The following is a 61,657-nucleotide window of genomic DNA, read 5'->3' as shown; positions in this document are numbered from 1 at the left end:
AAGATGATATTCACGAAAATAACCAAGAGAACAAGTATAAACACCAGAATAATAATTCCCATGCTGAGAATAAGAATATATATACAAAGTATAAACAGCTCTAAAAAAAGATACAAAAATCAAAGCAAAGAATCTAAAAGAAGATCAAGATATAATTCTATTTAATAATCTAATTTCACCTACCAAATTTAAAGAAGGAGGAGCAGCCATATTTGATGATCTTAAAAGAAATCATCATAAAGCCAATCTTGGCATCAAATTAATTATACCCTTGTTAATTAATAATCTTCGTCTACCTAAACGTTCATAAATAATATTAGATAAACAAAATAAACCAGAAGAACATAAACCATGACCAACCATTAGAGAAAGAGAACCTACACAACCTCATCAATTCATAGTCATCAATCCACCAATAACCATTCTTATATGAGCAACAGAAGAATATGCAATTAAAGACTTTAAATCAACCTGACGAAAACAAATAAATCTTACAATAACACCCCCAGATAAACCTAAAGACAATCAAAAATAATTAAACTTTAAACCCAAATAAGAAATAACCTTTATAACACGAAAAATACCATAACCACCTAACTTTAATAAAACAACAGCAAGAATTATTCTACCTGAAATAGGGGCCTCTACATGAGCCTTAGGAAGTCATAAATGAACCAAAAACATAGGTATCTTAACTAAAAAAGCCAAAATTATAAATACATAAAACATAAAATAATAAGAACCAAAATCAACCAATAAAGGAAAATATAAAGTATTAGAAAAATCATAAACCTTAAATAAAACTAATAATAAAGGTAATCTAGCAACCAAAGTATAAAAAATTAAATAAACACCAGCCTGCAAACGCTCAGGTTGATAACCCCAACCCAAAATTAAAAGTAAAGCAGGAACTAATCTAGCCTCAAAAAAAATATAAAAAGAAAGAAGACTTAATCTAGCAAATGAACAATAAAGCATAATTATTAAAATCAAAACCATAAAAACAAAAAAATTAGAATGATATGAACTTAAATAAACTGAACCTCTAGCAGTGATTATTAGAGAACAAATCCAAAAACTAAGTAAAATTAAACTAAAAGAAAAATAATCAATACCAAAATAATATCTAATTATATTCAAATCAGCATATGAATAAACACAAATTATAAAAACAAAACCCGACAGAAACATTAAAGAATGAACCAACCATCAACAATTATTTAATAAACAAAGAGGGATCAAAAAAATAGTTATAAATAAATACTTTAACATAAAGATAAACCAAAAGAATTAAAAAAATCATTACCATGAGAACGAATTATTGAAACTAAAATAGAAAGACCTAAAGCACCCTCACAAACAGAAAAAACTAAAAAAATAACAGGAAAAAAATAATCATAATCAAACTCAATAAGAAAAACAATAACTAACATAAATAAAGAAAGAACAATATATTCTAATCTCAAAAGAACCATTAATAAATGTTTACGTTTAGAAGAAAAAACATAAACACCAGCAAAATAAATCAATAAAGAAGTAAAAATAGAGAATATAAACATTAGTTTTAATAGTTTAAAAAAAACGCCGGTCTTGTAAACCGGAAATAAGTCCAGCCCCCACTTTTAAAACTTCAGAGGTGGAAAAGCTTTCATCATCGGTCCCCAAAACCGGTTTTTTAAATAAACTAACCCCTGAAATGATCAAAATAATAATTATATCATTATCAAATGTAATAAATATTAATTTTATTAAATTAAGACAACCAATATCAATAATGCTTTTTATTATCCTTCAAACCTTCCGAGTTGGATTAATAACAGGAACAATAATAGAAAGATATTGATTATCATATATTTTATTTTTAACATTTCTTGGTGGTATACTAGTATTATTTATTTACATTACAAGAATTGCATCAAACGAAATATTTCAGCCTAAATCAATCACTATAATTATTACATTAATAATGTGAGTATTTATCATATTAATATTAATTATTCTAGATATATCTATATTTATAGACTTTTTCAAAAACACCGAAACTATAAATATTGATAATTCAATCAATTATCAAGAAATAACAATATCTTTAAAAATTATATAATAGAACAACATTCATTATTACAATAATAATAATAATTTATTTATTTTTAGCACTACTAGCAGTTGTTAAAATCACCAATATTAATCAGGGACCTATTCGTAAAATAAGATAATTACTAATGAATAAACCCTTACGATTAAGACATCCTTTAATTAAAATTATTAATAACTCTTTAATTGACTTACCTGCCCCAACAAATATTTCATTTTGATGAAATTTTGGATCCCTATTAGGGTTATGTTTGGTGATTCAAATCGTAACTTGACTATTTTTAGCTATACATTATACATCAAATATTGAAATAGCATTCAGTAGTGTAGTACACATCTGCCGAGACGTAAATAATGGTTGAATTATCCGAACCTTACACGCAAATGGAGCATCTATATTTTTTATTTGTATTTACTTACATGTAGGACGGGGAATTTACTATGGATCTTATATATATATACATACCTGAATAATTGGTACAGTGATTTTATTTTTAGTTATAGCAACTGCATTTATAGGATATGTCTTACCCTGAGGCCAAATATCTTTTTGAGGTGCAACAGTAATTACTAATTTATTATCAGCAATCCCATACTTAGGAACAGATTTAGTCCAATGAGTATGAGGAGGATTCGCTGTTGATAATGCAACATTAAATCGATTCTTCACATTCCATTTTGTATTACCATTTATTATTGCTGCTATAGCAGCAATTCATTTATTTTTTCTTCACCAAACAGGATCTAATAATCCTCTTGGACTAAATGGAGATATTGAAAAAATTCCATTCCATCCATACTTTACCTTTAAGGATTCTATTACATTTGTAATAATAACATCATTATTAATTATACTATGTTTAATTAATCCTTACCTATTAGGAGATCCAGATAACTTTGTACCTGCCAACCCATTAGTAACACCAGTTCACATTCAACCAGAATGATATTTCCTATTTGCATATGCAATTCTACGATCTATCCCTAATAAGTTAGGAGGTGTTATTGCATTATTTTTATCAATTAGAATCTTAATAATTTTACCATTTTATAATAAAACACCATTCCGAGGCATTCAATTTTACCCTATTAATCAAATTTTATTCTGAATTATAGTAGTTGTTGTATGGTAACTAACGTGAATTGGTAAACGACCTGTTGAAGAACCTTATATTATAACAGGTCAAATCTTAACAATTATTTACTTCACATATTTCTTAATTAATGTCCATGTCGCAAACGCATGAGATAAATTAATTAAGGAATAAAGTTAATTAGCTTAGGAAAAGCATATGTTTTGAAAACATAAAATTAGAAGTTTAACTCTTCTATTAACTTTTCTCAAAAAATTTCACTAAACAAATGAGATAAATAAAATCTTTAAACCAACAAAGAAAATAAAAAAATTCAAAGATAAAGGTAAAAAACTTTTTCAAGCTAAGTACATTAATTTATCATAACGGAACCGTGGTAATGTTCCACGAACCCAAATAAAACCAAAAGATATAATAGCAAGCTTAATAAAAAATATAAAAGAATAAAAATCACCGCCCAAAAAAATTAAAGCCAATAACATTCTTATGAAGACAATTCTAGTATATTCAGCTAAAAAAATTAAAGTAAAACCACCCGCACCATACTCAATATTAAATCCTGAAACTAACTCAGATTCCCCTTCAGCAAAATCAAAAGGAGTACGATTAGTTTCAGCTAAGCAAGAAGCAAAACAAGCTAAAGCTAAAGGAAAAGAAATAATAATAAATCAACAATAAAGCTGATAGTTTATAAAATCAAACATATTAAAACTACCAATTAAAATAATTAAAGACAATAAAATTAAAGCTAAACTAACTTCATAAGAAATTGTTTGAGCAACAGAACGAAGAGAACCTAATAATGAATAATTTGAATTAGAAGATCAACCAGCAATTATAACAGTATAAACACCTAATCTAGTACAACATAAAAAAAATAAAAATCCATAAGAAAAAGAACACATATAAGTTAAATAAGGAAAAATTACTCAAACGGCTAAAGAAATCATTAAATTAAAAACAGGGGAAAAATAATAAAGTAGGTAATTAGATATAATAGGAATTGGCTGCTCCTTACAAATTAACTTAATAGCATCTCTAAATGGCTGAGGAATTCCAACAAAACCTACCTTATTTGGACCCTTTCGAATCTGAATATAACCTAAAACCTTACGCTCTAATAAAGTTAAAAAGGCAACACTAATTAAAACACAAATAACCAATAAAAGAAAATTCAAAATAAATATAAATAAATCATAAAGTATCAATACTATTTGTAGAAAAAGTCTACATAAATGAATTCTAAATTCAACACATTAATCTGTCAAAATAGTAAATAAATTAATATTAATCAATATAACAAAAAATATTTTAACCATATGGTCCTTTCGTACTAATATGGATTAACAATCTTAGGATATTAACCGACCTGGCTCACGCCAGTCTGAACTCAGATCATGTAAGAATTTAAAGGTCGAACAGACCTAATCATTGGGCTCCTGCACCCAAAATTATTCTTAATCCAACATCGAGGTCGCAATCTGCTTTGTCGATATGAGCTCTCAAAAACAATTACGCTGTTATCCCTAAGGTAACTTAATCTTATGATCATAAATTATGGATCAAAATAACAAACATAAATAAATGATATAATAATGAAGAGTTTATCTATTCTTCATGTCACCCCAACAAAACATCATCATTAAATATAGAAAGACAAACAAAAAACTATATAAAAGTAAAATGTCAAGCTCTATAGGGTCTTCTCGTCCTAAAGAAGAATTTAAGCCTTTTGACTCAAAAGTTAAATTCAAAAATTTATTAAGAGACAGTTGATTTCTCGTCAAGCCATTCATTCCAGCCACTAATTAAGAGACTAATGATTATGCTACCTTTGCACGGTCAAAATACCGCGGCTCTTTAAAAATACGCTCAGTGAGCAGGCCAGACCTCAAAATATAAACAAGAGGACATGTTTTTGATAAACAGGCGGAAATCAATTTTGCCTAGTTCCTTATAATAAGTTCACAAGGTAAAAATTTCATACAAATAAATATACTAATTCTATCATTATTACAAAAATTTTAAAATTAAATTAATAATCTTAATAAAAAACCTAAAATATTTATAAAATCAAAATAAAAAATAATGAACTAAAACGTAATCTTAAAGATAGCTGGTTTAAAGCTTACTATTATATTTCTATAAAATAAATTATAGGTTATTAACTTCAAAGCTTATCCCTTAAAGAATAAATAAGTTAATATTTTTAGTTAAAAAATTAAATAAAAACAAATAACTTTAAAAAATTAAATTTTTTCTTAAGAAACTAGATATCTTGGGAAACGATTAACATCTCATTTCTATAAATAATTTAATAATAATTATGATACATTAACTATAAATTATTTATAAATCAACCCAAATCGAGACAAGTAAAATAAATACTAAAATTTTGATAAACCCTGATACAAAAGGTTCAATAAATAAAATCTACTTAAAAAAATTTAAAATAATATTTCATAAAACACTTACATTACCAATAAACTATAATTTAAAAAATCAATTCTATAAAATATACTAAGACAAAAATACAATAAAATTATTTATATTAAATAATTAAATAAACAAAAAATAAATATAATAAAATAAATAATCAAGATATCCTGATTTGCACAGAAAAATTTTCAGTGTAAATGAAACACTTTACTAATAACATTTCACCTTACAAATTTATATTTCAACCCTAATAATATAAACAACTGTTTTAACCAATAATATTCACTTGTATCAATCGTATTACCGCAGCTGCTGGCACGAATTATGCCGATTCTAAATCAATTGCTAAATCCAAAATCACTTGATAATTAAATCAAATTACTGCAAAAAGAACATTTAGTCTAACAAAACTTACATATAATACAAAGAAAAAGTGAATAAACAAGCAAGAATAAAACTTTTAAAAATAAAAAATAAGAAAATTTTAAATCTATTAATTCAGGAAAAAATAAAAGATTCAAATATTTAAAGAAAAAAAAGAAGAAAACCACAAACATTAACAAAAAAAAAAGAAACGCCCCTATGTATGACCACAACAACTTCTCTATTATATATAATTAAAGATTAATATGGAACATGTATAGCAATAAATGTATTATATTCTTTCTTATTTAATCTTTCTTTTCACTAATAAATAAAGAAAGATTAAATAATATAATAAATATATTTTATATAATTATGTAATTTAATATAATATGTTATTAATATGAATTCTTTTTTTTATATTAAGTTAACTTTCATATATATTAGTTAAATAATCTAATTAAAGATAATTTACATAATTATATTATTATAATTAATATTATTATTTATATTAATTATAATGTTTTATATTTAAATTAATAATTTTATTTATTATATCCAATTATAATAATATTAAATATTAAATTACATATTATTATATATATTATATTATAATAACCTATTTTAAGCTAAAAACATAAGTAGCTATAATCCTAGGTAAATAATTGCATTAAAATAATCAATTGATAATGGTAAGATGAACTTATAATACTTTAATTTCAATTAAATGTAATATATTAATATAAATTATTTATTATATATATATATATAAAAAATAAAATGAGCAGGATAAATTAATCCTAATTAAACAAAATAATACATAAAAGAATTTAAAAAAAAAAACTTTCGATTTATATATTAAATAAATGAAGTGCCTGATTAAAGGGTTACCTTGATAGGGTAAATAAAGTAAATAAAATTACCTTCATTAAAATTACATAAGATAGAATTAAACTACCTCCTTTAGTATCAAAAACTAACGTGCATCATACACCTTAATGTAAAAAGGTAAGCTAAACAAGCTAATGTGTTCATACCCCATTTATAGAGGTATCAATCCTCTCCTTTTTAATGACCAACAACTCTACAAAACTTCTCTTCCTATCAACATTAATGATAGGAACGATCCTGTCCATTTCATCAAATTCCTGATTTGGGGTTTGAATAGGACTTGAGATCAACTTACTTTCATTTATTCCGCTCCTAACAAGAAATAAAAATATAATAATAAATGAATCATCAATTAAATATTTTATTGTCCAAGCAATAGCATCGATAATATTATTATTTTCAATTTTGCTGATTCAAATAAAATATCCCATGGGATGGGAAACAGAATTTATCCCATCAATAATAATTAGATGTAGACTATTATTAAAGATTGGAGCTGCACCTTCCCATTTCTGATTTCCAGAAGTTATAGGAGCATCAAGATGAAATAATTGTTTAACATTAATAACATGACAAAAAATCGCCCCAATAATGGTCTTATCTTATTGTATTCAATTAAGAACTTTTATTTGAACAATTATTATCTTAAGAATTATTATTGGGGCAATAGGAGGTTTAAATCAAACATCCTTACGACAACTTTTAGCATATTCATCAATCAGACATCTAGGTTGAATAATTAGATCATTAACAGTCAGAGAAAACATCTGAGAACTATACTTCATTATTTACTCACTATTAAGATTAATTATAGTTTTATTATTTAAGCAAATAAATTTATTTTTCATAAATCAAATTTATTCAGCCAGAAATATAAAAACCGAAATTAAATTCATAATATTCTTATCTTTATTATCTTTAGGTGGACTACCACCATTCCTTGGATTCTTACCAAAATGAATTGTAATACAATCATTAATAGAAAACAATATAACAACTATTATAACTATTATAGTTGTATTAACTACAATTACACTCTACTACTATATACGTATTAGATTCTCAGCTCTAATTATATCATACACAGAAAATTCGTGATCTATAAAGATAAAGTCCCAAAAATCAAGAATCATTCTTCCTATAACAGTAATAATTTCAACAATAGGATTGATTTCAACATCAACCTTAATTTCATTATACTAAGGACTTAAGTTAATCAAACTAATAACCTTCAAAGTTATAATTAAAAGAATAATCTTTTAGGCCTTAGTAAAATTTTACACCTCTAGAATTGCAGTCTAGAATCATAATTGAATATAAGACCTAAATATGATAAGAGAGAAAACATCTCATAAGTAGATTTACAGTCTACCACCTAAAATTCAGCCATCTTACCGCAAAAATGATTATTCTCAACAAACCATAAGGACATTGGTACTTTATACTTCATATTTGGTGCATGAGCAGGAATAGTAGGAACATCAATAAGAATACTTATTCGTGCTGAACTTGGCCAACCCGGATCTCTAATCGGGGATGACCAGATTTATAATGTTATTATTACAGCTCACGCATTCGTAATAATTTTCTTTATAGTAATACCTATTATAATTGGTGGATTTGGTAATTGACTTGTTCCACTAATAATTGGTGCACCAGATATAGCATTTCCACGAATAAATAATATAAGTTTTTGATTACTACCACCTTCACTAACCCTTCTTCTTACATCTTCTATAGTAGATAATGGTGCTGGTACAGGATGAACAGTTTACCCTCCTCTAGCAGGAGCTATTGCACACGGGGGTGCATCTGTAGATCTAGCTATTTTTTCACTGCACTTAGCAGGTGTATCATCTATTCTTGGTGCAGTGAATTTCATTACAACAGCAATTAATATACGATCAGAAAGTATAACTTTAGATCAAACACCTTTATTTGTATGATCTGTAGCTATTACAGCATTACTTCTCCTTCTTTCACTTCCAGTTTTAGCAGGAGCTATTACTATATTATTAACAGATCGAAATTTAAATACATCATTCTTTGACCCTGCAGGAGGGGGTGACCCCATTCTATATCAACATCTATTTTGATTCTTTGGACACCCAGAAGTTTATATTTTAATTCTACCGGGGTTCGGAATTATTTCACATATTGTATGTCAAGAAAGAGGAAAAATTGAATCATTTGGAACATTAGGTATAATTTATGCTATACTATCAATTGGACTAATAGGATTTATTGTATGAGCACATTATATATTTACAGTAGGAATGGATGTTGACACACGAGCATATTTTACATCAGCAACAATAATTATTGCTGTACCTACAGGAATTAAGGTATTTAGATGATTAGCTACATTATATGGAACTAAATTCAAGTTCAATCCACCATTATTATGAGCTCTAGGATTTATTTTCCTATTTACAATTGGTGCATTAACACGATTAGTATTAGCAAATTCATCACTTGATATTGTATTACATGATACATATTATGTAGTAGCCCACTTTCATTATGTATTATCTATAGGAGCAGTATTTGCAATTATAGGAGGTGTCATTCAATGATATCCACTATTTACAGGATTAACTATAAATAATACATGATTAAAAATCCAATTTACAATTATATTCATTGGAGTAAATTTAACATTCTTTCCTCAACACTTCCTAGGATTAGCAGGAATACCTCGACGATACTCTGACTACCCAGACGCATATACATCATGAAACGTAGTATCAAGAATTGGGTCTACAATTTCTATTGTAGGAATCATTATATTCTTTGTAATTATATGAGAAAGAATGATTACAAACCGAGCAATTATATTTAGAGCTAACATAAGAAGATCAACAGAATGACTACAAAATAACCCTCCTGCAGAACATAGTTACTCAGAATTACCATTAATCTCTAGATTCTAATATGGCAGATTAGTGCAGTAGATTTAAGCTCTACAAATAAAGGTTTGACCTTTTATTAGAAAATATATATCAATGGCAACATGATCAAATTTATCTCTTCAAGATGGAGCTTCACCATTAATGGAGCAATTATCATTCTTTCATGATCATACTATGGTCGTATTATTATTAATTACAGTAATTGTAGGTTATGCCCTAAGTTATATATTATTTATTGCCTATACTAACCGTAATATACTTCATGGACATTTAATTGAAACAATGTGAACAGCTTTACCAGCAATTACATTAATTTTTATTGCCCTTCCATCATTACGACTATTATATTTACTTGATGATTCAGTAGATGCAATAATTACAATTAAAACCATTGGACGACAATGATATTGAAGATATGAATATTCAGACTTCATAGACGTAGAATTTGACACTTATATAACACCAGAACAAGACCTAGAAAATGATGGATTCCGACTACTAGATGTAGATAACCGAACAATCCTACCAATAAATACAGAAGTACGAGTATTAACAAGAGCATCAGATGTTCTACACTCATGAGCAGTTCCTGCATTAGGGGTTAAAATTGATGCAACGCCAGGTCGGTTAAATCAAGGAACATTCACAATAAATCGACCTGGATTATTCTTTGGACAATGCTCAGAAATCTGTGGAGCAAACCACAGATTTATACCAATTGTAATTGAAAGAACTTCAGTAAATTTATTTATTAAGTGATTATCTAAGATAATTTAAGGAGTTAGTTAAAATAAATAACATTAGAGTGTCAATCTAAAGTAACTTAAAAAAATTAGTACACCTTGAAATTCATCAGATGACTGAAAGTAAGTAATGGTCTCTTAAAACCAAATAATAGTAAATTAAACGACTACTTCTGATGGGGAAATTATATCCAAATCCCTCAAATATCCCCTCTTATATGATTCCTCACTATTCATTATATTTTCAGCTACATTAATCTTGTTTAATCAAATAAACTTCTTCTCATTTAAGCCTAACCTTATTAAAAGAGCAGAAAAAGGTAACAATTGAAATAAAAAACTTAAATTGAAAATGATAACAAATCTATTCTCAACATTTGACCCATCAACTAACATCTTTAATTTATCATTAAATTGAACTAGAACATTTCTAGGACTATTATTAATCCCATCACTATTTTGACTTACACCATCACGAATTACCATTATCTGAGATTAAACTAAATTTAACCTTACATAATGAATTTAAAACACTTCTTGGACCAAAATCATTTAATGGAACAACATTCATTTTCATCTCAATTTTTTATTATAATATTATTTTAACAATTTCATAGGATTAATCCCTTATATTTTTACTAGAACAAGACATTTAGCATTAACATTTGCAATTGCCCTACCTATATGGCTAAGATTTATATTATTTGGATGAATTAACCATACTAATCATATATTTACACACCTTGTACCACAAGGTACACCGCCTGCATTAATATCATTTATAGTACTAATTGAAACAATTAGTAATGTTATTCGACCAGGTACATTAGCAGTATGGTTGGCAGCAAATATAATTGCAGGACACTTATTATTAACCTTATTAGGTAACACAGGACCATCTATAGCAATAAACTTAATCTCATTACTAATTATTGGACAAATACTTCTATTAATTCTAGAATCAGCAGTAGCAATAATTCAAGCCTATGTTTTCTCAATTCTAAGAACTCTATATTCTAGAGAAGTATATTAAACCTATGTTAACAACTCACTCAAACCACCCATTCCACTTAGTAGACTATAGACCTTGACCATTAACAGGAGCAATTGGAGCAATAGTCCTAGTATCAGGACTAGCAAAATGATTCCACCTATTTAATATTAACTTATTCATAATTGGATTTGGAATTACCCTACTAACTATAATTCAATGATGACGAGATGTAGTACGAGAAGGAACATATCAAGGATTACATACAGGATTTGTATAAATTGGATTAGGATGAGGAATAATTTTATTTATTGCATCAGAGGTATTATTTTTCGTTTCTTTTTTTGAGCATTCTTTAGAAGAAGATTAGCACCAACAATTGAACTAGGAATACTATGACCTCCAATAGGAATTCAACCCTTTAACCCTATACAAATTCCATTACTTAATACAGCTATTCTTTTAGGCATCAGGAGTAACAGTAACATGAGCACATCATAGTTTAATGGAATCTAATCATACTCAAGCACTACAAGGATTATTCTTCACAGTGTTATTAGGACTATACTTTACAATACTTCAAGCATATGAATATTGAGAAGCACCTTTTACCATTGCAGATGCAGTTTATGGATCAACATTCTTCGTTGCAACAGGATTCCATGGTTTACACGTAATTATTGGAACAATCTTTTTATCAACATGTCTACTTCGACACTCAATAAATCAATTTTCACCAAGACGTCACTTTGGATTTGAAGCAGCAGCATGATACTGACACTTCGTAGACGTAGTATGATTATTCTTATATATCTCTATTTATTGATGAGGTAGATAATTGTTTTTCTAGTATAAATAGTACATTTGACTTCCAATCAGAAAGCTTGATATAAATCAAGAAAAACAATTCTAATTCTATCAACAAGAGTTTTCATTAGATTTATTATTCCAATAATTGTTATAATCCTGGCAACAACACTATCAAAAAAATTAATTAATGATCGAGAAAAAAGATCACCATTCTAATGTGGGTTTGATCCAAAAAGATCAGCACGAATACCATTCTCAATACGATTCTTCCTAATCGCAGTAATCTTTTTAATTTTTGATGTAGAAATTGCACTAATTCTACCAATTGTAATTATTTTTTAAACTTCAGACATTATAATCTGAACAGTATCAACAATATTTTTTATTCTAGTTCTATTAGGAGGACTATACCATGAATGAAACCAAGGAGCATTACAATGAGCAGAATAAAGGGTTGTAGTTAAATATAACATTTGGGTTGCATTCAAAAAGTATTGATATTATCAATCAACCTTAAATAGAATAAGAAGCGAAATATTGCAGTCAGTTTCGACCTGGAAGATTGGTATGTACTACCCTTATTCTTATTAATTGAAGCCAAAAAGAGGCGTATTACTGTTAATAATATAATTGAACTATAATAGTTCCAATTAAGGAAATGTAAAGCCAATATGAAAGCTGCTAACTTTTTATATTAGCGGTTAAACTCCGTTAACATTTCTAAAATTTATATAGTTTAAATAAAACATTACATTTTCACTGTAAAAATAATATATCTATATTTATAAATACTTAAAAGTAAAAATACTTCCTTAACATCTTCAGTGTCACGCTCTAATTATAAGCTATTTAAGTAAACGAAAAACAATATTACCAAAATAAATATTCAAAAATAAAAGTTAAAAGATAAATCTTGAAATTAGAATCATATCAACCTTGAATATAACCAATTAAATAAATAAATAATCTATATAAACCTTGACCACCAAGTAATTCACCTCAACCATAATCAAATGACTTAGAATGAATAATAACCTATTTTTAAAGGAATATATCTAATAAACTTAGTTGAAAGAAAAGGTATAAATCATATAGAACCAGCAAATCTAACAAAAGAAAGTATACTTAAATAAAATAAATTATGAGAAAAATCAAAATTAGAAATAAGATAACCTAAATAAGCACCTAAAATAACAACTGTAATAGTTAAAAACTTTAAATAATTAGGTAAAGCAATCACATGAGGAATAGGAAAAATTAATCAAGATAAAAGACTACCACCAAAAACAGCAACAAACAATAGACCAATTATTCCAAATGAAATATAATAACCCTTATCATCAAAAGAAAATCTAGAATAAAAATTATTATCACCAGATATTGAATAATAAAACAAACGAAAAGAATAAGAAGCAGTTAAACCAGTAGAAAAAAAATAAAGAAAAAAAATTAAACAATTAATTCATCTTAAACAAACCATCTCAAGAATTAAATCCTTTGAATAAAATCCCGCTAAAAAAGGTATTCCACACAAAGATAAACTAGAAACATTAAAACAAACTGAAGTTAAAGGTATGAAATTAACAATTGATCCTATAAAACGAATATCCTGAGAATCCTTCAAATTATGAATTATTGAACCTGCACATATAAATAATAATGCCTTAAATAAAGCATGAGCCAATAAACGAAAAAATGCAAGCTGTGGATAACCTATAGCCAAAATTCTTATTATTAAACCAAGTTGTCTTAAAGTAGAAAGAGCAATAATCTTCTTTAAATCAAACTCAAAATTAGCGCCCAATCCAGCCATAAATATAGTTATACAACCAATTAAAAGTAAAAATCAACCACAATTATAAGTATCCAATATTGGTCTAAAACGAATTAATAAATAAACACCAGCAGTAACAGGAGTAGAAGAATGAACTAAAGCAGAAACAGGAGTAGGAGCTGCTATAGCAGCAGGAAGTCATGAAGAGAAAGGAATCTGAGCTCTCTTATTGTAGCTGCTAAAACAATTAATATAGTAATGAGCTTTATTTCAAAAGAATTAGAAATAAAATCATAATAATAAATATAATTTCAACCACCAAAATTTAACATTCATGCAATAGAAATTAAAATAGCAACATCACCAATACGATTAGAAAGTGCAGTTAATATACCAGCACTATAAGATTTTACATTTTGATAATAAATAACTAAACAATAAGAAACTAAACCTAAACCATCTGTACCTAATAAAATTCTAATTAAATTAGGACTAACAATTAAAAAACCTATAGAAAGAATAAATATTAAAACAATAATAATAAAACGATTTATATTCTTTTCACCAGATATATAATCCTCTCTATAATAAATAACCAAAGAAGAAATATATAAAAATAAGAGATATTCAATCCAAAATTAAAGTTATAACAACTATAGAACCATTTAAATTGAAAAGCTCTCACTCAACAAAAACTCTATAATCAATTATTAAATAATAAATACCTAAAATAAAAATTATAGTTCTCGAAATAAACAAAGAAAAAAAAACTCAACGAACAAATAGAAAATAAATTCACGGCCTAAGATGAAAAACTTCATATCATTGATTCCACAAAACAATATTTTTAATTAAAATACTTAAGCAAACTAAACAAAGAAATATTCACCCTTTAAACAGAGAATATTTAAAGGCAATCAATGTAAAAGTAAAAGATGATATTCACGAAAATAACCAAGAGAACAAGTATAAACACCAGAATAATAATTCCCATGCTGAGAATAAGAATATATATACAAAGTATAAACAGCTCTAAAAAAAGATAAAAAAATCAAAGCAAAGAATCTAAAAGAAGATCAAGATATAATTCTATTTAATAATCTAATTTCACCTACCAAATTTAAAGAAGGAGGAGCAGCCATATTTGATGATCTTAAAAGAAATCATCATAAAGCCATTCTTGGCATCAAATTAATTATACCCTTGTTTATTAATAATCTTCGTCTACCCAAACGTTCATAAATAATATTAGATAAACAAAATAAACCAGAAGAACATAAACCATGACCAACCATTAGAGAAAGAGAACCTACATAACCTCATCAATTCATAGTCATCAATCCACCAATAACCATTCTTATATGAGCAACAGAAGAATATGCAATTAAAGACTTTAAATCAACCTGACGAAAACAAATAAATCTTACAATAACACCCCCAGATAAACCTAAAGACAATCAAAAATAATTAAACTTTAAACCCAAATAAGAAATAACCTTTATAACACGAAAAATACCATAACCACCTAACTTTAATAAAACACCAGCAAGAATTATTCTACCTGAAATAGGGGCCTCTACATGAGCCTTAGGAAGTCATAAATGAACCAAAAACATAGGTATCTTAACTAAAAAAGCCAAAATTATAAATACATAAAACATAAAATAATAAGAACCAAAATCAACCAATAAAGGAAAATATAAAGTATTAGAAAAATCATAAACCTTAACTAAAACTAATAATAAAGGTAATCTAGCAACCAAAGTATAAAAAATTAAATAAACACCAGCCTGCAAACGCTCAGGTTGATAACCCCAACCCAAAATTAAAAGTAAAGTAGGAACTAATCTAGCCTCAAAAAAAATATAAAAAGAAAGAAGACTTAATCTAGCAAATGAACAATAAAGCATAATTATTAAAATCAAAACCATAAAAACAAAAAAATTAGAATGATATGAACTTAAATAAACTGAACCTCTAGCAGTGATTATTAAAGAACAAATCCAAAAACTAAGTAAAATTAAATTAAAAGAAAAATAATCAATACCAAAATAATATCTAATTATATTCAAATCAGCATATGAATAAACACAAATTATAAAAACAAAACCCGACAGAAACATTAAAGAATGAACCAACCATCAACAATTATTTAATAAACAAAGAGGGATCAAAAAAATAGTTATAAATAAATACTTTAACATAAAGATAAACCAAAAGAATTAAAAAAATCATTACCATGAGAACGAATCATTGAAACTAAAATAGAAAGACCTACAGCACCCTCACAAACAGAAAAAACTAAAAAAATAACAGGAAAAAAATAATCATAATCAAACTCAATAAGAAAAACAATAACTAACATAAATAAAGAAAGAACAATATATTCTAATCTCAAAAGAACCATTAATAAATGTTTACGTTCAGAAGAAAAAACATAAACACCAGCAAAATAAATCAATAAAGAAGTAAAAATAGAGAATATAAACATTAGTTTTAATAGTTTAAAAAAAACGCCGGTCTTGTAAACCGGAAATAAGTCCAGCCCCCACTTTTAAAACTTCAGAGGTGGAAAAGCTTCCATCATCGGTCCCCAAAACCGGTTTTTTAAATAAACTAACCCCTGAAATGATCAAAATAATAATTATATCATTATCAAATGTAATAAATATTAATTTTATTAAATTAAGACACCCAATATCAATAATGCTTTTTATTATCCTTCAAACCTTCCTAGTTGGATTAATAACAGGAACAATAATAGAAAGATATTGATTATCATATATTTTATTTTTAACATTTCTTGGTGGTATACTAGTATTATTTATTTACATTACAAGAATTGCATCAAACGAAATATTTCAGCCTAAATCAATCACTATAATTATTACATTAATAAGGTGAGTATTTATCATATTAATATTAATTATTCTAGATATATCTATATTTATAGACTTTTTCAAAAACACCGAAACTATAAATATTGATAATTCAATCAATTATCAAGAAATAACAATATCTTTAGAAAAATTATATAATAGACCAACATTCATTATTACAATAATAATAATAATTCATTTATTTTTAGCACTACTAGCAGTTGTTAAAATCACCAATATTAATCAGGGACCTATTCGTAAAATAAGATAATTACTAATGAATAAACCCTTACGATTAAGACATCCTTTAATTAAAATTATTAATAACTCTTTAATTGACTTACCTGCCCCAACAAATATTTCATTTTGATGAAATTTTGGATCCCTATTAGGGTTATGTTTGGTAATTCAAATCGTAACTGGACTATTTTTAGCTATACATTATACATCAAATATTGAAATAGCATTCAGTAGTGTAGTACACATCTGCCGAGACGTAAATAATGGTTGAATTATCCGAACCTTACACGCAAATGGAGCATCTATATTTTTTATTTGTATTTACTTACATGTAGGACGGGGAATTTACTATGGATCTTATATATATATACATACCTGAATAATTGGTACAGTGATTTTATTTTTAGTTATAGCAACTGCATTTATAGGATATGTCTTACCCTGAGGCCAAATATCTTTTTGAGGTGCAACAGTAATTACTAATTTATTATCAGCAATCCCATACTTAGGAACAGATTTAGTCCAATGAGTATGAGGAGGATTCGCTGTTGATAATGCAACATTAAATCGATTCTTCACATTCCATTTTGTATTACCATTTATTATTGCTGCTATGGCAGCAATTCATTTATTTTTTCTTCACCAAACAGGATCTAATAATCCTCTTGGACTAAATGGAGATATTGAAAAAATTCCATTCCATCCATACTTTACCTTTAAGGATTCTATTACATTTGTAATAATAACATCATTATTAATTATACTATGTTTAATTAATCCTTACCTATTAGGAGATCCAGATAACTTTGTACCTGCCAACCCATTAGTAACACCAGTTCACATTCAACCAGAATGTTATTTCCTATTTGCATATGCAATTCTACGATCTATCCCTAATAAGTTAGGAGGTGTTATTGCATTATTTTTATCAATTAGAATCTTAATAATTTTACCATTTTATAATAAAACACCATTCCGAGGCATTCAATTTTACCCTATTAATCAAATTTTATTCTGAATTATAGTAGTTGTTGTATGGTAACTAACGTGAATTGGTAAACGACCTGTTGAAGAACCTTATATTATAACAGGTCAAATCTTAACAATTATTTACTTCACATATTTCTTAATTAATGTCCATGTCGCAAACACATGAGATAAATTAATTAAGGAATAAAGTTAATTAGCTTAGGAAAAGCATATGTTTTGAAAACATAAAATTAGAAGTTTAACTCTTCTATTAACTTTTCTCAAAAAATTTCACTAAACAAATGAGATAAATAAAATCTTTAAACCAACAAAGAAAATAAAAAAATTCAAAGATAAAGGTAAAAAACTTTTTCAAGCTAAGTACATTAATTTATCATAACGGAACCGTGGTAATGTTCCACGAACCCAAATAAAACCAAAAGATATAATAGCAAGCTTAAAAAAAAATATAAAAGAATAAAAATCACCGCCCAAAAAAATTAAAGCCAATAACATTCTTATGAAGACAATTCTAGTATATTCAGCTAAAAAAATTAAAGTAAAACCACCCGCACCATACTCAATATTAAATCCTGAAACTAACTCAGATTCCCCTTCAGCAAAATCAAAAGGAGTACGATTAGTTTCAGCTAAGCAAGAAGCAAAACAAGCTAAAGCTAAAGGAAAAGAAATAATAATAAATCAACAATAAAGCTGATAGTTTATAAAATCAAACAAATTAAAACTACCAATTAAAATAATTAAAGACAATAAAATTAAAGCTAAACTAACTTCATAAGAAATTGTTTGAGCAACAGAACGAAGAGAACCTAATAATGAATAATTTGAATTAGAAGATCAACCAGCAATTATAACAGTATAAACACCTAATCTAGTACAACATAAAAAAATAAAAATCCATAAGAAAAAGAACACATATAAGTTAAATAAGGAAAAATTACTCAAACGGCTAAAGAAATCATTAAATTAAAAACAGGGGAAAAATAATAAAGTAGGTAATTAGATATAATAGGAATTGGCTGCTCCTTACAAATTAACTTAATAGCATCTCTAAATGGCTGAGGAATTCCAACAAAACCTACCTTATTTGGACCCTTTCGAATCTGAATATAACCTAAAACCTTACGCTCTAATAAAGTTAAAAAGGCAACACTAATTAAAACACAAATAACCAATAAAAGAAAATTCAAAATAAATATAAATAAATCATAAAGTATCAATACTATTTGTAGAAAAAATCTACATAAATGAATTCTAAATTCAACACATTAATCTGTCAAAATAGTAAATAAATTAATATTAATCAATATAACAAAAAATATTTTAACCATATGGTCCTTTCGTACTAATATGGATTAACAATCTTAGGATAGAAACCGACCTGGCTCACGCCGGTCTGAACTCAGATCATGTAAGAATTTAAAGGTCGAACAGACCTAATCATTGGGCTCCTGCACCCAAAATTTTTCTTAATCCAACATCGAGGTCGCAATCTGCTTTGTCGATATGAGCTCTCAAAAACAATTACGCTGTTATCCCTAAGGTAACTTAATCTTATGATCATAAATTATGGATCAAAATAACAAACATAAATAAATGATATAATAATGAAGAGTTTATCTATTCTTCATGTCACCCCAACAAAACATCATCATTAAATATAGAAAGACAAACAAAAAACTATATAAAAGTAAAATGTCAAGCTCTATAGGGTCTTCTCGTCCTAAAGAAGAATTTAAGCCTTTTGACTCAAAAGTTAAATTCAAAAATTTATTAAGAGACAGTTGATTTCTCGTCAAGCCATTCATTCCAGCCACTAATTAAGAGACTAATGATTATGCTACCTTTGCACGGTCAAAATACCGCGGCTCTTTAAAAATACGCTCAGTGAGCAGGCCAGACCTCAAAATATAAACAAGAGGACATGTTTTTGATAAACACTCGGAAATCAATTTTGCCTAGTTCCTTATAATAAGTTCACAAGGTAAAAATTTCATACAAATAAATATACTAATTCTATCATTATTACAAAAATTTTAAAATTAAATTAATAATCTTAATAAAAAACCTAAAATATTTATAAAATCAAAATAAAAAATAATGAACTAAAACGTAATCTTAAAGATAGCTGGTTTAAAGCTTACTATTATATTTCTATAAAATAAATTATAGGTTATTAACTTCAAAGCTTATCCCTTAAAGAATAAATAAGTTAATATTTTTACTTAAAAAATTAAATAAAAAGAATAACTTTAAAAAATTAAATTTTTTCTTAAGAAACTAGATATCTTGGGAAACGATTAACATCTCATTTCTATAAATAATTTAATAATAATTATGATACATTAACTATAAATTATTTATAAATCAACCCAAATCGAGACAAGTAAAATAAATACTAAAATTTTGATAAACCCTGATACAAAAGGTACAATAAATAAAATCTACTTAAAAAAATTTGAAATAATATTTCATAAAACACTTACATTAACAATAAACTATAATTTAAAAAATCAATTCTATAAAATATACTAAGACAAAAATACAATAAAATTATTTATATTAAATAATTAAATAAACAAAAAATAAATATAATAAAATAAATAATCAAGATATCCTGATTTGCACAGAAAAATTTTCAGTGTAAATGAAACACTTTACTAATAAGTTATATCTTGAAACTCTTCCTAGATACACTTTCCAGTACATCTACTATGTTACGACTTATCTCATCTAAATTGAAGCTACTTTAAAATAAAATAGAATAATCAATAATGAGAGCGACGGGCGATGTGTACACATCTCAGAGCCAATATCAGTTAAATTAAATAAATTAAATTACTATCAAATCCACCTTCATTAACAGTATTTCACTATCAAATCCGTTATAAACAAAAACCTATTGTAACCCACCTCCTCTTAACTATAAGCTGCACCTTGACCTGAAATATTTTATAATTATAAATCTTGAGAATTATAACTCTAAAAAGATTCTCTGATAACGGAGATATACAAACAAATAAATTAAGTAGAGTAAATCGTGTATTATCAATCATGGGGTAGGTTCCTCTGAATGGAATGAGATACCGCCAAATTCTTTGGGTTTAAAGACCTTAACTAATAGTACCTTGGTAAATATAATTAACATTTAAAATAATAGGGTATCTAATCCTAGTTTATTATTTAAATTTCACAGATTCATAAAAAGGGCCACAAATAAATTTTAACATTTCACCTTACAAATTTATATTTCAACCCTAATAATATAAACAACTGTTTTAACCAATAATATTCACTTGTATCAATCGTATAACCGCGGCTGCTGGCACGAATTATGCCGATACTAAATCAATTGCTAAATCCAAAATCACTTGATAATTAAATCAAATTACTGCAAAAAGAACATTTAGTCTAACAAAACTTACATATAATACAAAGAAAAAGTGAATAAACAAGCAAGAATAAAACTTTTAACAATAAAAAATAAGAAAATTTTAAATCTATTAATTCAGGAAAAAATAAAAGATTCAAATATTTAAAGAAAAAAAAAGAAAAAAACCACAAACATTAGCAAAAAAAAAAGAAACGCCTCTATGTATGACCACAACAACTTCTCTATTATAGATAATTAAAGATTAATATGGAACATGTATAGCAATAAATGTATTATATTCTTTCTTATTTAATCTTTCTTTTCACTAATAAATAAAGAAAGATTAAATAATATAATAAATATATTTTATACAATTATGTAATTTAATATAATAAGTTATTAATATGAATTCTTTTTTTATATTAAGTTAACTTTCATATATATTAGTTAAATAATCTAATTATAGATAATTTACATAATTATATTATTATAATTAATATAATTATTTATATTAATTATAATATTTTATATTTAAATTAATAATTTTATTTATTATATCCAATTATAATAATATTAAATATTAAATTACATATTATTATATATATTATATTATAATAACCTATTTTAAGCTAAAAACATAAGTAGCTATAATCCTAGGTAAATAATTGCATTAAAATAATCAATTGATAATGGTAAGATGAACTTATAATACTTTAAACTCAATTAAATGTAATATATTAATATAAATTGTTTATTATATATATATATATATATATATATATATATATATATATATATATATATATATATATATATATATATATATATATATATAAAAATAAAATGAGCAGGATAAATTAATCCTAATTAAACAAAATAATACATAAAAGAATTTCAAAAAAAAACTTTCGATTTATATATTAAATAAATGAAGTGCCTGATTAAAGGGTTACCTTGATAGGGTAAATAAAGTAAATAAAATTACCTTCATTAAAATTACATAAGATAGAATTAAACTACCTCCTTTAGTATCAAAAACTAACGTGCATCATAAACCTTAATGTAAAAAGGTAAGCTAAACAAGCTAATGGGTTCATACCCCATTTATAGAGGTATCAATCCTCTCCTTTTTAATGACCAACAACTCTACAAAACTTCTCTTCCTATCAACATTAATGATAGGAACGATCCTGTCCATTTCATCAAATTCCTGATTTGGGGTTTGAATAGGACTTGAGATCAACTTACTTTCATTTATTCCGCTCCTAACAAGAAATAAAAATATAATAATAAATGAATCATCAATTAAATATTTTATTGTCCAAGCAATAGCATCGACAATATTATTATTTTCAATTTTGCTGATTCATATAAAATATCCCATGGGATGGGAAACAGAATTTATCCCATCAATAATAATTAGATCTAGACTATTATTAAAGATTGGAGCTGCACCTTTCCATTTCTGATTTCCAGAAGTTATAGGAGCATCAAGATGAAATAATTGTTTAACATTAATAACATGACAAAAAATCGCCCCAATAATGGTCTTATCTTATTGTATTCAATTAAGAACTTTTATTTGAACAATTATTATCTTAAGAATTATTATTGGGGCAATAGGAGGTTTAAATCAAACATCCTTACGACAACTTTTAGCATATTCATCAATCAGACATCTAGGTTGAATAATTAGATCATTAACAGTCAGAGAAAACATCTGAGAACTATACTTCATTATTTACTCACTATTAAGATTAATTATAGTTTTATTATTTAATCAAATTTATTCAGCCAGAAATATAAAAACCGAAATTAAATTCATAATATTCTTATCTTTATTATCTTTAGGTGGACTACCACCATTCCTTGGATTCTTACCAAAATGAATTGTAATACAATCATTAATAGAAAACAATATAACAACTATTATAACTATTATAGTTGTATTAACTACAATTACACTCTACTACTATATACGTATTAGATTCTCAGCTCTAATTATATCATACACAGAAAATTCGTGATCTATAAAGATAAAGTCCCAAAAATCAAGAATCATTCTTCCTATAACAGTAATAATTTCAACAATAGGATTGATTTCAACATCAACCTTAATTTCATTATACTAAGGACTTAAGTTAATCAAACTAATAACCTTCAAAGTTATAATTAAAAGAATAATCTTTTAGGCCTTAGTAAAATTTTACACCTCTAGAATTGCAGTCTAGAATCATAATTGAATATAAGACCTAAATATGATAAGAGAGAAAACATCTCATAAGTAGATTTACAGTCTACCACCTAAAATTCAGCCATCTTACCGCAAAAATGATTATTCTCAACAAACCATAAGGACATTGGTACTTTATACTTCATATTTGGAGCATGAGCAGGAATAGTAGGAACATCAATAAGAATACTTATTCGTGCTGAACTTGGCCAACCCGGATCTCTAATTGGGGATGACCAGATTTATAATGTTATTATTACAGCTCACGCATTCGTAATAATTTTCTGTATAGTAATACCTATTATAATTGGTGGATTTGGTAATTGACTTGTTCGACTAATAATTGGTGCACCAGATATAGCATTTCCACGAATAAATAATATAAGTTTTTGATTACTACCACCTTCACTAACCCTTCTTCTTACATCTTCTATAGTAGATAATGGTGCTGGTACAGGATGAACAGTTTACCCTCCTCTAGCAGGAGCTATTGCACACGGGGGTGCATCTGTAGATCTAGCTATTTTTTCACTGCACTTAGCAGGTGTATCATCTATTCTTGGTGCAGTGAATTTCATTACAACAGCAATTAATATACGATCAGAAAGTATAACTTTAGATCAAACACCTTTATTTGTATGATCTGTAGCTATTACAGCATTACTTCTCCTTCTTTCACTTCCAGTTTTAGCAGGAGCTATTACTATATTATTAACAGATCGAAATTTAAATACATCATTCTTTGACCCTGCAGGAGGGGGTGACCCAATTCTATATCAACATCTATTTTGATTCTTTGGACACCCAGAAGTTTATATTTTAATTCTACCGGGGTTCGGAATTATTTCACATATTGTATGTCAAGAAAGAGGAAAAATTGAATCATTTGGAACATTAGGTATAATTTATGCTATACTATCAATTGGACTAATAGGATTTATTGTATGAGCACATCATATATTTACAGTAGGAATGGATGTTGACACACGAGCATATTTTACATCAGCAACAATAATTATTGCTGTACCTACAGGAATTAAGGTATTTAGATGATTAGCTACATTATATGGAACTAAATTCAAGTTCAATCCACCATTATTATGAGCTCTAGGATTTATTTTCCTATTTACAATTGGTGGATTAACAGGATTAGTATTAGCAAATTCATCACTTGATATTGTATTACATGATACATATTATGTAGTAGCCCACTTTCATTATGTATTATCTATAGGAGCAGTATTTGCAATTATAGGAGGTGTCATTCAATGATATCCACTATTTACAGGATTAACTATAAATAATACATGATTAAAAATCCAATTTACAATTATATTCATTGGAGTAAATTTAACATTCTTTCCTCAACACTTCCTAGGATTAGCAGGAATACCTCGACGATACTCTGACTACCCAGACGCATATACATCATGAAACGTAGTATCAAGAATTGGGTCTACAATTTCTATTGTAGGAATCATTATATTCATTGTAATTATATGAGAAAGAATGATTACAAACCGAGCAATTATATTTAGAGCTAACATAAGAAGATCAACAGAATGACTACAAAATAACCCTCCTGCAGAACATAGTTACTCAGAATTACCATTAATCTCTAGATTCTAATATGGCAGATTAGTGCAGTAGATTTAAGCTCTACAAATAAAGGTTTGACCTTTTATTAGAAAATATTTATTAATGGCAACATGATCAAATTTATCTCTTCAAGATGGAGCTTCACCATTAATGGAGCAATTATCATTCTTTCATGATCATACTATGGTCGTATTATTATTAATTACAGTAATTGTAGGTTATGCCCTAAGTTATATATTATTTATTGCCTATACTAACCGTAATATACTTCATGGACATTTAATTGAAACAATGTGAACAGCTTTACCAGCAATTACATTAATTTTTATTGCCCTTCCATCATTACGACTATTATATTTACTTGATGATTCAGTAGATGCAATAATTACAATTAAAACCATTGGACGACAATGATATTGAAGATATGAATATTCAGACTTCATAGACGTAGAATTTGACACTTATATAACACCAGAACAAGACCTAGAAAATGATGGATTCCGACTACTAGATGTAGATAACCGAACAATCCTACCAATAAATACATAAGTACGAGTATTAACAAAAGCATCAGATGTTCTACACTCATGAGCAGTTCCTGCATTAGGGGTTAAAATTGATGCAACGCCAGGTCGGTTAAATCAAGGAACATTCACAATAAATCGACCTGGATTATTCTTTGGACAATGCTCAGAAATCTGTGGAGCAAACCACAGATTTATACCAATTGTAATTGAAAGAACTTCAGTAAATTTATTTATTAAGTGATTATCTAAGATAATTTAAGGAGTTAGTTAAAATAAATAACATTAGAGTGTCAATCTAAAGTAACTAAAAAAAATTAGTACACCTTGAAATTCATCAGATGACTGAAAGTACTTAAATTGAAAATGATAACAAATCTATTCTCAACATTTGACCCATCAACTAACATCTTTAATTTATCATTAAATTGAACTAGAACATTTCTAGGACTATTATTTATCCCGTCACTATTTTGACTTACACCATCACGAATTAACATTATCTGAAATAAACTAAATTTAACCTTACATAATGAATTTAAAACACTTCTTGGACCAAAATCATTTAATGGAACAACATTCATTTTCATCTCAATTTTTATTATAATTTTATTTAACAATTTCATAGGATTATTCCCTTATATTTTTACTAGAACAAGACATTTAGCATTAACATTTGCAATTGCCCTACCTATATGGCTAAGATTTATATTATTTGGATGAATTAACCATATTAATCATATATTTACACACCTTGTACCACAAGGTACACCGCCTGCATTAATATCATTTATAGTACTAATTGAAACAATTAGTAATGTTATTCGACCAGGTACATTAGCAGTACGGTTGGCAGCAAATATAATTGCAGGACACTTATTATTAACCTTATTAGGAAACACAGGACCATCTATAGCAATAAACTTAATCTCATTACTAATTATTGGACAAATACTTCTATTAATTCTAGAATCAGCAGTAGCAATAATTCAAGCCTATGTTTTCTCAATTCTAAGAACTCTATATTCTAGAGAAGTATATTAAACCTATGTTAACAACTCACTCAAACCACCCATTCCACTTAGTAGACTATAGACCTTGACCATTAACAGGAGCAATTGGAGCAATAGTCCTAGTATCAGGACTAGCAAAATGATTCCACCTATTTAATATTAACTTATTCATAATTGGATTTGGAATTACCCTACTAACTATAATTCAATGATGACGAGATGTAGTACGAGAAGGAACATATCAAGGATTACATACAGGATTTGTATCAATTGGATTAGGATGAGGAATAATTTTATTTATTGCATCAGAGGTATTATTTTTCGTTTCTTTTTTTTGAGCATTCTTTAGAAGAAGATTAGCACCAACAATTGAACTAGGAATACTATGACCTCCAATAGGAATTCAACCCTTTAACCCTATACAAATTCCATTACTTAATACAGCTATTCTTTTAGCATCAGGAGTAACAGTAACATGAGCACATCATAGTTTAATGGAATCTAATCATACTCAAGCAGTACAAGGATTATTCTTCACAGTGTTATTAGGACTATACTTTACAATACTTCAAGCATATGAATATTGAGAAGCACCTTTTACCATTGCAGATGCAGTTTATGGATCAACATTCTTTGTTGCAACAGGATTCCATGGTTTACACGTAATTATTGGAACAATCTTTTTATCAACATGTCTACTTCGACACTCAATAAATCAATTTTCACCAAGACATCACTTTGGATTTGAAGCAGCAGCATGATACTGACACTTCGTAGACGTAGTATGATTATTCTTATATATCTCTATTTATTGATGAGGTAGAGAATTGTTTTTCTAGTATAAATAGTACATTTGACTTCCAATCAGAAAGCTTGATATAAATCAAGAAAAACAATTCTAATTCTATCAACAAGAGTTTTCATTAGATTTATTATTCCAATAATTGTTATAATCCTGGCAACAACACTATCAAAAAAATTAATTAATGATCGAGGAAAAAGATCACCATTTGAATGTGGGTTTGATCCAAAAAGATCAGCACAAATACCATTCTCAATACGATTCTTCCTAATCGCAGTAATCTTTTTAATTTTTGATGTAGAAATTGCACTAATTCTACCAATTGTAATTATTTTTAAAACTTCAGACATTATAATCTGAACAGTATCAACAATATTTTTTATTCTAGTTCTATTAGGAGGACTATACCATGAATGAAACCAAGGAGCATTACAATGAGCAGAATAAAGGGTTGTAGTTAAATATAACATTTGGGTTGCATTCAAAAAGTATTGATATTATCAATCAACCTTAAATAGAATAAGAAGCGAAATATTGCAGTCAGTTTCGACCTGGAAGATTGGTATGTACTACCCTTATTCTTATTAATTGAAGCCAAAAAGAGGCGTATTACTGTTAATAATATAATTGAACTATAATAGTTCCAATTAAGGAAATGTAAAGCCAATATGAAAGCTGCTAACTTTTTATATTAGCGGTTAAACTCCGTTAACATTTCTAAAATTTATATAGTTTAAATAAAACATTACATTTTCACTGTAAAAATAATATATCTATATTTATAAATACTTAAAAGTAAAAATACTTCCTTAACATCTTCAGTGTCACGCTCTAATTATAAGCTATTTAAGTAAACGAAAAACAATATTACCAAAATAAATATTCAAAAAATAAAAGTTAAAAGATAAATCTTGAAATTAGAATCATATCAACCTTGAATATAACCAATTAAATAATAAATAATCTATATAAACCTTGACCACCAAGTAATTCACCTCAACCATAATCAAATGACTTAGATGAATAATAACCTATTTTTAAAGGAATATATCTAATAAACTTAGTTGAAAGAAAAGGTATAAATCATATAGAACCAGCAAATCTAACAAAAGAAAGTATACTTAAATAAAATAAATTATGAGAAAAATCAAAATTAGAAATAAGATAACCTAAATAAGCACCTAAAATAACAACTGTAATAGTTAAAAACTTTAAATAATTAGGTAAAGCAATCACATGAGGAATAGGAGAAATTAATCAAGATAAAAGACTACCACCAAAAACAGCAACAAACAATAGACCAATTATTCCAAATGAAATATAATAACCCTTATCATCAAAAGAAAATCTAGAATAAAAATTATTATCACCAGATATTGAATAATAAAACAAACGAAAAGAATAAGAAGCAGTTAAACCAGTAGAAAAAAAATAAAGAAAAAAAATTAAAAAATTAATTCATCTTAAACAAACCATCTCAAGAATTAAATCCTTTGAATAAAATCCCGCTAAAAAAGGTATTCCACACAAAGATAAACTAGAAACATTAAAACAAACTGAAGTTAAAGGTATGAAATTAACAATTGATCCTATAAAACGAATATCCTGAGAATCCTTCAAATTATGAATTATTGAACCTGCACATATAAATAATAATGCCTTAAATAAAGCATGAGCCAATAAATGAAAAAATGCAAGCTTTGGATAACCTATAGCCAAAATTCTTATTATTAAACCAAGTTGTCTTAAAGTAGAAAGAGCAATAATCTTCTTTAAATCAAACTCAAAATTAGCGCCCAATCCAGCCATAAATATAGTTATACAACCAATTAAAAGTAAAAATCAACCACAATTATAAGTACCCAATATTGGTCTAAAACGAATTAATAAATAAACACCAGCAGTAACAAGAGTAGAAGAATGAACTAAAGCAGAAACAGGAGTAGGAGCTGCTATAGCAGCAGGAAGTCATGAAGAGAAAGGAATCTGAGCTCTCTTAGTTATAGCTGCTAAAACAATTAATATAGTAATGAGCTTTATTTCAAAAGAATTAGAAATAAAATCATAATAATAAATATAATTTCAACCACCAAAATTTAAAATTCATGCAATAGAAATTAAAATAGCAACATCACCAATACGATTAGAAAGTGCAGTTAATATACCAGCACTATAAGATTTTACATTTTGATAATAAATAACTAAACAATAAGAAACTAAACCTAAACCATCTCAACCTAATAAAATTCTAATTAAATTAGGACTAATACTTAAAAAAACCTATAGAAAGAATAAATATTAAAACAATAATAATAAAACGATTTATATTCTTTTCACCAGATATATAATCCTCTCTATAATAAATAACCAAAGAAGAAATATATATAACAAAAGATATAAAAATAAGAGGTATTAAATCCAAAATTAAAGTTATAACAACTATAGAACCATTTAAATTGAAAAGCTCTCACTCAACAAAAACTCTATAATCAATTATTAAATAATAAATACCTAAAATAAAAATTATAGTTCTCGAAATAAACAAAGAAAAAAAACTCAAAGAACAAATAGAAAATAAATTCACGGCCTAAGATGAAAAACTTCATATCATTGATTCCACAAAACAATATTTTTAATTAAAATACTTAAGCAAACTAAACAAAGAAATATTCACCCTTTAAACAGAGAATATTTAAAGGCAATCAATGTAATAGTAAAAGATGATATTCACGAAAATAACCAAGAGAACAAGTATAAACACCAGAATAATAATTCCCATGCTGAGAATAAGAATATATATACAAAGTATAAACAGCTCTAAAAAAAGATAAAAAAATCAAAGCAAAGAATCTAAAAGAAGATCAAGATATAATTCTATTTAATAATCTAATTTCACCTACCAAATTTAAAGAAGGAGGAGCAGCCATATTTGATGATCTTAAAAGAAATCATCATAAAGCCATTCTTGGCATCAAATTAATTATACCCTTGTTTATTAATAATCTTCGTCTACCCAAACGTTCATAAATAATATTAGATAAACAAAATAAACCAGAAGAACATAAACCATGACCAACCATTAGAGAAAGAGAACCTACACAACCTCATCAATTCATAGTCATCAATCCACCAATAACCATTCTTATATGAGCAACAGAAGAATATGCAATTAAAGACTTTAAATCAACCTGACGAAAACAAATAAATCTTACAATAACACCCCCAGATAAACCTAAAGACAATCAAAAATAATTAAACTTTAAACCCAAATAAGAAATAACCTTTATAACACGAAAAATACCATAACCACCTAACTTTAATAAAACACCAGCAAGAATTATTCTACCTGAAATAGGGGCCTCTACATGAGCCTTAGGAAGTCATAAATGAACCAAAAACATAGGTATCTTAACTAAAAAAGCCAAAATTATAAATACATAAAACATAAAATAGTAAGAACCAAAATCAACCAATAAAGGAAAATATAAAGTATTAGAAAAATCATAAACCTTAAATAAAACTAATAATAAAGGTAATCTAGCAACCAAAGTATAAAAAATTAAATAAACACCAGCCTGCAAAAGCTCAGAATAAAATTTGATTAATAGGGTAAAATTGAATGCCTCGGAATGGTGTTTTATTATAAAATGGTAAAATTATTAAGATTCTAATTGATAAAAATAATGCAATAACACCTCCTAACTTATTAGGGATAGATCGTAGAATTGCATATGCAAATAGGAAATATCATTCTGGTTGAATGTGAACTGGTGTTACTAATGGGTTGGCAGGTACAAAGTTATCTGGATCTCCTAATAGGTAAGGATTAATTAAACATAGTATAATTAATAATGATGTTATTATTACAAATGTAATAGAATCCTTAAAGGTAAAGTATGGATGGAATGGAATTTTTTCAATATCTCCATTTAGTCCAAGAGGATTATTAGATCCTGTTTGGTGAAGAAAAAATAAATGAATTGCTGCTATAGCAGCAATAATAAATGGTAATACAAAATGGAATGTGAAGAATCGATTTAATGTTGCATTATCAACAGCGAATCCTCCTCATACTCATTGGACTAAATCTGTTCCTAAGTATGGGATTGCTGATAATAAATTAGTAATTACTGTTGTACCTCAAAAAGATATTTGGCCTCAGGGTAAGACATATCCTATAAATGCAGTTGCTATAACTAAAAATAAAATCACTGTACCAATTATTCAGGTATGTATATATATATAAGATCCATAGTAAATTCCCCGTCCTACATGTAAGTAAATACAAATAAAAAATATAGATGCTCCATTTGCGTGTAAGGTTCGAATAATTCAACCATTATTTACGTCTCGGCAGATGTGTACTACACTACTGAATGCTATTTCAATATTTGATGTATAATGTATAGCTAAAAATAGTCCAGTTACGATTTGAATTACCAAACATAACCCTAATAGGGATCCAAAATTTCATCAAAATGAAATATTTGTTGGGGCAGGTAAGTCAATTAAAGAGTTATTAATAATTTTAATTAAAGGATGTCTTAATCGTAAGGGTTTATTCATTAGTAATTATCTTATTTTACGAATAGGTCCCTGATTAATATTGGTGATTTTAACAACTGCTAGTAGTGCTAAAAATAAATAAATTATTATTATTATTGTAATAATGAATGTTGGTCTATTATATAATTTTTCTAAAGATATTGTTATTTCTTGATAATTGATTGAATTATCAATATTTATAGTTTCGGTGTTTTTGAAAAAGTCTATAAATATAGATATATCTAGAATAATTAATATTAATATGATAAATACTCACATTATTAATGTAATAATTATAGTGATTGATTTAGGCTGAAATATTTCGTTTGATGCAATTCTTGTGATGTAAATAAATAATACTAGTAGACCACCAAGAAATGTAAAAAATTAAATATATGATAATCAATATCTTTCTATTATTGTTCCTGTTATTAATCCAACTAGGAAGGTTTGAAGGATAATAAAAAGCATTATTGATATTGGGTGTCTTAATTTAATAAAATTAATATTTATTACATTTGATAATGATATAATTATTATTTTGATCATTTCAGGGGTTAGTTTATTTAAAAAACCGGTTTTGGGGACCTATGATGGAAGCTTTTCCACCTCTGAAGTTTTAAAAGTGGGGGCTGGACTTATTTCCGGTTTACAAGACCGGCGTTTTTTTTAAACTATTAAAACTAATGTATATATTCTCTATTTTTACTTCTTTATTGATTTATTTTGCTGGTGTTTATGTTTTTTCTTCTAAACGTAAACATTTATTAATGGTTCTTTTGAGATTAGAATATATTGTTCTTTCTTTATTTATGTTAGTTATTGTTTTTCTTATTGAGTTTGATTATGATTATTTTTTTCCTGTTATTTTTTTAGTTTTTTCTGTTTGTGAGGGTGCTTTAGGTCTTTCTATTTTAGTTTCAACAATTCGTTCTCATGGTAATGATTTTTTTAATTCTTTTGGTTTATCTTCATGTTAAAGTATTTATTTATAACTATTTTTTTGATCCCTCTTTGTTTATTAAATAATTGTTGATGGTTGGTTCATTCTTTAATGTTTCTGTCGGGTTTTGTTTTTATAATTTGTGTTTATTCATATGCTGATTTGAATATAATTAGATATTATTTTGGTATTGATTATTTTTCTTTTAGTTTAATTTTACTTAGTTTTTGGATTTGTTCTTTAATAATCACTGCTAATGGTTTAGTTTATTTAAGTTCATATCATTCTAATTTTTTTGTTTTTATGGTTTTGATTTTAATAATTATGCTTTATTGTTCATTTGCTAGATTAAGTCTTCATTCTTTTTTTATTTTTTTTTGAGGCTAGATTAGTTCCTACTTTACTTTTAATTTTGGGTTGGGGTTATCAACCTGAGCGTTTGCAGGCTGGTGTTTATTTAATTTTTTATACTTTGGTTGCTAGATTACCTTTATTATTAGTTTTATTTAAGGTTTATGATTTTTCTAATACTTTATATTTTCCTTTATTGGTTGATTTTGGTTCTTACTATTTTATGTTTTATGTATTTATAATTTTGGCTTTTTTAGTTAAGATACCTATGTTTTTGGTTCATTTATGACTTCCTAAGGCTCATGTAGAGGCCCCTATTTCAGGTAGAATAATTCTTGCTGGTGTTTTATTAAAGTTAGGTGGTTATGGTATTTTTCGTGTTATAAAGGTTATTTCTTATTTGGGTTTAAAGTTTAATTATTTTTGATTGTCTTTAGGTTTATCTGGGGGTGTTATTGTAAGATTTATTTGTTTTCGTCAGGTTGATTTAAAGTCTTTAATTGCATATTCTTCTGTTGCTCATATAAGAATGGTTATTGGTGGATTGATGACTATGAATTGATGAGGTTGTGTAGGTTCTCTTTCTCTAATGGTTGGTCATGGTTTATGTTCTTCTGGTTTATTTTGTTTATCTAATATTATTTATGATCGTTTAGGTAGACGAAGATTAATAATTAACAAGGGTATAATTAATTTGATGCCAAGAATGGCTTTATGATGATTTCTTTTAAGATCATCAAATATGGCTGCTCCTCCTTCTTTAAATTTGGTAGGTGAAATTAGATTATTAAATAGAATTATATCTTGATCTTCTTTTAGATTCTTTGCTTTGATTTTTTTATCTTTTTTTAGAGCTGTTTATACTTTGTATATATATTCTTATTCTCAGCATGGGAATTATTATTCTGGTGTTTATACTTGTTCTCTAGGTTATTTTCGTGAATATCATCTTTTACTTTTACATTGATTGCCTTTAAATATTCTCTGTTTAAAGGGTGAATATTTCTTTGTTTAGTTTGCTTAAGTATTTTAATTAAAAATATTGTTTTGTGGAATCAATGATATGAAGTTTTTCATCTTAGGCCGTGAATTTATTTTCTATTTGTTCTTTGAGTTTTTTTTCTTTGTTTATTTCGAGAACTATAATTTTTATTTTAGGTATTTATTATTTAATAATTGATTATAGAGTTTTTGTTGAGTGAGAGCTTTTCAATTTAAATGGTTCTATAGTTGTTAGAACTTTAATTTTGGATTAAATATCTCTTATTTTTATATCTTTTGTTATATATATTTCTTCTTTGGTTATTTATTATAGAGATGATTATATATCTGGTGAAAAGAATATAAATAGTTTTATTATTATTGTTTTAATATTTATTCTTTCTATAGGTTTTTTAATTATTTGTCCTAATTTAATTAGAATTTTATTAGGTTGAGATGGTTTAGGTTTAGTTTCTTATTGTTTGGTTATTTATTATCAAAATGTAAAATCTTATAGTGCTGGTATATTAACTGCACTTTCTAATCGTATTGGTGATGTTGCTATTTTAATTTCTATTGCATGAATGTTAAATTTTGGTGGTTGAAATTATATTTATTATTATGATTTTATTTCTAATTCTTTTGAAATAAAGCTCATTACTATATTAATTGTTTTAGCAGCTATAACTAAGAGAGCTCAGATTCCTTTCTCTTCATGACTTCCTGCTGCTATAGCAGCTCCTACTCCTGTTTCTGCTTTAGTTCATTCTTCTACTATTGTTACTGCTGGTGTTTATTTATTAATTCGTTTTAGACCAATGTTGGATACTTATAATTGTGGTTGATTTTTACTTTTAATTGGTTGTATAACTATATTTATGGCTGGATTGGGCGCTAATTTTGAGTTTGATTTAAAGAAGATTATTGCTCTTTCTACTTTAAGACAACTTGGTTTAATAATAAGAATTTTGGCTATAGGTTATCCAAAGCTTGCATTTTTTCATTTATTGGCTCATGCTTTATTTAAGGCATTATTATTTATATATGCAGGTTCAATAATTCATAATTTGAAGGATTCTCAGGATATTCGTTTTATAGGATCAATTGTTAATTTCATACCTTTAACTTCAGTTTGTTTTAATGTTTCTAGTTTGTCTTTGTGTGGAATACCTTTTTTAGCGGGATTTTATTCAAAGGATTTAATTCTTGAGATGGTTTGTTTAAGATGAATTAATTGTTTAATTTTTTTTCTTTATTTTTTTTCTACTGGTTTAACTGCTTCTTATTCTTTTCGTTTGTTTTATTATTCAATATCTGGTGATAATAATTTTTATTCTAGATTTTCTTTTGATGATAAGGGTTATTATATTTCATTTGGAATAATTGGTCTATTGTTTGTTGCTGTTTTTGGTGGTAGTCTTTTATCTTGATTAATTTTTCCTATTCCTCATGTGATTGCTTTACCTAATTATTTAAAGTTTTTAACTATTACAGTTGTTATTTTAGGTGCTTATTTAGGTTATCTTATTTCTAATTTTGATTTTTCTCATAATTTATTTTATTTAAGTATACTTTCTTTTGTTAGATTTGCTGGTTCTATATGATTTATACCTTTTCTTTCAACTAAGTTTATTAGATATATTCCTTTAAAAATAGGTTATTATTCATCTAAGTCATTTGATTATGGTTGAGGTGAATTACTTGGTGGTCAAGGTTTATATAGATTATTTATTTATTTAATTGGTTATATTCAAGGTTGATATGATTCTAATTTCAAGATTTATCTTTTAACTTCTATTTTTTGAATATTTATTTTGGTAATATTGTTTTTCGTTTACTTAAATAGCTTATAATTAGAGCGTGACACTGAAGATGTTAAGGAAGTATTTTTACTTTTAAGTATTTATAAATATAGATATATTATTTTTACAGTGAAAATGTAATGTTTTATTTAAACTATATAAATTTTAGAAATGTTAACGGAGTTTAACCGCTAATATAAAAAGTTAGCAGCTTTCATATTGGCTTTACATTTCCTTAATTGGAACTATTATAGTTCAATTATATTATTAACAGTAATACGCCTCTTTTTGGCTTCAATTAATAAGAATAAGGGTAGTACATACCAATCTTCCAGGTCGAAACTGACTGCAATATTTCGCTTCTTATTCTATTTAAGGTTGATTGATAATATCAATACTTTTTGAATGCAACCCAAATGTTATATTTAACTACAACCCTTTATTCTGCTCATTGTAATGCTCCTTGGTTTCATTCATGGTATAGTCCTCCTAATAGAACTAGAATAAAAAATATTGTTGATACTGTTCAGATTATAATGTCTGAAGTTTTAAAAATAATTACAATTGGTAGAATTAGTACAATTTCTACATCAAAAATTAAAAAGATTACTGCGATTAGGAAGAATCGTATTGAGAATGGTATTCGTGCTGATCTTTTTGGATCAAACCCACATTCAAATGGTGATCTTTTTTCTCGATAATTAATTAATTTTTTTGATAGTGTTGTTGCCAGGATTATAACAATTATTGGAATAATAAATCTAATGAAAACTCTTGTTGATAGAATTAGAATTGTTTTTCTTGATTTATATCAAGCTTTCTGATTGGAAGTCAAATGTACTATTTATACTAGAAAAACAATTATCTACCTCATCAATAAATAGAGATATATAAGAATAATCATACTACGTCTACGAAGTGTCAGTATCATGCTGCTGCTTCAAATCCAAAGTGATGTCTTGGTGAAAATTGATTTATTGAGTGTCGAAGTAGACATGTTGATAAAAAGATTGTTCCAATAATTACGTGTAAACCATGGAATCCTGTTGCAACAAAGAATGTTGATCCATAAACTGCATCTGCAATGGTAAAAGGTGCTTCTCAATATTCATATGCTTGAAGTATTGTAAAGTATAGTCCTAATAACACTGTGAAGAATAATCCTTGTAGTGCTTGAGTATGATTAGATTCCATTAAACTATGATGTGCCTATACTAACCGTAATATACTTCATGGACATTTAATTGAAACAATCTGAACAGCTTTACCAGCAATTACATTAATTTTTATTGCCCTTCCATCATTACGACTATTATATTTACTTGATGATTCAGTAGATGCAATAATTACAATTAAAACCATTGGACGACAATGATATTGAAGATATGAATATTCAGACTTCATAGACGTAGAATTTGACACTTATATAACACCAGAACAAGACCTAGAAAATGATGGATTCCGACTACTAGATGTAGATAACCGAACAATCCTACCAATAAATACATAAGTACGAGTATTAACAAGAGCATCAGATGTTCTACACTCATGAGCAGTTCCTGCATTAGGGGTTAAAATTGATGCAACGCCAGGTCGGTTAAATCAAGGAACATTCACAATAAATCGACCTGGATTATTCTTTGGACAATGCTCAGAAATCTGTGGAGCAAACCACAGATTTATACCAATTGTAATTGAAAGAACTTCAGTAAATTTATTTATTAAGTGATTATCTAAGATAATTTAAGGAGTTAGTTAAAATAAATAACATTAGAGTGTCAATCTAAAGTAACTAAAAAAAATTAGTACACCTTGAAATTCATCAGATGACTGAAAGTAAGTAATGGTCTCTTAAACCAAATAATAGTAAATTAACGACTACTTCTGATGGGGAAATTATATCCAAATCCCTCAAATATCCCCTCTTATATGATTCTCACTATTCATTATATTTTCAGCTACATTAATCTTGTTTAATCAAATAAACTTCTTCTCATTTAAACCTAACCTTATTAAAAGAGCAGAAAAAGGAACAATTGAAATAAAAAACTTAAATTGAAAATGATAACAAATCTATTCTCAACATTTGACCCATCAACTAACATCTTTAATTTATCATTAAATTGAACTAGAACATTTCTAGGACTATTATTAATCCCATCACTATTTTGACTTACACCATCACGAATTAACATTATCTGAAATAAACTAAATTTAACCTTACATAATGAATTTAAAACACTTCTTGGACCAAAATCATTTAATGGAACAACATTCATTTTCATCTCAATTTTTATTATAATATTATTTAACAATTTCATAGGATTATTCCCTTATATTTTTACTAGAACAAGACATTTAGCATTAACATTTGCAATTGCCCTACCTATATGGCTAAGATTTATATTATTTGGATGAATTAACCATACTAATCATATATTTACACACCTTGTACCACAAGGTACACCGCCTGCATTAATATCATTTATAGTACTAATTGAAACAATTAGTAATGTTATTCGACCAGGTACATTAGCAGTACGGTTGGCAGCAAATATAATTGCAGGACACTTATTATTAACCTTATTAGGAAACACAGGACCATCTATAGCAATAAACTTAATCTCATTACTAATTATTGGACAAATACTTCTATTAATTCTAGAATCAGCAGTAGCAATAATTCAAGCCTATGTTTTCTCAATTCTAAGAACTCTATATTCTAGAGAAGTATATTAAACCTATGTTAACAACTCACTCAAACCACCCATTCCACTTAGTAGGCTATAGACCTTGACCATTAACAGGAGCAATTGGAGCAATAGTCCTAGTATCAGGACTAGCAAAATGATTCCACCTATTTAATATTAACTTATTCATAATTGGATTTGGAATTACCCTACTAACTATAATTCAATGATGACGAGATGTAGTACGAGAAGGAACATATCAAGGATTACATACAGGATTTGTATCAATTGGATTAGGATGAGGAATAATTTTATTTATTGCATCAGAGGTATTATTTTTCGTTTCTTTTTTTTGAGCATTCTTTAGAAGAAGATTAGCACCAACAATTGAACTAGGAATACTATGACCTCCAATAGGAATTCAACCCTTTAACCCTATACAAATTCCATTACTTAATACAGCTATTCTTTTAGCATCAGGAGTAACAGTAACATGAGCACATCATAGTTTAATGGAATCTAATCATACTCAAGCACTACAAGGATTATTCTTCACAGTGTTATTAGGACTATACTTTACAATACTTCAAGCATATGAATATTGAGAAGCACCTTTTACCATTGCAGATGCAGTTTATGGATCAACATTCTTCGTTGCAACAGGATTCCATGGTTTACACGTAATTATTGGAACAATCTTTTTATCAACATGTCTACTTCGACACTCAATAAATCAATTTTCACCAAGACATCACTTTGGATTTGAAGCAGCAGCATGATACTGACACTTCGTAGACGTAGTATGATTATTCTTATATATCTCTATTTATTGATGAGGTAGATAATTGTTTTTCTAGTATAAATAGTACATTTGACTTCCAATCAGAAAGCTTGATATAAATCAAGAAAAACAATTCTAATTCTATCAACAAGAGTTTTCATTAGATTTATTATTCCAATAATTGTTATAATCCTGGCAACAACACTATCAAAAAAATTAATTAATTATCGAGAAAAAAGATCACCATTTGAATGTGGGTTTGATCCAAAAAGATCAGCACGAATACCATTCTCAATACGATTCTTCCTAATCGCAGTAATCTTTTTAATTTTTGATGTAGAAATTGCACTAATTCTACCAATTGTAATTATTTTTAAAACTTCAGACATTATAATCTGAACAGTATCAACAATATTTTTTATTCTAGTTCTATTAGGAGGACTATACCATGAATGAAACCAAGGAGCATTACAATGAGCAGAATAAAGGGTTGTAGTTAAATATAACATTTGGGTTGCATTCAAAAAGTATTGATATTATCAATCAACCTTAAATAGAATAAGAAGCGAAATATTGCAGTCAGTTTCGACCTGGAAGATTGGTATGTACTACCCTTATTCTTATTAATTGAAGCCAAAAAGAGGCGTATTACTGTTAATAATATAATTGAACTATAATAGTTCCAATTAAGGAAATGTAAAGCCAATATGAAAGCTGCTAACTTTTTATATTAGCGGTTAAACTCCGTTAACATTTCTAAAATTTATATAGTTTAAATAAAACATTACATTTTCACTGTAAAAATAATATATCTATATTTATAAATACTTAAAAGTAAAAATACTTCCTTAACATCTTCAGTGTCACGCTCTAATTATAAGCTATTTAAGTAAACGAAAAACAATATTACCAAAATAAATATTCAAAAAATAAAAGTTAAAAGATAAATCTTGAAATTAGAATCATATCAACCTTGAATATAACCAATTAAATAAATAAATAATCTATATAAACCTTGACCACCAAGTAATTCACCTCAACCATAATCAAATGACTTAGATGAATAATAACCTATTTTTAAAGGAATATATCTAATAAACTTAGTTGAAAGAAAAGGTATAAATCATATAGAACCAGCAAATCTAACAAAAGAAAGTATACTTAAAGAAAATAAATTATGAGAAAAATCAAAATTAGAAATAAGATAACCTAAATAAGCACCTAAAATAACAACTGTAATAGTTAAAAACTTTAAATAATAAGGTAAAGCAATCACATGAGGAATAGGAAAAATTAATCAAGATAAAAGACTACCACCAAAAACAGCAACAAACAATAGACCAATTATTCCAAATGAAATATAATAACCCTTATCATCAAAAGAAAATCTAGAATAAAAATTATTATCACCAGATATTGAATAATAAAACAAACGAAAAGAATAAGAAGCAGTTAAACCAGTAGAAAAAAAATAAAGAAAAAAAATTAAACAATTAATTCATCTTAAACAAACCATCTCAAGAATTAAATCCTTTGAATAAAATGCCGCTAAAAAAGGTATTCCACACAAAGATAAACTAGAAACATTAAAACAAACTGAAGTTAAAGGTATGAAATTAACAATTGATCCTATAAAACGAATATCCTGAGAATCCTTCAAATTATGAATTATTGAACCTGCACATATAAATAATAATGCCTTAAATAAAGCATGAGCCAATAAATGAAAAAATGCAAGCTTTGGATAACCTATAGCCAAAATTCTTATTATTAAACCAAGTTGTCTTAAAGTAGAAAGAGCAATAATCTTCTTTAAATCAAACTCAAAATTAGCGCCCAATCCAGCCATAAATATAGTTATACAACCAATTAAAAGTAAAAATCAACCACAATTATAAGTATCCAATATTGGTCTAAAACGAATTAATAAATAAACACCAGCAGTAACAAGAGTAGAAGAATGAACTAAAGCAGAAACAGGAGTAGGAGCTGCTATAGCAGCAGGAAGTCATGAAGAGAAAGGAATCTGAGCTCTCTTAGTTATAGCTGCTAAAACAATTAATATAGTAATGAGCTTTATTTCAAAAGAATTAGAAATAAAATCATAATAATAAATATAATTTCAACCACCAAAATTTAACATTCATGCAATAGAAATTAAAATAGCAACATCACCAATACGATTAGAAAGTGCAGTTAATATACCAGCACTATAAGATTTTACATTTTGATAATAAATAACTAAACAATAAGAAACTAAACCTAAACCATCTCAACCTAATAAAATTCTAATTAAATTAGGACTAATAATTAAAAAACCTATAGAAAGAATAAATATTAAAACAATAATAATAAAACGATTTATATTCTTTTCACCAGATATATAATCCTCTCTATAATAAATAACCAAAGAAGAAATATATATAACAAAAGATATAAAAATAAGAGATATTCAATCCAAAATTAAAGTTATAACAACTATAGAACCATTTAAATTGAAAAGCTCTCACTCAACAAAAACTCTATAATCAATTATTAAATAATAAATACCTAAAATAAAAATTATAGTTCTCGAAATAAACAAAGAAAAAAAACTCAAAGAACAAATAGAAAATAAATTCACGGCCTAAGATGAAAAACTTCATATCATTGATTCCACAAAACAATATTTTTAATTAAAATACTTAAGCAAACTAAACAAAGAAATATTCACCCTTTAAACAGAGAATATTTAAAGGCAATCAATGTAAAAGTAAAAGATGATATTCACGAAAATAACCAAGAGAACAAGTATAAACACCAGAATAATAATTCCCATGCTGAGAATAAGAATATATATACAAAGTATAAACAGCTCTAAAAAAAGATAAAAAAATCAAAGCAAAGAATCTAAAAGAAGATCAAGATATAATTCTATTTAATAATCTAATTTCACCTACCAAATTTAAAGAAGGAGGAGCAGCCATATTTGATGATCTTAAAAGAAATCATCATAAAGCCATTCTTGGCATCAAATTAATTATACCCTTGTTTATTAATAATCTTCGTCTACCCAAACGTTCATAAATAATATTAGATAAACAAAATAAACCAGAAGAACATAAACCATGACCAACCATTAGAGAAAGAGAACCTACACAACCTCATCAATTCATAGTCATCAATCCACCAATAACCATTCTTATATGAGCAACAGAAGAATATGCAATTAAAGACTTTAAATCAACCTGACGAAAACAAATAAATCTTACAATAACACCCCCAGATAAACCTAAAGACAATCAAAAATAATTAAACTTTAAACCCAAATAAGAAATAACCTTTATAACACGAAAAATACCATAACCACCTAACTTTAATAAAACACCAGCAAGAATTATTCTACCTGAAATAGGGGCCTCTACATGAGCCTTAGGAAGTCATAAATGAACCAAAAACATAGGTATCTTAACTAAAAAAGCCAAAATTATAAATACATAAAACATAAAATAATAAGAACCAAAATCAACCAATAAAGGAAAATATAAAGTATTAGAAAAATCATAAAACTAATAATAAAACTAATAATAAAGGTAATCTAGCAACCAAAGTACAAAAAATTAAATAAACACCAGCCTTCAAACGCTCAGGTTGATAACCCCAACCCAAAATTAAAAGTAAAGTAGGAACTAATCTAGCCTCAAAAAATATATAAAAAGAAAGAAGACTTAATCTAGCAAATGAACAATAAAGCATAATTATTAAAATCAAAACCATAAAAACAAAAAAATTAGAATGATATGAACTTAAATAAACTGAACCTCTAGCAGTGATTATTAAAGAACAAATCCAAAAACTAAGTAAAATTAAACTAAAAGAAAAATAATCAATACCAAAATAATATCTAATTATATTCAAATCAGCATATGAATAAACACAAATTATAAAAACAAAACCCGACAGAAACATTAAAGAATGAACCAACCATCAACAATTATTTAATAAACAAAGAGGGATCAAAAAAATGGTTATAAATAAATACTTTAACATAAAGATAAACCAAAAGAATTAAAAAATCATTACCATGAGAACGAATTATTGAAACTAAAATAGAAAGACCTAAAGCACCCTCACAAACAGAAAAAACTAAAAAAATAACAGGAAAAAAATAATCATAATCAAACTCAATAAGAAAAACAATAACTAACATAAATAAAGAAAGAACAATATATTCTAATCTCAAAAGAACCATTAATAAATGTTTACGTTTAGAAGAAAAAACATAAACACCAGCAAAATAAATCAATAAAGAAGTAAAAATAGAGAATATAAACATTAGTTTTAATAGTTTAAAAAAAACGCCGGTCTTGTAAACCGGAAATAAGTCCAGCCCCCACTTTTAAAACTTCAGAGGTGGAAAAGCTTCCATCATCGGTCCCCAAAACCGGTATTTTAAATAAACTAACCCCTGAAATGATCAAAATAATAATTATATCATTATCAAATGTAATAAATATTAATTTTATTAAATTAAGACACCCAATATCAATAATGCTTTTTATTATCCTTCAAACCTTCCTAGTTGGATTAATAACAGGAACAATAATAGAAAGATATTGATTATCATATATTTTATTTTTAACATTTCTTGGTGGTCTACTAGTATTATTTATTTACATCACAAGAATTGCATCAAACGAAATATTTCAGCCTAAATCAATCACTATAATTATTACATTAATAATGTGAGTATTTATCATATTAATATTAATTATTCTAGATATATCTACATTTATAGACTTTTTCAAAAACACCGAAACTATAAATATTGATAATTCAATCAATTATCAAGAAATAACAATATCTTTAGAAAAATTATATAATAGACCAACATTCATTATTACAATAATAATAATAATTTATTTATTTTTAGCACTACTAGCAGTTGTTAAAATCACCAATATTAATCAGGGACCTATTCGTAAAATAAGATAATTACTAATGAATAAACCCTTACGATTAAGACATCCTTTAATTAAAATTATTAATAACTCTTTAATTGACTTACCTGCCCCAACAAATATTTCATTTTGATGAAATTTTGGATCCCTATTAGGGTTATGTTTGGTAATTCAAATCGTAACTGGACTATTTTTAGCTATACATTATACATCAAATATTGAAATAGCATTCAGTAGTGTAGTACACATCTGCCGAGACGTAAATAATGGTTGAATTATCCGAACCTTACACGCAAATGGAGCATCTATATTTTTTATTTGTATTTACTTACATGTAGGACGGGGAATTTACTATGGATCTTATATATATATACATACCTGAATAATTGGTACAGTGATTTTATTTTTAGTTATAGCAACTGCATTTATAGGATATGTCTTACCCTGAGGCCAAATATCTTTTTGAGGTACAACAGTAATTACTAATTTATTATCAGCAATCCCATACTTAGGAACAGATTTAGTCCAATGAGTATGAGGAGGATTCGCTGTTGATAATGCAACATTAAATCGATTCTTCACATTCCATTTTGTATTACCATTTATTATTGCTGCTATAGCAGCAATTCATTTATTTTTTCTTCACCAAACAGGATCTAATAATCCCCGTGGACTAAATGGAGATATTGAAAAAATTCCATTCCATCCATACTTTACCTTTAAGGATTCTATTACATTTGTAATAATAACATCATTATTAATTATACTATGTTTAATTAATCCTTACCTATTAGGAGATCCAGATAACTTTGTACCTGCCAACACATTAGTAACACCAGTTCACATTCAACCAGAATGATATTTCCTATTTGCATATGCAATTCTACGATCTATCCCTAATAAGTTAGGAGGTGTTATTGCATTATTTTTATCAATTAGAATCTTAATAATTTTACCATTTTATAATAAAACACCATTCCGAGGCATTCAATTTTACCCTATTAATCAAATTTTATTCTGAATTATAGTAGTTGTTGTATGCTTACTAACGTGAATTGGTAAACGACCTGTTGAAGAACCTTATATTATAACAGGTCATATCTTAACAATTATTTACTTCACATATTTCTTAATTAATGTCCATGTCGCAAACGCATGAGATAAATTAATTAAGGAATAAAGTTAATTAGCTTAGGAAAAGCATATGTTTTGAAAACATAAAATTAGAAGTTTAACTCTTCTATTAACTTTTCTCAAAAAATTTCACTAAACAAATGAGATAAATAAAATCTTTAAACCAACAAAGAAAATAAAAAAATTCAAAGATAAAGGTAAAAAACTTTTTCAAGCTAAGTACATTAATTTATCATAACGGAACCGTGGTAATGTTCCACGAACCCAAATAAAACCAAAAGATATAATAGCAAGCTTAATAAAAAATATAAAAGAATAAAAATCACCGCCCAAAAAAATTAAAGCCAATAACATTCTTATGAAGACAATTCTAGTATATTCAGCTAAAAAAATTAAAGTAAAACCACCCGCACCATACTCAATATTAAATCCTGAAACTAACTCAGATTCCCCTTCAGCAAAATCAAAAGGAGTACGATTAGTTTCAGCTAAGCAAGAAGCAAAACAAGCTAAAGCTAAAGGAAAAGAAATAATAATAAATCAACAATAAAGCTGATAGTTTATAAAATCAAACATATTAAAACTACCAATTAAAATAATTAAAGACAATAAAATTAAAGCTAAACTAACTTCATAAGAAATTGTTTGAGCAACAGAACGAAGAGAACCTAATAATGAATAATTTGAATTAGAAGATCAACCAGCAATTATAACAGTATAAACACCTAATCTAGTACAACATAAAAAAAATAAAAATCCATAAGAAAAAGAACACATATAAGTTAAATAAGGAAAAATTACTCAAACGGCTAAAGAAATCATTAAATTAAAAACAGGGGAAAAATAATAAAGTAGGTAATTAGATATAATAGGAATTGGCTGCTCCTTACAAATTAACTTAATAGCATCTCTAAATGGCTGAGGAATTCCAACAAAACCTACCTTATTTGGACCCTTTCGAATCTGAATATAACCTAAAACCTTACGCTCTAATAAAGTTAAAAAGGCAACACTAATTAAAACACAAATAACCAATAAAAGAAAATTCAAAATAAATATAAATAAATCATAAAGTATCAATACTATTTGTAGAAAAAATCTACATAAATGAATTCTAAATTCAACACATTAATCTGTCAAAATAGTAAATAAATTAATATTAATCAATATAACAAAAAATATTTTAACCATATGGTCCTTTCGTACTAATATGGATTAACAATCTTAGGATAGAAACCGACCTGGCTCACGCCGGTCTGAACTCAGATCATGTAAGAATTTAAAGGTCGAACAGACCTAATCATTGGGCTCCTGCACCCAAAATTTTTCTTAATCCAACATCGAGGTCGCAATCTGCTTTGTCGATATGAGCTCTCAAAAACAATTACGCTGTTATCCCTAAGGTAACTTAATCTTATGATCATAAATTATGGATCAAAATAACAAACATAAATAAATGATATAATAATGAAGAGTTTATCTATTCTTCATGTCACCCCAACAAAACATCATCATTAAATATAGAAAGACAAACAAAAAACTATATAAAAGTAAAATGTCAAGCTCTATAGGGTCTTCTCGTCCTAAAGAAGAATTTAAGCCTTTTGACTCAAAAGTTAAATTCAAAAATTTATTAAGAGACAGTTGATTTCTCGTCAAGCCATTCATTCCAGCCACTAATTAAGAGACTAATGATTATGCTACCTTTGCACGGTCAAAATACCGCGGCTCTTTAAAAATACGCTCAGTGAGCAGGCCAGACCTCAAAATATAAACAAGAGGACATGTTTTTGATAAACACTCGGAAATCAATTTTGCCTAGTTCCTTATAATAAGTTCACAAGGTAAAAATTTCATACAAATAAATATACTAATTCTATCATTATTACAAAAATTTTAAAATTAAATTAATAATCTTAATAAAAAACCTAAAATATTTATAAAATCAAAATAAAAAATAATGAACTAAAACGTAATCTTAAAGATAGCTGGTTTAAAGCTTACTATTATATTTCTATAAAATAAATTATAGGTTATTAACTCCAAAGCTTATCCCTTAAAGAATAAATAAGTTAATATTTTTACTTAAAAAATTAAATAAAAACAAATAACTTTAAAAAATTAAATTTTTTCTTAAGAAACTAGATATCTTGGGAAACGATTAACATCTCATTTCTATAAATAATTTAATAATAATTATGATACATTAACTATAAATTATTTATAAATCAACCCAAATAGAGACAAGTAAAATAAATACTAAAATTTTGATAAACCCTGATACAAAAGGTACAATAAATAAAATCTACTTAAAAAATTTAAAATAATATTTCATAAAACACTTACATTACCAATAAACTATAATTTAAAAAATCAATTCTATAAAATATACTAAGACAAAAATACAATAAAATTATTTATATTAAATAATTAAATAAACAAAAAATAAAAATAATAAAATAAATAATCAAGATATCCTGATTTGCACAGAAAAATTTTCAGTGTAAATGAAACACTTTACTATTAAGTTATATCTTGAAACTCTTCCTAGATACACTTTCCAGTACATCTACTATGTTACGACTTATCTCATCTAAATTGAAGCTACTTTAAAATAAAATAGAATAATCAATAATGAGAGCGACGGGCGATGTGTACACATCTCAGAGCCAATATCAGTTAAATTAAATAAATTAAATTACTATCAAATCCACCTTCATTAACAGTATTTCACTATCAAATCCGTTATAAACAAAAATCTATTGTAACCCACCTCCTCTTAACTATAAGCTGCACCTTGACCTGAAATATTTTATAATTATAAATCTTGAGAATTATAACTCTAAAGAGATTCTCTGATAACGGAGATATACAAACAAATAAATTAAGTAGAGTAAATCGTGTATTATCAATCATGGGGTAGGTTCCTCTGAATGGAATGAGATACCGCCAAATTCTTTGGGTTTAAAGACCTTAACTAATAGTACCCTGGTAAATATAATTAACATTTAAAATAATAGGGTATCTAATCCTAGTTTATTATTTAAATTTCACAGATTCATAAAAAGGGCCACAAATAAATTTTAACATTTCACCTTACAAATTTATATTTCAACCCTAATAATATAAACAACTGTTTTAACCAATAATATTCACTTGTATCAATCGTATAACCGCGGCTGCTGGCACGACTTATGCCGATACTAAATCAATTGCTAAATCCAAAATCACTTGATAATTAAATCAAATTACTGCAAAAAGAACATTTAGTCTAACAAAACTTACATATAATACAAAGAAAAAGTGAATAAACAAGCAAGAATAAAACTTTTAAAAATAAAAAATAAGAAAATTTTAAATCTATTAATTCAGGAAAAAATAAAAGATTCAAATATTTAAAGAAAAAAAAAGAAAAAAACCACAAACATTAACAAAAAAAAAAAGAAACGCCCCTATGTATGACCACAACAACTTCTCTATTATATATAATTAAAGATTAATATGGAACATGTATAGCAATAAATGTATTATATTCTTTCTTATTTAATCTTTCTTTTCACTAATAAATAAAGAAAGATTAAATAATATAATAAATATATTTTATACAATTATGTAATTTAATATAATATGTTATTAATATGAATTCTTTTTTTATATTAAGTTAACTTTCATATATATTAGTTAAATAATCTAATTATAGATAATTTACATTATTATATTATTATAATTAATATAATTATTTATATTAATTATAATATTTTATATTTTAATTAATAATTTTATTTATTATATCCAATTATAATAATATTAAATATTAAATTACATATTATTATATATATTATATTATAATAACCTATTTTAAGCTAAAAACATAAGTAGCTATAATCCTAGGTAAATAATTGCATTAAAATAATCAATTGATAATGGTAAGATGAACTTATAATACTTTAAACTCAATTAAATGTAATATATTAATATAAATTGTTTATTTTATATATATATATATATATATATATATATATATATATATATATATATATATATATATATATATATATATATATATATATATATATATATATAAATAAAATGAGCAGGATAAATTAATCCTAATTAAACAAAATAATACATAAAAGAATTTCAAAAAAAAACTTTCGATTTATATATTAAATAAATGAAGTGCCTGATTAAAGGGTTACCTTGATAGGGTAAATAAAGTAAATAAAATTACCTTCATTAAAATTACATAAGATAGAATTAAACTACCTCCTTTAGTATCAAAAACTAACGTGCATCATACACCTTAATGTAAAAAGGTAAGCTAAACAAGCTAATGGGTTCATACCCCATTTATAGAGGTATCAATCCTCTCCTTTTTAATGACCAACAACTCTACAAAACTTCTCTTCCTATCAACATTAATGATAGGAACGATCCTGTCCATTTCATCAAATTCCTGATTTGGGGTTTGAATAGGACTTGAGATCAACTTACTTTCATTTATTCCGCTCCTAACAAGAAATAAAAATATAATAATAAATGAATCATCAATTAAATATTTTATTGTACAAGCAATAGCATCGACAATATTATTATTTTCAATTTTGCTGATTCAAATAACATATCCCATGGGATGGGAAACAGAATTTATCCCATCAATAATAATTAGATCTAGACTATTATTAAAGATTGGAGCTGCACCTTTCCATTTCTGATTTCCAGAAGTTATAGGAGCATCAAGATGAAATAATTGTTTAACATTAATAACATGACAAAAAATCGCCCCAATAATGGTCTTATCTTATTGTATTCAATTAAGAACTTTTATTTGAACAATTATTATCTTAAGAATTATTATTGGGGCAATAGGAGGTTTAAATCAAACATCCTTACGACAACTTTTAGCATATTCATCAATCAGACATCTAGGTTGAATAATTAGATCATTAACAGTCAGAGAAAACATCTGAGAACTATACTTCATTATTTACTCACTATTAAGATTAATTATAGTTTTATTATTTAATCAAATTTATTCAGCCAGAAATATAAAAACCGAAATTAAATTCATAATATTCTTATCTTTATTATCTTTAGGTGGACTACCACCATTCCTTGGATTCTTACCAAAATGAATTGTAATACAATCATTAATAGAAAACAATATAACAACTATTATAACTATTATAGTTGTATTAACTACAATTACACTCTACTACTATATACGTATTAGATTCTCAGCTCTAATTATATCATACACAGAAAATTCGTGATCTATAAAGATAAAGTCCCAAAAATCAAGAATCATTCTTCCTATAACAGTAATAATTTCAACAATAGGATTGATTTCAACATCAACCTTAATTTCATTATACTAAGGACTTAAGTTAATCAAACTAATAACCTTCAAAGTTATAATTAAAAGAATAATCTTTTAGGCCTTAGTAAAATTTTACACCTCTAGAATTGCAGTCTAGAATCATAATTGAATATAAGACCTAAATATGATAAGAGAGAAAACATCTCATAAGTAGATTTACAGTCTACCACCTAAAATTCAGCCATCTTACCACAAAAATGATTATTCTCAACAAACCATAAGGACATTGGTACTTTATACTTCATATTTGGAGCATGAGCAGGAATAGTAGGAACATCAATAAGAATACTTATTCATGCTGAACTTGGCCAACCTGGATCTCTAATTGGGGATGACCAGATTTATAATGTTATTATTACAGCTCACGCATTCGTAATAATTTTCTTTATAGTAATACCTATTATAATTGGTGGATTTGGTAATTGACTTGTTCCACTAATAATTGGTGCACCAGATATAGCATTTCCACGAATAAATAATATAAGTTTTTGATTACTACCACCTTCACTAACCCTTCTTCTTACATCTTCTATAGTAGATAATGGTGCTGGTACAGGATGAACAGTTTACCCTCCTCTAGCAGGAGCTATTGCACACGGGGGTGCATCTGTAGATCTAGCTATTTTTTCACTGCACTTAGCAGGTGTATCATCTATTCTTGGTGCAGTGAATTTCATTACAACAGCAATTAATATACGATCAGAAAGTATAACTTTAGATCAAACACCTTTATTTGTATGATCTGTAGCTATTACAGCATTACTTCTCCTTCTTTCACTTCCAGTTTTAGCAGGAGCTATTACTATATTATTAACAGATCGAAATTTAAATACATCATTCTTTGACCCTGCAGGAGGGGTGACCCAATTCTATATCAACATCTATTTTGATTCTTTGGACACCCAGAAGTTTATATTTTAATTCTACCGGGGTTCGGAATTATTTCACATATTGTATGTCAAGAAAGAGGAAAAATTGAATCATTTGGAACATTAGGTATAATTTATGCTATACTATCAATTGGACTAATAGGATTTATTGTATGAGCGCATCATATATTTACAGTAGGAATGGATGTTGACACACGAGCATATTTTACATCAGCAACAATAATTATTGCTGTACCTACAGGAATTAAGGTATTTAGATGATTAGCTACATTATATGGAACTAAATTCAAGTTCAATCCACCATTATTATGAGCTCTAGGATTTATTTTCCTATTTACAATTGGTGGATTAACAGGATTAGTATTAGCAAATTCATCACTTGATATTGTATTACATGATACATATTATGTAGTAGCCCACTATCATTATGTATTATCTATAGGAGCAGTATTTGCAATTATAGGAGGTGTCATTCAATGATATCCACTATTTACAGGATTAACTATAAATAATACATGATTAAAAATCCAATTTACAATTATATTCATTGGAGTAAATTTAACATTCTTTCCTCAACACTTCCTAGGATTAGCAGGAATACCTCGACGATACTCTGAGTACCCAGACGCATATACATCATGAAACGTAGTATGAAGAATTGGGTCTAGAATTTATATTGTAGGAATCATTATATTCATTGTAATTATATGAGAAAGAATGATTACAAACCGAGCAATTATATTTAGAGCTAACATAAGAAGATCAACAGAATGACTACAAAATAACCCTCCTGCAGAACATAGTTACTCAGAATTACCATTAATCTCTAGATTCTAATATGGCAGATTAGTGCAGTAGATTTAAGCTCTACAAATAAAGGTTTGACCTTTTATTAGAAAATATTTATTAATGGCAACATGATCAAATTTATCTCTTTAAGATGGAGCTTCACCATTAATGGAGCAATTATCATTCTTTCATGATCATACTATGGTCGTATTATTATTAATTACAGTAATTGTAGGTTATGCCCTAAGTTATATATTATTTATTGCCTATACTAACCGTAATATACTTCATGGACATTTAATTGAAACAATCTGAACAGCTTTACCAGCAATTACATTAATTTTTATTGCCCTTCCATCATTATGACTATTATATTTACTTGATGATTCAGTAGATGCAATAATTACAATTAAAACCATTGGACGACAATGATATTGAAGATATGAATATTCAGACTTCATAGACGTAGAATTTGACACTTATATAACACCAGAACAAGACCTAGAAAATGATGGATTCCGACTACTAGATGTAGATAACCGAACAATCCTACCAATAAATACAGAAGTACGAGTATTAACAAGAGCATCAGATGTTCTACACTCATGAGCAGTTCCTGCTGAAACACAGAAATTGCATCGGGAGTGAATACAACTGTCACAATCCACACTTTCCTCAATGGGAGTAATGTCTGGTACAGTCTACGCTTTGATCGTAGCCAAGAAGACCAGTAGTAGTTTCCGATGCACATCTGGAGACAATCTGTATTCTGTGGACTATCAGAGTGTTGATGAAACACAGAAATTGCATAGGGATTCAATACAACAGTCACCATGTGCGCCTTCCTCCATGGGAGTAATGTCTCAAACAGTCTACGCTTTGATCGTTCGCTGGAAGACCAGCAGTAGTTTCCAATGTACATCTTTAGGCATTCTGTTAACTGTGGTCTATCAGAATGTTGTTGAAACACTGAAATTGCATCGGGATTTAATACAACAGTCACCATGCGCACTTTCCTCCATGGGAGTAATGTCTCAAACAGTCTACGCTTTGATCGTTCCCTGGAAGACCAGTAGTAGTTTCGATTCACATCTGGAGGCATTCTGTAATCTGTGGTTCTTCAAAGTGTTGATGAAACACAGAAATTGCATCGGGATTGAATACAATAGTCACCATGGGCACTTTCCTCCATGGGAGTAATGTCTCAAACAGTCTACACTTTTATCGTTCCCTGGAAGACCAGTAGTAGTTTCCATTGCACATCTGGTGGCATTCTGTAATCTGTGGACTATCAGAGAGTTGATGAAACACAGAAATTGCATCGGGATTAAATACAACAGTCACAATCCGCACTTTTCTCCATGGGAATAATGTCTAAAACAGTCTACGCTTTGATCGTTCCCTGGAAGACCAGTAGTAGTTTCCGATGCACATCTGGAGGCATTCTGTAATCTGTGGACCTTCAAAGTGTTGATGAAACACAGAAATTGCATCGGGATTGAATACAATAGTCACCATGGGCACTTTCCTCCATGGGAGTAATGTCTCAAACAGTCTACACTTTTATCGTTCCCTGGAAGACCAGTAGTAGTTTCCATTGCACATCTGGTGGCATTCTGTAATCTGTGGACTATCAGAGAGTTGATGAAACACAGAAATTGCATCGGGATTAAATACAACAGTCACAATCCGCACTTTTCTCCATGGGAATAATGTCTAAAACAGTCTACGCTTTGATCGTTCCCTGGAAGACCAGTAGTAGTTTCCGATGCACATCTGGAGGCATTCTGTAATCTGTGGACCTTCAAAGTGTTGATGAAACACAGAAATTGCATCGGGAGTGAATACAACTGTCACAATCCGCACATTCCTCAATGGGAGTAATGTCTGGTACAGTCTACGCTTTGATCGTACCCAAGAAGACCAGTAGTAGTTTCCGATGCACATCTGGAGACAATCTGTAATCTGTGGACTATCAGAGTGTTGATGAAACACAGAAATTGCATCGGGATTGAATACAACAGTCACCATCCGCACATTCCTCCATGGGAGTAATGTCTCAAACAGTCAACGCTTTGATCGTTCCCAGGAAGGCCAAGAGTAGTTTTCGATGCACTTCTGGAGGCAATCTGTTATCTGTGGACTATCAGAGTGTTGATGAAACACAGAAATTGCATCGGGATTGAATACAACAGTCACCATGCACACTTTCTTCCATGGGAGTAATGTCTCTAACAGTCTACGCTTTGATAGTTCGCTTTAACACCAGTAGTAGTTTCCGATGCACATCTGGAGGAATTCTGTAATCTGTGGACTATCAGAGTGTTGATGAAACACAGAAATTGCATCGGGATTCAATACAACTGTCACCATGTGCACCTTCCTCCATGGGAATAATGTCTCAAACAGTCTACGCTTTGATCGTTCCCTGGAAGACCAGTAGTACTTTAGATTCGCATCTGGAGGCATTCTGTAATCTGTGGTTCTTCAAAGTGTTGATGGAACACAGAAATTGCATCGGGATTAAATACAACAGTCACCATGGGCACTTTCCTCCATGGGAGTTATGTCTCAAACAGTGTACTCTTTTATCGTTCCCTGGAAGACCAGTAGCAGTTTCCGATGCACATCTGGAGGCATTCTGTAATCTGTGGACTATCAGAGAGTTGATGAAACACAGAAATTGCATCGGGATTAAATACAACAGTCACAATCCGCACTTTTCTCCATGGGAATAATGTCTAAAACAGTCTACGCTTTGATCGTTCCCTGGAAGACCAGTAGTAGTTTCCGATGCACATCTGGAGGCATTCCGTAATCTGTGGACCTTCAAAGTGTTGATGAAACACAGAAATTGCATCGGGAGTGAATACAACTGTCACAATCCGCACTTTCCTCAATTGGAGTAATGTCTGGTACAGTCTACGCTTTGGTCGTACCCAAGAAGACCAGTAGTAGTTTCCGATGCACATCTGGAGACAATCTGTATTCTGTGGACTATCAGAGTGTTGATGAAACACAGAAATTGCATCGGGATTGAATACAACAGTCACCATCCGCAATTTCCTCCATGGGAGTAACGTCTGAAACAGTCTACGCTTTGATCGTTCCATGGAAGACCAGTAGTAGTTTCATATGCACATCTGGAGGCATTCTGTAATCTGTGGACTATCAGAGTGTTGATGAAACACAGAAATTGCATCGGGAATGAATACAACAGTCACCATGCGCACTTTGCTCCACGGGAGTAATGTCTCAAACAGTCTATGCTTTGATCGATCCCTGGAAGACCAGTAGTAGTTTCCGATGCACATCAGGTGGCATTCTGTTATCTGTGGACTATCTGAGTGTTGATGAAACACAGAAATTGCATCGGGATTGAATACAACAGTCACCATCCACAATTTCCGCCATGGGAGTAATGTCTGAAACAGTCCTCGCTTTAATCGTTTCCTGGAAGACCAGTAGTAGTTTCCGATGCACATCTGGTGGCATTCTGTAATCTGTGGGCTATCAGAGTGTTGATGAAACACAGAAATTGCATCGGGATTGAATACAACAGTCACCATGAGCACTTTCCTCCAAGGGAGTAATGTCTCAAACAGTCTACTCTTTGATCGTTCCCTGGATGACCAGTAGTAGTTTCCGATCCACATCTGGAGACAATCTGTATTCTGTGGACAATCACAGTGTTGATGAAACACAGAAATTGCATCGGGATTGAATACAACAGTCACCATCAGCAATTTCCTCCATGGGAGTAACGTCTGAATAGTCTACGCTTTGATCGTTCCCTGCATGACCAGTAGTAGTTTCCGATGCACATCTGGAGGCATTCTGTAATCTTTGGATCATCAGAGTGTTGTTGAAACACAGAAATTGCATCTGGATTGAATACAACAGTCACCATGCGCACTTTCCTACATGGGAGTAATGTCTCAAACAGTCAATGCTTTGACCGTTCATAGGAAGACCAGTAGTAGTTTCCGATGCATATCTGGAGGAAATCTGTAATCTGTGGACTATCAGAGTGTTGATGAAACACAGAAATTGCATTGGGATTGAATACAACAGTCACCATCCGCAGTTTCCACCACGGGAGTAATGTCTCAAACAGTCTACGCTTTGATCGTTCCCTGGAAGACCAGTAGTAGTTTCCGATGCACATCTGGAGGCATTCTGTAATCTGTTGACCTTCAAAGTGTTGATGAAACGCAGAAATTGCATAGGGATTGAATACAACAGTCACCATGCGCAATTTCCTCAACGTGAGTAATGTCTCAAACAGTCTACGCTTTGATCGTTCCCTGGAAGACCAGTAGTGGTTTCCGATGCACATCTGGTGGCATTCTATAATCTTTGCACTATCAGAGTGTTGATGAAACATAGAAATTGCATCGGGATTGAATACAACAGTCACCATGCGCACTTTTCTCAACGGGAGTAATGTCTCAAACAGTCTACGCTTTGATCGTTCCCTAGAAGACCAGTAGTAGTTTCCGATGCACATCTGGTGGCATTCTGTAATATGTGGACTATCAGAGAGTTGATGAAACACAGAAATTGCATCTGGATTGAATACAACAGTCACCATGCGCACTTTCCTACATGGGAGTAATGTCTCAAACAGTCTATGCTTTGACCGTTCATAGGAAGACCAGTAGTAGTTTTCGATGCATATCTGGAGGAAATCTGTAATCTGTGGACTATCAGAGTGTTGATGAAACACAGAAATTGCATTGGGATTGAATACAACAGTCACCATCCGCAGTTTCCACCACGGGAGTAATGTCTCAAACAGTCTACGCTTTGATCGTTCCCTGGAAGACCAGTAGTAGTTCCCGATGTACATCTGATGGCATTCTGCAATCTGTGGTCTATCAGAGTGATGATAAAACACAGAAATTGCATCGAGATTGAATACAACAGTCACCATCCGCACTTTCCTCCATGGGAGTAATGTCTCAAGCAGTCTTCACTTTGATCGCTCCCTGGAAGGCAAGTAGTAGTTTCCGATGCACATCTGGAGGCATTCTTTAATCTGTGGACCTTCAAAGTGTTGATGAAACACAGAAATTGCATCGGGTTTGATTACAACAGTCACCATGCGCACTTTCCTCCATTTAAGTAATGTCTCATACAGTCTACGCTCTAATCGCTCCCAGGAATACCAGTAGTAGTTTCCGATGCACATCTGGAGGCAATCTGTAAATTGTGGACTATCAGAGTGTTGATGAAACACAGAAATTGCATCGGCATTGAATACAACAGTCACCATCCGCAATTTCCGCCATGGGAGTAATGTCTGAAACAGTCTACGCTTTGATCGTTCCCTGGAAGACCAGTAGTAGTTTCCGATGCACATCTGGAGGCATTCTGTAATCTGTGACCTTCAAAGTTTGACGAAACACAGAAATTGCATCGGGAGGGAATACAACAGTCACCATGCGCACTTTCCTCCATGGGAGTAATGTCTGAAACAGTCTACGCCTTGATCGGTCCCAGGAATACCAGTAGTAGTTTCCGATGCACATCTGGGGACAATCTGTAATCTGTTGACCATCAGAGTGTGGATGAAACACAGAAATTGCATCGGCATTGAATACAACAGTCACCATCCGCAATTTCCGCCATGGGAGTAATGTCTGAAACAGTCTACGCTTTGATCGTTCCCTGGAAGACCAGTAGTAGTTTCCGATGCACATCTGGAGGTATTCTGTAATCTGTGGTCTCTCCGGGTGTTGATAAAAGACAGAAATTGCATCGGGATTGAATACAACAGGCACCATGCGTACATTTCTCCCTGGGAGTAATGTCTCAAACTGTCATCGCTAAGATCGTTCCCTGTTAGACCAGTAGTAGTTTCCGATGCACATCTGGCGGCATTCTGAAATCTGTGGACTATCAGAGTGTTGATGAAACACAGAAATTACATCGGGATTGAATACTACAGTCACCATGACCACTTTCCTCCATGGGAGTAATGTCTAAAACAGTCTACGCTTTGATCGTTCTCTGGAAGACCAGTAGTAGTTTCCGATGCACATCTTGAGGTATTCTGTAATCTGTGGTCTATCCGGGTGTTGATAAAAGACAGAAATTGCACCGGGATTGAATACAACAGGCACCAAGCGTACATTTCACCATGGGAGTAATGTCTCAAACTGTCATCGCTTTGATCGTTCCCTGAAGACCATTAGTAGTTTCCGGTGCACATGTGGAGGCATTCTGTAATCTGTGGACTATCAGAGAGTTGATAAACACAGAAATTGCATCGGGATTGAATACAACAGTCAACATGCGCACATTCCTCCATGGGAGTAATGTCTCAAACAGTCTACGATTTGATCGTTTCCTGGAAGAACAGTAGTAGTTTCCGATGCACATCTGGAGGCATTCTGTAAGCTGTGGACTATCAGAGTGTTGACGAAACACAAAAAATTGCATCGGGATTGAATACAACAGTCACCATCCGCACATTCCTCCATGGGAGTAACGTGTGAAACAGTCTACCCTTTGATCGTTCCCTGGAAGACCAGTAGTAGTTTCCGATGCACATCTGGAGGCATTCTGAAATCTGTGGACCTTCAAAGTGTTGATGAAACACAGATATTTCATAGGGATTGAATACAACAGTCACCATGCACACTTTCCTCCATGGGAATAATGTTTCAAACAGTCTAAGTTTTGATCGTTCCCTGGAAGACCAGTAGTAGTTTTCGATGCACTTCTGGAGGCAATCTGTAATCTGTGGACTATCAGAGTGTTGATGAAAAACTGAAATTGCATCGGGATTGAATTCAACAGTCACCATGCACACTTTCCTCCAAGGGAGTAATGTCTCTAACAGTCTACACTTTGATCGTTCCCTGGAAGACCAGTAGTAGTTACCGATGCACATCTGGAGGCATTCTGTTATCTGTGGACTATCAGAGAGTTGATGAACACAGAAATTGCATCGGGATTGAATACAACAATCACCATGCGCACTTCCCTCCATGGGAGTAATGTCTCAAACAGTCTACGCTTTGATCGTTCCCTGGAAGACCGGTACTAGTTTTCGATGCACATCTTTAGGTACTCTGTAATCTGTGGTCTATCCGGGTGTTGATAAGAGACAGAAATTGCATCGGGATTGAATACAACAGGCACCATGCGTACATTTCTCCATGGGAGTAATGTCTCAAACTGTCATCGCTAAGATCGTTCCCTGTTAGACCAGTAGTAGTTTCCGATGCACATCTGGAGGCATTCTGTAATCTGTGGACTATCAGAGTGTTGATGAACTCAGAAATTACATCCGGATTGAATACAACAGTCACCATGACCACTTTCCTCCATGGGAGTAATGTCTGAAACAATCTACGCCTTGATCGGTCCCAGGAATACCAGCAGTAGTTCCCGATGTACATCTGGTGGCATTCTGTAATCTGTGGACTATCAGAGTGATGATAAAACACAGAAATTGCATCGAGATTGAATATAACAGTCACCATCCGCACTTTCCTAAATGGGAGTAATGTCTCAAGCAGTCTTCACTTTGATCGCTCCCTGGAAGACAAGTAGTAGTTTCCGATGCACATCTGGAGGCATTCTTTAATCTGTGGACCTTCAAAGTGTTGATGAAACACAGAAATTGCATCGGGTTTGATTACAACAGTCACCATGCGCACTTTCCTCCATTTGAGTAATGTCTCATACAGTCTACGCTCTAATCGTTCCCAGGAATACCAGTAGTAGTTTCCGATGCACATCTGGAGGCAATCTGTAAATTGTGGACTATCAGAGTGTTGATGAAACATAGAAATTGCATCGGGATTTAATACAACAGTCACCATCCGCACATTCCTTCATGGGACTAATGTCTGAAACAGTCTACGCTTTGATTGTACCCTGGAAGACCAGTAGTAGTTTCCGATGCACATCTGGAGGCATTCTGTAATCTGTGACCTTCAAAGTTTGACGAAACACAGAAATTGCATCGGGAGTGAATACAACAGTCACCATGCGCACATACCTCCATGGGAGTAATGTCTGAAACAGTTTACGACTTGATCGGTCCCAGGAATACCAGTAGTAGTTTCCGATGCACATCTGGAGGCATTCTGTAATCTTAGGACTATCAGAGAGTTGATGAACACAGAAATTGCATCGGGATTGAATACAACAGTCACCAAGCGCACTTTTCTCCATGGGAGTAATGTCTCAAACAGTGTACGCTTTGATCGTTCCCTGGAAGACCAGTAGTAGTTTCCGATGCACATCTGGAGGTATTCTGTAATCTGTGGTCTCTCCGGGTGTTGATAAAAGACAGAAATTGCATCGGGATTGAATACAACAGGCACCATGCGTACATTTCTCCCTGGGAGTAATGTCTCACACTGTCATCGCTAAGATCGTTCCCTGTTAGACCAGTAGTAGTTTCCGAATCACATCTGGACTCATTCTGAAATCTGTGGACTATCAGAGTGTTGATGAAACACAGAAATTACATCGGGATTGAATACTACAGTCACCATGACCACTTTCCTCCATGGGAGTAATGTCTCAAACAGTCTACACTTTGATCGTTCTCTGGAAGACCAGTAGTAGTTTCCGATGCACATCTTGAGGTAATCTGTAATCTGTGGTCTATCCGGGTGTTGATAAAAGACAGAAATTGCACCG

At 28.9% G+C, this 61,657-nt stretch overlaps 1 long non-coding RNA gene across 1 annotated transcript; it reads right to left on the bottom strand.

The window, feature by feature from the left end:
• Positions 1-4,461: 4,461 nt before the first annotated feature.
• LOC126307607 (uncharacterized) lies at positions 4,462-20,460 on the bottom strand. Its single transcript, XR_007553644.1, has 2 exons — positions 19,657-20,460; positions 4,462-4,612 (listed from the first exon to the last, which is right to left on the bottom strand). It is a non-coding gene; the product is annotated as an uncharacterized LOC126307607 (long non-coding RNA).
• Positions 20,461-61,657: the final 41,197 nt, after the last annotated feature.

The sequence above is a fragment of the Schistocerca gregaria genome, unplaced genomic scaffold (genome assembly GCF_023897955.1).
Source record: "Schistocerca gregaria isolate iqSchGreg1 unplaced genomic scaffold, iqSchGreg1.2 ptg000350l, whole genome shotgun sequence".
In the NCBI taxonomy this organism is placed as follows: Eukaryota; Metazoa; Arthropoda; class Insecta; order Orthoptera; family Acrididae; genus Schistocerca; species Schistocerca gregaria.
This window is presented reverse-complemented; position numbering and strand designations above follow the sequence as displayed.